The following is a 72,089-nucleotide window of genomic DNA, read 5'->3' on the forward strand; positions in this document are numbered from 1 at the left end:
TAGTAGGGGGGGAAGCAGAGGTGGGACATTGAGGCCTGGTGTTTGGCAACTGGTTGGGGGGAAGTGTTTGGAAGGTGTTGGTCTAGTGAGGTTTTGGTAAGCCCAGGTTGGAGACCTGGGCCAAGGCTGAATATGACTTTGTGTGTTTTGTACTTTTGTATATATTTGTGAATAGAATTTCCATGTAAACTTTCCAATGCCGTGGAGCACTTTTATTTTACTCCTTTGGGAAGGAGTAAAACAGCTCTCTGTCCGCTCAAACAAGACAAGTACGTTATAGGTCTTACTATGTAGGTCTTACAAAAGCTTGCAGATATATCACAGGATCACAGGGTGTTAGGGGTTGGAAGGGACCTCATCGAGTCCAACCCCCTGCCAGGGCAGGACCATAGAATCCATCACAGGTCACATAGGAACACATCCAGATGGGGCTTGAAAGTCTCCAGAGAAGGAAACTCCACCACCTCTCTGGGCAGCCAGTTCCAGTGCTCTGTGACACTCACAGTGAAGAAGTTCCTCCTCGTGTTGAGGTGGAACCTCCTGTGCTGTAGTTTATATCCATTACCCCACATCCTATCACAGGGTGCAAGGGAGACGACGTGTTTCCTTTCATTGGTACTATTTACAGATACTGTCTTCACAGTCATGAACGTGTAAAGATGATCCAGTGCTTGCTCTTTTTAAGAGCTCTGCTGAAGAAGTGCATTTAAGATCTGTCCTATTCCTCTATGTGAATGGCTTTTTAATGTATCACCAATGGTTTAAAATAAATACAGGGTGTGTTCTTCAAAGTTGCAGTATAAGGACTGATGAGCTTCCTCTTCTGATTTTGTGCCAGTCCTCTTGTCCTGAGCCAATTATGTTAAGGATGACACTGGAGTTGAAGCTAGAAGAATAATCCTGTCCATGCCTTCTCCTTCTCTCTACTGGGTTGGTGAGCACATATATAGAAACCCCAGACTGCAGTCCATAGCAGGCATGTGACACACCATAAGTAGGTAGAATATATTAACTGTGACTTTCTCGCATAGTCCTTATTAGGCTAATCAAGCAGATTTTACTCTCCTCCTTTCTCTGGGTTGCTGTGGGAGTGTAACTGATGTACCTCATTAGAGTTTGAGATTGTGTGAGTAATCCTATTGTTTCTGTCTTTCTGTGTAACGTGTGTATAATCACTCTGCTTCCTCATGATGGTATGAGTAACCTCATTTTATGACAGGCTTTTTCCATATTCCCTATGTTTTGTGCTTTAACTTGTGATTTTACTTCTGTAACTCTGGATTGATTCAGGTGAGGGAGGAGACTGGGAGGTGGGGAGGAGGGTTGCAAAGCACTTTTTGTTCCCTCACCTGTCACCCTTATGGTTCAGTTTGACTGTGGGCTAGAGATCAGATGATAAGATGGAGGAAATCACACAGACAAAATTCATGTAGCTCAGATCATGTTGCTGCAGAGAGTGATGCCTCACTGCTGCTACAACAGCAGCAGTTGGGTTTGTCTTCCGCTGGGCACTTGGGCTGCACATGGCCCGGAGGAGTCCAGACAACAGTTTGCACAACTTTTCATGGGCAAGTCTGGCATGGGTCTGCTTTGGAGACTAAGAGGGTGCATGGAGCTTGTTCATGGACTTTGCAGATCATCGCCTTTGGCAGGGTGCCAGTGGGAGTGCGAGGGGAGGGAAAGGGAAGACCCACACCTGGCAGCCACTCCTCCCACAGGAAAGTGAGAAAATGCCCTCTGGCTGTGCTTCCCTGGGCTGCGGGTGGCATGGGAGGTGACCTGAACTACCATTATGCAGCTCACTCTTCCTTTTCATGCTTCATGTTAAAGCCAAGGAGTAGGCAGGGTGGCAGGGATGATTCTGAGAGCTCCTTCTGAGTGTGCCTGCCATGCCCTGTGCAGCACCATTGACTGCTGAGAGGGGTCTGTGGGGCCATGGCAATGGAGGTGCCTGCTGGGGTCTGTGTGGCTGCTGCAATGGAGATGCCTTGTCCTGTTCCCAGCAGGTGGAAGCAGTACCTTAGTGAAGGTGTCACCATCCTAGGGGCCTTATCTGTGTTTGCTCTGCTAGGGCTGCTCCCACTGGAGGAGTCAAACCATTAGGATGGGAAATCTGAGGCCAAGAAATTAATCATAGCATAGTAAATTGCCTTATTAAAAAGGTATACAAACCCAGCCACCATCTGAACATTAGTGCTGTGTCCTGGATAATTCCAATTAGCAGAGCTGCTTTGTTTGGTCCAGCATTCTCTCTCATTCACTTTCCAGCTGTTGCTTTTTCTTTGTGAAGTTCTTTTGTGAACTCCATGAGGAAGGATCTGAAACCCCAAAATTTGAATTGGTTTTGGGCCCAAGCATGAATAATGTTGCTCTTTGCTCATGTCTAGCAGTTACCCCAAAGCACTGAACATCTAACGTAGCTTCATTATTTCAGAGGATGTACTCAGGTAGGGGGTGGTCTCTTCTCCCAGGCAACCAGTGACAGAACAAGAGGACACAATCTCAAGCTGCACCAGGTTTAGGCTGGATGTTAGGAAGAAACGCTTCACACAAAGAGTAATCAGCCATTGGAATGGGCTGCCAAGGGAGGTGGTGGAGTCATTGTCCCTGGAAGTGTTTAAAATAAGACTGGATGAGGCACATAGTGCCATGGTTTAGTTGATTAGATGGTGTTGGGTGATAGGGTGGACTTGATGATCTCAAAGATATTTTCTAATCTGGTTAATTCTGTGATTCTGTGATGATATATTTGTTTTCCTCTTGCTGCATATGTCTTATTCTTACTGCTGCTCTGTATTCAGCAATGGTGGCAAATTCAGCACATAGTTCTGCTTTTCCCAGTGTGTTCATGTGTTCAGCAACCCCAGTATGAGACATAGTTATATGGGGTTCTACAGTTGCACATACTTTGCAATATCCCTCTGCCAGTCATTTCAATCACTACTCTGTCTGTCTCTGCTGCAACATTTTGCCACAGGAGATGGCCAGCACTGTTCAGAACATTTCCCAAATGCTCCATAAGACTTTTTGTTTCTGCAGTTTAAGGTTTGTTGTATTTCCTGGGGATAAGACAGTTGATGGTTTCTTGGAAGTACAGGAGAAGCAGACATACACAAGTCTAAGGGAGAAAGGAGGTTAAGTATGAGCCACTGGATTGATGGATTGCTTTCCTTTACTTCCTTCATAACATATAGATATAAAACAAATTTTGTATCTCACACTTGGACATTTTTGGCATACATAAAATATAGACCAATAGAAAAACAATGGGAGCACATACCAGAAGTCAGTCCCAGAAAATCAACCTTCTTTGACATTGCTGCCACAAAATCCTAATCCCTATATTGTTGAAATATTTGCCTCTCTTCTTTCCTCCATATAAGCCCAGCCCAATTGATAGATAGTCCATTTCTTTTTAGTGCCTACTGTCTTTGTGGCAATGTTTTTATTTGCAGGATGAGAGGGGAGGAAGTCCACTGGTGCCTCATCTGCTGCTACTCATCACTTATGGTGATGGATATCTGGGCATCTATTCTTCTGTGGTATTCAGCATGGAAGGGTCTTGACCCTTTTACCCATGCAGTGGATCCTCATCACTAGCAACATATCAGTGTTTAGTTGATCTTAAATAATTCTTGTTGCCACTAGCTGGATAACAGAATAAATATCAGGGAAAGTGTCCCATGGGCAAGTATTGATTGTTGTTTCATGATATTGACAGAAATGAGATCCACAGTAGTCACACTAAAACAGTACAGTACAAGTCGGTGAGACATCATGTTCTGAACTCTGTTCAATTTTGGTGGGAACATTATTGATCATCTGTAGCCAAGGGGACTTGGTTTCTTAAGTGTTCTCCTAACAGCTCCTGGCTCACCTGTAGGGAAACTAAGTGGTCTCTGATGTGTCTTGCTCTTGAATTGAATCCACCTTTTAAGAGACTTCTTCAGCCCCGACATCATCAGCAAAGAGCAGAGCTGTGTTGGAACATGAATGGAATATTAGATCATGGAAATTAACAAAGTGGAAGAACTTAATCTAATTACTTCATTCCTAGGTTGTGGAGGTTTAGTTTTGGTGGGGTTTTTTTGTGTTGTTTTGTTTTGTTTTGTTTTTTAAAGTCAAAACAAATTAGGAGGACTATCTAATGCAAAAAGGTAAAAACCTTACCCAAACCAAAACCCTAGGAAAAACATAAGAGTTGCAGGCTCATGATGTCTTTGTCTTGTGTTCTGATGTGTCCCTACTGATGTGATTTTAATAGACATCATGTATTTTTCAGAAAAAACTCTTTGCTGCCTTGCACGGAGCTGTGGGTTAGTGATACTACTGCAATGTTGCAGGCAATAGTTTTCAAATCCCTGGTAAAAAGGATTGATGACGTTAGATATGGTCATAAGCAGATGAGATGGTCCAGGAGTGGTCCCGATGATCCGTGATTTCACTGTTTTGGGAACACAGGTCCTAGAAGCAGGGCTGAATGCAACAAAACTGAAACCCAAACAAACAAAAAAAAATAGACTATTGTTTTTTAGGGTTTTGTTTGTTTGTTACTGTTAATGAGAGATGATATAAGGTATTCCTTGCAAGCTGGCTTCTGAACGTGTTGATCATGTAACTCTTCTCATACACTGGCACTGGCTGCAACATTAGAGCATCCCTGGGCCTGCATAGTGACTGGGGCAGGTTCCCAGCTGCCCTCAGACAGATGGAAGAATGGATGGATGCCAGATTTCTTCTGTGTTTTCTTTACAGATTTTATGTGACCCAGCAGAGCATTACTGAACTAGCAGGTCCTGTACCACTCATGTAGTAAAAGCTAATGGGTTTGTTGCTTGAATTTTTAGGTTTTCTGTGTGCAGTTGTAAGCATCCCATTTATCTAACAGCTGTGCTATTGTTCTTTATGACCACTGACTTGAATGAGTTACCAGGAGCTGTTTGCAGAAGGGGCTTTTTGCTGCCCGTGGCTGTTTTTATCTATGCTCTTGAGTCCCTCAAAAAGATCTGGGCTTTTAAAAGGTGTGACTCAGCACAGTTGTGTCATGTCATTTATTATTACTTCTTGCTGAGAGCCTTGGGCATTACCTCAACACAATTATGAAACAAGGCCCTATTGTGACTAGCCCTGTACACGAATAAGCTGAAGGGTAGTCCTGTTACAAATTGAACAGTACAATGAGAAACAGCAGCTAGAGACAATGAAATGAGTGCAGAAAAACAAGATAATATTGTAGCCATCAGTGGCTGTGTTACTCTACAATTGCCACAGCTGAAAACACAGCATTTCTCATTTGCTAAAAGCTCCTTCAAATACCAAAAAATGACCTTTACAACATATTTATGAGTCAAACAGAAATAAAAGTTTTCAATTTCTGAAGCACTTGAAAAACTGCTTGCAGAATCATTGAAATAGGGTGCTAAAAACATGGACTTGTATCTCACGATCCCTGCTGCTGACAGTCAGGTCTGTTTCTGTGGCTGGTGGTTGTGCTCCCGCTCCCAGTCCTGTCTTTCCTTGACAGCACATTTCTGCAGAGCGCTTCATGATGGGACTGAGGGTGTGCTAAACCTCAGACCAAGTGGTTCAGCCAACATGTCCATTGTTTGGAGAGGACTCCCAGAATACAGCTCTGCTCCCATGAGAAAACATATGACCACCCAAAGGGATCCCATTGAAACATAGGTTTCAGAAATTTCCAAACTGTCTGCTGCAGAACTTGAGCTCAGTTAGATCAAGAACTGCAGGACCCTCGGTTTAGCTTCTTGGATGACTGTGTCCAAGCAGCACATGTTGAAAGCACTAGGAACATTCCTGTGAGCACAAGAGTCTCTGCTGATGTGCCAGGGCTCCAGGCAGAGTCAACATGAACTGTGTCTTCTGTCTCCCAGTGTTTATTGAGAATACACTGTCTGGGATTTCGGTTCATCTCTCACTATTGATGATGTTTTCCTCTAGGGAAACTGATGATCTGTGGTGGATTGCCCCTGGTTGAGTGCCAGGTGCCCACCAAAGCTGCTCTATCACTTTCCTTCCTCAGCTGGACAGAGTAGAGAAAATATTATGGAAGGTTCATGGGTCAAGATAAGGACAGGGAAAAGATTCATTGATTATGGGCAAAACAGACTCAACCTGGGGGAAATTAGTTTAATTTTTTACCAATCAAAATCAGAATAGAATAATGAGAAGATAAAAAATAAATCCTAAAACTTCTCCCCTCCACTCCTCTCTTCTGACTGGGCTCAACTTCACTCACAATTTTTCCTACCTTTTTGCCCCAGAAGCGCAGGAAGATGAGAAATGGGGGTGTACCACACATTGCGTTTGCAGCTCCTTCCTTCTCAGGGGGAAGACTCCTCACATTCTCCTTCTGTTCTAGAAATAGGGTCTCTCCCTTGAAAGACAATCCTCCATGAACTTCTCCACATGGGTCCTTCCCACAGGCTGTAGTTCTTCAGGAGCAGTTTCAGAGTGGGTTCCCCGTGGAACCACGAGTCCTTCCAGCAAACTTTCTCCATCATGGGCTCCTCTCTCTCCAAGGGGCTGTAAGTCCTGTCAGGAGCCTGCTCTAGTGTGGGCTTCTGCGGTTTTCCCACTGCTATATAAAACACCATATAAAATGCCAAACCTATTTTTTGCTCCTCTGATGTTGGCATCTGCACAGCCTGGAAGCAAGGCTAGATGCAGATGGGGAAGATTTGTTGCCACATGCCTGCAGCCCTACAACTCTGTCAGGGGCGCATACAGCTGCTTGGGGACATGCGTCCAATGGTTCTTTTGTCCTCTTCCCCACATCCAGCTCCCCTCCCCCCCATTGCTTTGTGCCATTTTCATTACTCTTCTTTTGCTTGCTGTTTATGGCACAACCTAATGAATGAGATTTGATTAGGCAAAGCATCACATTTACACCAGTCTTGGCTGTATGCTTTAGAAGACTGAGCTCAGCCTGGTGCTTACAAGCACACAAGTTGTCCCTTTACTTACCAGACCTGTATTTTGGGTTGTTTCCTCTGTGTTTCAGCTGCAAAAGCTGTAGAAACAGAATATTCTTCTTCATCGAGATGAGTTCACACGTTTGTTCAAGAATTGATTCAATGGCATGCAGGATTTCACTCCCTAAAGACCCATATACACCAGCACACTGGCTCCTCATTGACAATTTGAGGTAACAGAGTTGCTCTATGGTACACTCAGCTGAGGATGTTGTAAATTGAAGATGCAATTTAGCAGGTCTTCCTGAAGTGTCACAGTTCTTTTTTGAAAATGGGAATAAACCTTTTACTATCACTCCGCAAACTATGAGCTGGTGCCTCTCCTGCTGAGGAAATCTTCTGAGCCACAGCAGGTCAGTGCTTTCCATGCTAAATGAAAGTTGCAGCAGAGACACAGTTCCCACTGGTCTATGTAGGATCTCCAATCAGAGAATTACTGCTTATTTTCCCAGTAGTGAGCTGAACCAAACATGCAACAAACTTTGTATGATCAGCTGTGAAGCTTCAGAATGAGTATTTCACCTGGGGGGTAGGGGTGGTGTGAGGTGGAGAAGGATGTAAGAGGATAATGTGTGTGTGTGTGTTGGGAGGGGAGGTAACTATTGTCATGCCAACAAATAGAGTATTTGGAAATAACTGATTCACATGGTCCTCTAGAGCTAGAGGAAGAATGTTGATTGTTTGGGTCAAGGAAAGCCTGCAGTTTTGGGGTGACATTCTGAAAATATTTTAAAAAGCATGATTAGTATAGGGATTCTCTAACTACCTTATCAGGAGATTTAAGCATTTTTTTTCTGCTTAGCCATGCACAGGTTTTTCATGCTGAATGGCTGCTTTTGGGAACCTGCTGATAGGCCAGCTATCCTTTCCCCTCAAGTTCTTGCATCTGGAGCAGTCCAGTCAAGGAGTATGCTGTGAAAAAAATAACATTTTAAAATTAGGCTCATCACTAAGAGCTTACAATTCACATTATGATAAAAGGTGGTTTTAGATAATTTAACAAGTGGCATCTGTGTCATCACCTTCTCTAACTGGATCTTGTTCGTCTCCCAGTTGGGGACTTTCCTTTCAATTGATAACGTCATTGCAATAGCTGAGACTCAGCTCCAGGTATCCTAAGTTTCTGTTTTCCACTTATTTTAATATTAGCTGATTCTCCTGGATTCCCTGCTCTCCTCATTAATTATACATTGGAAAGATAACAAAATATTATGAAGCGCTGCCATGTCTGTGGAATCCAGCATATTGGATTTTTTTGTCTGGAATGTCAAGCAAGATTAATTATTCTGATAATAGCAGGATTAATCCATTCATCACATACAGTAAAAAGACACTGTTAACATTCAGACCAAGTTATTCTTGGGCTTGAGAGTTACAAATGGCAAAACCAGCATTTAAAGGGCATTTCTGCCTTTAAGAAGGCTGATTCGCCTTTTACCTTCTCCTGTCCCTTGGGCCAAGTTCTTGCTGCAGGGCTGGTTGTTACTGTGGGGGCAGGAAGCAGCCCTGCAGAGGGTTGTGTAGGTATGAACATTTGGCAGAGTCCTTGAATCTTAGTTAGACAGTATAATTAGTCTGTCATTCAACACAAAAAAAAAACCAAAAAAGGGAAGTGATTTTGTTTTTCTCCAGTTGCCTTAGCTTCTGCTTTCCTACAGTGAGGTTGTCAAGAACTCTTGCATGGCTTTTGAAAGCTAATTTGAGGTCAGACAGTGAGTCAAAATTGATTCTTGATTTTTGTCACCTGTGAGCTACAGCTGATGGGCCTGATTTGGGAAGAGAGCGAGCGGCCATGCTGGCATGTTGCCCTCAATGGCAGTTCTAGCTGTCAGCATCTTCTGGACCAGCCTCAAAGTTTCTGCATCTCTAAAACTTTAGTGCAGTATCCGCTCAGATTACTTCAAGTTAAATGCCTTGTATTCCAAAATTTCTTCTATTTTGGTATTGAGAAAGGAAAAGAAAGTTATATCTCTAGAATGTGCCTTCATTAAAAGAAGGCTGGTACCCAGCTGACTGTGTGGCTGGAGCCTGTCTCTGCTCATGCATTTGTAGCCAAAGCACCTCAACTTTCCAGAAGTCTCTAAATGGATTGCTTTCAGTTGGAGTAGTACATAGACATTATAAACCCTGCAATTACTTTTACTGTAGGGCCATAAAATATAGATCCGTTAAAGTCTCGGTGCAAAACACATCGGAAACCTACAGTTCCGACCAGCACAGATGACAGTCTATTATGGATGATGAAAACAAGGTACTAGAAAATCCATTAGAGATATTTGTTCCCACTTGTAATGATAGTCCCTTTAACCACATTAAATCAAAGCATCTCTGGGACTTCATTACAAATTTCTTATATCAATACCATATGCTGATATAAATAATAGCAGTCAGGGAGAAGACATTACATTGCATTGTATGATTTGGGTATTTGTGATCAATTATTTAGCATTTATATGGGAGAAGCACTTAATGTTTTCCATTGGGGTGGGACCCTGGAGTGCTAGGGACTGTGTGTGCATACTGCACAAACTCAAACTTCTGGCCCAGAGGGTTTTGACCACCTAAACTGGGTTAAGGACATGTAAGTGTAAAATGAAAGAGTGAAAAATATTAACTCCTCTCTAGATATCACAGCTTTGGGATTGAAACTGTCCTCTTATTCTGTAAAAGAATGGGGAAAAAATGTTTGCTTTTGAACTCTAGGAAACAGAAAAACAAAAATCTGCTGTCACTGTGCAGCACAGCTCTTTCCCTGTGCTCTTCAAAGCCCACTCCTTTCCTCATGCTGTCTGCAGCCTGAAACAAGACTGACTGGTGTCTCTTCTGGAAATTACAAGGCTGGCCAAGACTGGTTTGCAAAGGGATGCACCAACAGCATTTTTTCATGGTAATTAAAGGAATAAGATTATCATCATGCTTTAGACAAAAGTCTGGAGGGAAAACTACCCTTGCTCTTCCTGATCCGTAGGGAGGTTTGTATTTGAGTTTGCAGGCTTTATGAGCTCGAAACATTCCAAGCAGATATGTATCAATCATACAAGTAAAGTTCAGCAAAAGTAATACGAACCCCAAACAATCATTTTGTTTTAATTACCTTTTTTTCCCCTCCCACAGCTCTGTTTGCAGTATGTAATTATCATGAGCTGGTTGGCAGTCCTGTGAGAGCTAGGCACAACAGCATGAGTTAGGAACATATCATCAATCTTAGTTTACAACGTCTGCTTTTGTTGGTTTATGCTAACCTCATCCTACTCAAATAGTGGTATGTATCTTTGTGGAAAAAGTTCAAAATGAAAAAGCCCACCTTGAAATCAGCTATAGTGGATCTCTCCATTTCTAGTTTGAAAATGTAATTTTCATTTTAGAAATCCAGGAATCATACAACCCCAGAGTATAAAAGCTGCTACTTGTTAACATAGACAAGCAGATATATCTGCATTAGTCATTGATTTCAAAATGATTCTAAACGATAAAGCTGAACCCCAAACTTGTAAAATGCTACCTTTGCAGAGACTACTTGTCTGGATGGTTTTCAAATAATGAGGGCAGAGACTTTACCTAAAGGATGTGAAAATCTAGTTTTGACTCAAGACAGCTTTGCAAATCTCAGCCTGTTTCTTCAGCGTATTCATCTCAGTACATTTGTCCCTGTGAAACAGATGTGTTGGGAAAACTTGTTGGTGTGAAGGATGATACCACTGCAGAGCAGACAGATTTTCAGTTTTCTTTCAGGATGCATGTGAGGGAGAATGTAGTGATGCTCTGGTCTTCTGTGGACCTTGAATGGCAGAGCACACTTTGTCTCTGACTCCCCTCAGGTGAAAGCCCTGGAGCCCTGCCCTGCACTCTGGACAGCTGGAGCTGATGCCATGCCAGCAGTCTGCCTGGGCAGGAGCAAATTCTTGGTACAAGCAGTAATGCTTGTTCCTGACCCAGGTCCACAGTCTTCCTATTGGACATATGGGCTGCTTGGCCCCAAGGTGACCTGCAGCAGCTGGTCCTCTACCTTTCTCTGGGGCTGAAAGTCTGGATTTGTTGTATCATCTTTGGCATACAAATGGAAAGTGGGTGAACCTACAAGTGGGTGCTACAGCATTATGTGAGTGCTGTCCTTTTTCCTCTTCCCCTTCACCGTGGATTGCTACCAGAAAGGTGTGTTTTATCAATTGTTTACCAAAAGGCTACAATTTAAATGAATGCAAAGCCTGCTTGCTCCCACCAGCTTTGGACTAAGGACTCTCTGAACTGCTTGTCTGAATGCCGTATGGCAAAGCCAAAGGGCAAGAAAGCTTCCTGTTTTCACACTTGGTATGGTACAATGTCCATGTCTCCACAGTTCCTGAGAAAAAACACTGAATTTTAACTAAAACTCCTGAGAACATCCTTGAATGTCTTCTGAACAAATCAAAGTTGCAGCTTTTATGTGTATACATGGATCTGTGTGCATATGCATTTATACGTATACAGTTTTCTTAAGTTAAAGATTCAACTCAACTTCTATTCCTGGCAAGTGAAGTATTTCCATGGGGCTTAAAAGGAGAGTAGAATCAAGCCCCAGCTCAGGAAAGTGCTTCAGTCTAGTTCTGAGGAGGTGACTTGTCCCAGAGACTTCAATTAGGTATGTCAGCAAAAGCTTTGCTGACTAAGGACTTCCATAGTTCAGCTGGTGTGGAGGGCAACCTCCAAGCTGGATGCTATAGGACGTTGACCTCTCTTGAGAACCCCATGCAGTGGCCAACCATCTGCAAAACATGCAGAGTAATCATAATAATTCCCTTGGCAACTTCTTTCAGAGAGGAAAGGGGGAAAAAAAAGGAGTAGAAAAAGAGAAGAGAATTCATTTTAGTTAGCATTGAAATACTCCTGTGATTATTGACTTCACATTTTTTAGTTTGGAGCTATTTATTAGAACATTTCTCCTCTCAACACCAAATGTTTTAACAAGGTCCTCGGGGCTTAAGAGTGGTAAGAGGGGAAAAAGAAAACTTGTTATACTAGTTTTGTATTCTCCCCCATCAGCAAGGTAAATCTTGATCCTGAAGAGGAAGCATGTTTTAGGGGTAGTTAGCGTTATTCACTAAACGCCAAAAAGAGCTTTCATATCTTATTGTAGGGATGGCCAACCTCTCTGACCCCACCAGCAATATACCAAAATCTTCATATGCCTTTTATCCCAGTATTTATATGAATCCCCTAACTGCAGAAGTTACAAATACTAAAGCCATGTGCGTCTTCTTTCCAATTACCTTTACCAAAGTTTTTGGGTTTGTTTTTTTTTTTGTTGTTGTTGTTGTTGTTATTGTTTGTTTTTTTTTTTTTTTGTTTCTATGGGAAAAGAGGAAGTAGAAAAGGGTTGAGGTGTTTGGTTTTTTCCCTTTCTGAAATACTGATATATTGAGGTTCTGGAGCTTGTCCAGAGAAGGGCAACAAGGCTGGTGAAGGGCCTGGAGCACATGGCTGTAATGGTTTAAAACTGTCTTTTTAATTTTTCTTTACAAAGTTCAAGCAGAGAAAGTGAAAGAATGTACATAAATCACTATTGGGTGTAAGAAAGCAAAATAATGATTGTTCTAAATGCTTCCATTGGATAGATAGAAATATTAAAGAACCACTACTCAAAACAAGGTTGGGGAGTTGGGCAGTTCGCAGCTTGCTGGGCTTCTGTCTGGTGGCTTCTTCTTCTTTTCTGGCTGAAGATAGCACACTGACCTTGGCAAGCTAAGTCTAACAGCCTCTCTGCTCCTTAACTCTCTGCCTTCTGCCAGGGGGGTCTGGTGAGGAGGCCCCTTGGGAGGTCCCCTCTTTGGGGGAAGCAAAGGGAGCTTGGTTGTGCTTTTCTGTTGATTGTATATATTTGTAAATGTTGTGAATTGTGTCTATTTGTACATATTCATTGCATTTCATCACAGATTGTAGATTTGCTTGTAAATACAGCTTTCATTTGCTTCCAGACTGACCTAGCCTGGTTATTGTCAGGGGGAGGGGGGATTTCAGCTCTCACACTGTAACAATACAAGGAGCTTCTGAGGGAGCTGGGGTTGTTCAGTCTGAAGAAGAGGAAGCTGAGGGGAGACCTCATCACTCTTTACCTGAAGGGACATTGGAGCAAGAAAGGGGCCAGCCTCTTCTCCTTTGTGTCAAGTGACGGGACTGGAGGAAATGGTTTCAGGCTGCACCAGAAGTTCAGGATGGGTGCTAGGAAATATTTCTTCACAGGGAGGGTTATCAAACATTGGAATGGTCTGCCCAGGGTAGTGGTGGAGTCACCATCCCCAAAGGTGTTTAAGCAGCATGTGGACCTGGCACTCAGGGACATGTTTTAGGATTGTCCCTAAATTGGGTTGAGGGTTGGACTGGATGATCTTTGAGGTCTCTTCCAACCAATGTTTTCTGTGATTCTTGATACGCAGTATGACTGTGCCTGATGCATTGGACTTGTTCACTCCTCTGCAAGCTCAGGTAATGGCAGTCACTTTTTTGCTAAATGGTCCTCTGGTTAGTGACTACTCTGTAAGGAGCAGCATGATCGGGCCAAAATTGTTTTACAATCATTTTACAAGGCCTGTTTACACAGGTCAGAGGGTTGTGGTGTCCTTGTATGGAGATGAAGCTGCGAGAGTCTGTGAAGCTGACTTTACAGTAAAGGCATGCTTTAGCAGGTTCAGGTCTGAAATATGTTGCATGTACAAATGGAGCAACTGAAAGCAAAATGAGATTATTTTTCACATACCAGATGTAATAACCCTTTAAATACTTTGTGAGCCCTCTAGTGGTGTTCTCCATGTCCTGGAAACCTCCAGGAGCCAGCTGGAGCCAGGTAGCCTTTTTGCCCATACTTTTAGTGCCAACACTGCTCTTCAGGATTTAGCATGAGCATCTCCTTGTTTCAGATTACTGTTAAAAACACAGAGATGAGAGCTGTATTTCTTCCCCAGCCATGATAAAACATTATTCAAAACCTGAGGGGGAACTCTCTGAAACCTGCTTTCCTCTTTAGTCCTGCCTGCACTTTAGTACATCTCCAGGAGAAACTTGCTCCTTGGTGAATGTCCTGGAGGTCCCTGGGTCCCGCTTCACAGCTACCACCACAGTTCTATGGCACTGCAGATGCACATGCTATACTTATGCAACAACAACATCATAATGATCCTCTGGGCTGCTGTCTCTGTAGGGTGGAAACCCTGCCTGCCTTGTCTGTGGTGGTGCTGCTGCTGGCCAGCTCATAAGCCAGGGTCTCATAAGCAAGGTCTCTGATCTCATGTGGCTCCTGCATCTCAGGCAGCCACAGTGGACAATTAAGGCAACATCATGACTACCACAGCAGCTGCAGGTCTCGTTGTCAGCATGCCATGCTATCTGAGGTTTGCTGAAGCAGCACGGTAAGGATACAGCACTGCAGGCACAAATTCACTGGACAGGAATAATTTGGCTGGAAAATCCCAAACTCATTTCTAAAAGAGCTCAGCTATGGGATTTCTGTGCAGTGAAAATCCTTCGCTCTGCTTTTATTCTAAACACAGTTCAGAGTGCTCCTTTATTTTTTAGAATTGACTCATAAAGACTACAGGAGGGCACCAATTAGTGAAGTAAACCTCTAATCCTCAGTGCAGTGCCTGCTATAGGACTGCTGTTTTAACTGCCTTCTTGCTAATCAATTTTCTTCAGTCGGCTAAATGCCATAGATGCTATGTAAATAAATGTAAGTTTAAGTGTTCTTCGGTGAGCGGTTAAAGCTATGTTCCTTCTACTCCACCATAAAATCAGCATGCATGTTAGCAAATACCTACTCCACCTTGTACAAATGACTTTTCTTGTTCATTTGATTGCTGCAGCTTTGGCAAAACAGAAGCAGGGAATTGCAATAAACTGCTTGTTCCTCTTGAGCAACATTTTAAATATCTGATACCTCAGTGGCAACCAAGGCATAGAGCAAAGATGCCTGTTTTACGGTCAAAAGAATCACCACACTTTAGGTTGTTATCTTCTCTCATTTATTATTCAGCAGTCCTGAAATCTTCAGTTTAATAAGCAGTTAAATGATTTCAGAATATGTCTATAGTAGGCAAGATTGCTTTTAAAGAGGAATTCAGTAACAGAAAGAGATGGTAGCTGACCCTGCAGATTCAGCCCTGTTCAGACTAGAAGACACCAGACTGGTTACATGAAAAATCAGAGCTAAAGAGAACCCAGTGAGTGCTAGTGGAATTACATGATAGCAAAATGTAACCATTTCTTTGGAGAATATTTGAGAGTTTTTAAAGTTTATTTCAATTTTATTCTTAGTATGAGAGCCTCAGAAATTTGATCTTTGGTGTTCTTAACTTATTGTGATCCTGTCCATTTAGAAAAACATTGGGAGCTTTTGCTCTACCTTACATTGGACTGCAAATACACATTTAGTATGAACCAGCTTCAAAATATGTAGTGTATTTTCCTGACAAAGATCTACATCTGCTGTTACTAGAGCTGGGATTTTGTCACAACAAACAGCATACAACCATTATTGATTCCTCTTTGTGTCTGCTGCCCTGCCCGTGCAGAGGAGAGGGAATTGTGTGTAATTTTGTGGGGTTTGAGGGTTTCTGTCTATGATCCACAGACTTCTGAGCTCATGGATGACTTCTGAGGGTGCTACTAGGAGGCGAGCCAACCAGGCAAGCCCCTTGTCAGTGGGATAAAGCACAGCCTACTGGTCTTCAACTCTCCATCAGAAAACTGTAAGAATCTGTGATGACACAAGCTGAAAATCATTGCTGTTAACGGATTTTCACAAAGACTGCCTTGTCCCTAGAAGAAGTAATGTCTCTGTGCTCCCTCTGTGATCACAGCTGGGTTATGGACATTCTTAGTCACTTGCCCAGAGAAGTCTATGTCCTTCCACTGATTAGAGGATCAACTTTGGTGGATCAAACTCCAGGAGCTAAAATTTACCTCTATTAATTTTGCCCTCTGTTAAGCCCCCCTCTATCCATACCACAGGTGTCACAGAAGGGGTGCCTGCACATTAAAAGCAGCTCTGTCAAGCCAGCTCCCACCTTCCAGTAAAAGGGAAGATCCTGCTTCCTCTGCCCTGTTCCCTTTTCCCAGCTGCAGGCATCCTCCCTTCTCATACTGGCTTTGGCAATTGTGTAGCCTTAGGGCGAGTCAGCTCAGTTGACAGGTTGACATTTCTGGCACCTAACTGTACTTTTATTTGCATATTTACTTCTATGCAGTGTTAGATTTCCACTGGGTCAATTCTCTGAATTGATTTGCCCCAGAGCTATCTGATTGTTAGAGCCATCCCAAGGAGAACGGAGCAGAAATATGTGGCTGAGGATGGGGAGAGGGTGAGGAGCAGGACCTCATTCCTCTTCTTTGACAGCACTCAGCAAGACGTGAAATCATAACCAGAAGATGAAGCTAAATGGCAGCTTGATGTCCTGCCTGCACCCATCATGCACTCCTCTCCTGTCCTTGCACCAGCTCTGGGTGCTGCAGGAGCTGACTTTGCACAAAGCTCAAAGCTTCCTTGCAGTCATTGATTTCAGCTGCCTTAGCAGAAATGTATTTCCCTACTTGCTACACAGGTAGGCAAGCGCTTGCCCATCCTCCTGGAAGGGAGCAGGCAGAACAGGAGTGTAGGAACACAGCAGATAGGTAGGATGCAAATGGGCTTGAGCTACGTTGGAAATGCCTCTGAAATATTCAGAGGAAATCATGAGCTCTATCTGTGAGATTGCATCCTTGAGAGCCCCCCTGGAATGGTCCAAAGTGTCTCTCTTCCCAGAGAATTCTCCTCTTATGAAACAAATGTCTCCTTATGCCAATAGATGTGAACTGATTTTAAAACACATGAAGCCAGCTGAAAACATAATGTGTGTGACAGCTATCATAAAACTGCAGCTTTAACAGTGATGGCAGCCTGGATGTCGAAATAGAGCTGAAAAAGTCAGACTACTGCAGTGGCAGTCATCAAACCCTGACATGATGGGAAAGTATCCTTTCTGTACCTACACACAGGCATCCCAGAAGCCAGAACTGTCTCCCTGCATCTGGCTTGTAAAAACTTACTTCTTATGCTACACATCAATTCAGTTCTCTTTTCTTCTGTATGAGGAACAAATGTGGGCATTTGGGTTTAGTAAGCCATAGCTTTGAGACACCTCTGCAGGGAATCTGCAAAACTAACTCCCCCAGTCTGATGAATATTCTCAAAACTAAGCAAATTCAGGTTCTGTATGCTGGGTATCACACAGGCTTTCACAAAGGGTAAGGGATGGACACAACAAAACAGTAAGCTTAATTAAGAAAAAGAAAGCAGCTAGGACAGCAACTATGGCAGTAACTAAGGGTACTTAAAAAGCAGAGGGTAACTGTGCCTTCTTGAGATACAAAGAATTAGCTATTACAGGACTGATTTATCACTGTATTATACCAGTTTTATATTAGTGTAAAAAGAGGATGGTAGAGCTGTGCTGAATATCACTGCATCCCTTCAGTCCTGTCATACACTCTCACAGGCATAAAATCAGCTACTAATTGAGTGAACTGAGGAAAAATCTACTAAAAAGGAACTGGTAGAAATGCCAGGTGCAGGGAAAGACAATTATACTCCTTGATCAATGCAGTTTTACTGCAACGATCCAGCCTGAGAGGCAATAGAAAAGCTCATTTTCATTAAGATAAATACCTCATGCAAAGCAGCATTAAAATGTCTTTGATAAGTAATAAAACCAGGCTGAACATTTCTTAATTACTCTAGAATTAAACACACACCTTACATATTTGACCATCTCCATCTTGCCACATTACTTAGTGGTTGCAGCTCTTCAGACTCTGCTCTGTTATTACGGAGCTTGCTGTATGTTCAACAGAAACAAGCGTGTGCCTCCCTCTGTATCAACAGCACATTCCAAATGTTTATTATGCCACACATTGCAGAATCTATATTCTTCACAAGGCATATGTTTCACGTCATGAGAATTCATATTTCTTCGTTAAAATTACACACAAGTCTTCCTCAAGTGCAAAAAAGGCATTAGGAAGTGCACTTGAAAACACTCTGAAGTTCTGGAAATGCCAAGGAGCCTCATTTCTAAGCGAGATTATTTGAACAGAAATATCAATATGCAGAGTGGTTACTCAGCTAGAACAATGCAGGAAAAGAACTTGCAAAAAGGAGGCCATGTGGCTGGGATTAGCCTATGGTGAGAAAAGCACACCTTGCATGGCAGCAGGGCATTTGAATAATACAGTAACAAATGGCTTAGTTTAATTACATCTAGAACTGGTTCGTTTTAGCTATGTAAAAGATTGCAAATGTATTCCTTCTGTGATTGTTTCAAAGAAATATCTGGCTTGCATTCAGTCAGTAATAATTAGTGGCAATCTTACAGTAAATGTACATGATGATTGTGAGTGACTGCACAGTGGGACAGAGAGATATCTACTTGGCATTTCCAAGTTTTGTGAGTTTTCTCCAGAATAAACTTCTAAGAAGCCTACTTAGCCATGTAGACATCTATACACACTAGTTAACTCAATGTAAAAGAAGATTTGTGTCATCTGTTACATTTATCTGGATTGATTATGGATCATTTGTCCTTTCATTGCTAATAATGCTCTGTGGAACCATTTGGTTTTCTGCAGTTATTACTATTAAAGGGAAAAGTGTTGCCTTCTTTTTAGGATTAATTGATTTCTAAAATGTTTCTGTTTAAAAGGGGGGAAAGCCCCAAACAAACAGATTGCTTATTCTCTCACCTGTCCACTTTATGAACATGCACAAACACAGACATCTGGGACATGGAATTTATTACGAATTAAGGGAGAATATTTTTGTGAGGAGCCCTCTGTTAAATTATTGGCAACAAATCACTTATCCCTCAGGACACACAGCCACTTGCGTTTCTACTGGCAAAAACTGGAGGGAACCTGGTCTAAATTTATCTACTATTTACCCTGAAAAGTTTTAATAAAGGCTTAATTGTAAAAGGTTTTCCAAGTAATGACATGTAGCTGGTGAGCATATCCCAGTCCAGGGAAAATAACTGTTCTACTGCTTGTTTCAGAATATTGGAGATTAAGAACATGGTTGGTGGGATTTATTGAAAGAAGTGTAAATAAATATATCAAGATGTAATCAACTGGAGATTGGTTCTCAGATCTGCTCTTTCCCCTCCTTTTGCCTCTCTGTCCCCTGAACATCCTTCTTTTTGTGAAAGAGGGGTGGGCTGGGAGCCAGTGAAGAGTCGTGGGACTGGCTCGTCTCACCCATAACTGGGATGGGCTGGTCCAACCTCAAAAGGGCTCCAGCCTTCCTGGAAAACCTTCCAAGCCTTCTCAGAAGATAACAAAAGCAACAGAGGCTCAGGCTTTTCTTGTCACTGTTAAGCAAAGAGAGATGGAGCACCTGCTGCAGGCAAGTGCTTCGTCACACTGCAGCTCTACCCTGACAATCTTCCTTCCTTTGTTTCCTGTGGAGGACTTCGTTGTCAATAGACTTTTCTCCACCTGAAAAATGGAAGTGGCTTGGCTATTCTTTTTTTCCCACCAGCGTCTTTCGATAGCAGGTGTGCTGCAGCAGCACAGGAGACCTTGGAGAGTCCACTGCTCTCACACCACAGAGACAGACACGTGAGCTTGAAGAGCCTTTCAAGAGACTCTTGAACTGTAACATGGTTGCCTCTGTGCCTGTTTTGAATGAAAGCAAAGAGCCGATCGGTCCTGACAAAACTGGTACTGCTGCAAGGGGAATTTAAATCCTAAGCATGTTTTCTTCAAGACTATGCAGACTTTCCATTTGGTCACTGGTCTGTTTTTTTATTCCAGAGCTATTGTAGGAATGTAAATTAGGCCTAACAAGGAACAAAATGGCATCTGTTCCCAAGTAGATGCTTAAGTTATGGCCGTCAGATGTAAGTTTTAATTATCATTGAGGGAACTGAGGACTAACATTTTTTTTCTTTTGTTTCAGACTGTAATTATCTCATTTTACACCTTTATGGTCATTGCTCGTTTTCATGGGCAGATTTTGTGCAGTCCCTCTTAGAATCTGAAATTACTAGCATCATGGTGTGGAGTGAAGCAAAAAACATCTCTCCTAGAAATTGCAGACATGATGAGCAATTGTAATTTATTGTTGGCTTTTTATGTTGACATGAGTTTTGCAAAAAGTAAACAAACAAAAATAGGTCAACAACCCTGGCCTTCCTTGTTGCCAAGCCTGTCCCCTCCCTTCCTGGTTTCTGTGATCTGTGGCCACGTTATGGGAAAGCTGTGGGCTGAGCATATCTGTCTATGAGGTGTTGTTGCATCTCTCCAGACTGTAACCTGATCATGAACTTCCCTGAGGCTCATTCACCTTACCCCCTCATCCCTCTGGGCTACATCGTCAAGCAGCATCTTGGCACAAGAAAACTGCAGGTATATAGAAATGAAGTGATACCACTTTCAGGTGGGCCTGTGTGATTTGCTTTTATTCCTCATTGCATCACAGAAGGCAAGAAGGTTGCAAAGCAAATGAATGCAGATGTTAAAATAACTGTTTTAAAGCAAGGCTGAGAAGTGGAAACAAGCTGAGTTGACTTCCACAGAAGGGAAAGGGTTGCTTAAGTTCTGGCTGCTTTCTCCTCCTGCCTCCCTCTGTCCTGCAAAACTGGCACTACCTATTTCTGCCTCCCACCAGACACTGCCAGCCTCTCAAGGGGGAGAAGAGCCCTGTGTTCCTTCCTGCTCAGCAGCTTGCAAAGCTGTAACAACTGAGCTGGCAATGTCACAGGATCCAGTAGATGGGAACTCACAACACAAATTGTATTAGAGAGCTTCAAGAGGCCGCAGAGATGTTTGACTTCAGATCCTCCTCCCAAGCATGACTGCTAGGCAAGGGTCGATTGCAACCCACATATATCGTTCATATCATTTCAAGATACTGCAAAAGTACTTTAAGCAATCTTTAAAATATTACTTCTTTTTTTTTTTTTTTTTAATAAATGCTTGTATTTGAGGGAGTTGCAAGCCTGCTTTTTTAGAGGTAATTGTATAAAATCCTAGATGTTTCATGATTCAATTACTTATCGTGTACCTTGAGATCTGATGCTGCACTCAGAAAGATCTTCAGGCTTACAGGCTTGGGACCATCTGGTAGACCTTTTATATATTGACACTGTGTCCCTCCAGTGACAACTCAGACATAAAAACAAAATCTCACTTTAATGATTTGTCTTTTAATCTGTTTTACACTGACATACAAATAAAACCCCTGAAAGTTATTAGATATGTGAGCATATCATTACTATTGGTGTTCAATGACTAAGATAAACGTGCTTTTCCTCCTCCCCCTCATCTCCATGGAGTAAGAAACTGATGACATGCCTGAAAATCCTCTTTTAAAATGTTGCTTCACAATCACTGACCATAAAGATCAAATAGAAAAATTGCACTACATACCAGCTGAGATATGTGAGCCTTTCAACCACTAAATTTGATTACTTTTTTGGTTTTGGTAATTTTTAATATTTGCTGGCAAAGGAACACAATCAAGATATCTCTACATATTTTAGTATGCATGTGTTTGTGTTTCTATATGTACCCATATATATATATATGTGTATATATATATACATATAGTAAGTGTAAAGATTTTGGTTGTGTCAGATGCAACTGAAAAGTGAACTTACTTCAGAAAATTACGCAGTAATGAAATGTTGTCATTTTTCTTTAAAAGACAAGAAAACCAAAAATTCATCTGGAAAAACAGGACACTACAGAAAGCATTAACTATTGTTCTTGTTCACAGCATGGTAGGACAGTCACTTACAGCAATGTGGTGGGAATCCTTCAACATTCTGCATAAGAAGGACATGGAGTTGTTAGAGAGACTCCAGAGGAGGCCTGTGAAGGTGATCAGAGGGATGGAGCATCTCTCCTGTGAAGACAGACTGGGAGAGTTGGGGGTGTTCATTCTGGAGCAGAGGCTGCTCTCAGAAGACCTTATAGTGGCATTCCAGTACCTAAAGGGAGTCTACAATTTCCCTGGGGAGTACTTTTTACAAAGGAGTGTAGTAATAGGACAATGGATAATGGCTTTAAACTGAAAGAGGGTAGATTTAAATTCGATGCAAGGAATAAATTCTTCACTGTGAGGGTTGTGAGACACTGGAACAGGTTGCTGCAAGATGTTGTGGGTGCCCCATCCCTGGAAGTGTTCTAGGCCTGACTGAATAGGGCTTTGAGCAACCTGGTCTAGTGGAAGTTGTCCCTGCCCATGGCAGGGGTGTTGGAGCTGGATGATCTTTAAAGTCCCTTCCAGTGCAAACCATTCTATGATTCTGTGCACACCAACAGCTCTGTAGTTTTTTTCACAATTGTTAAATGAATCATAGAATTATACAGTTATAAAATTGTTTTGGTTGGAAAAAACCTCTAAGATCATGGAGACCAACTATCAACCTAAGACCACCAAGGCCATTAAACATTGTCCTGAACTGCTGCGTCCACATATTTCTTGAACACCTCCACAGACAGTGACTCCACCACCTCCCTGGGCAACCTATTACAGTGCCTGAACACTGAAAATTATTTACTCTCAGTAAATAATTTTTTCTGGATATCCAATCTAAACCTTCTCTTGGGCAACTTGAGCCCATTTCCTCTGTTCCTATCACCTGATACTAAAGAGAAGAGACCAACACTCACCTCATTACAACCTCCTTTCAGGTAATTGTAGGGAGAAATGAGGTCTCCCCATAGCCTCCACTTCTCCAGACTAAGCAATTCCACTTCCCTCAGGTGCTCCTCATAAGACTTGTTCTCTAGACCAGCTTTGTTGCCATTCTCTGGGCATGCATCAGAAGTCAGTGTCCCTCCTCTAGTGAGGGGCCCAAAATTGAACACAGTATTAGAGATGCAGCCTCACCAGTGCAGGACCCAGCATTTGATCTTGTTAAACCTCATGCAATTGACTTTGGCTCATTGATTCAGACTGATGAGATCCCTCTGTGCAGAGCCTTACAACCTTCAAGCAGATCAACACTCCCACCCAATTTAGTATCATCTGCTGAAACATACAGGAACATCAATTAAATAAAGGGAATACTGGGGTACCAGTCCTGATAGTGTGTTGGAAGCCACAGATCTACAGTGTGTTGTCTGGCTTGTAGTGTACCTGAAGTTCATCTGAAAGTTGGAAGGGGCTGTGGGAAGCTCTAAGAGATAAACAATGTAAATCAGTTTTTGTGGCAGTTAAGGTATGTGTGGTGAAAACAGAGGCAGATACAAGTTTAGATTAGTGAGTGCTGCTAGGTGTGACAGGTGCTGAAACTTCAAGAATTGATTGCCAAATTTGTTATCCACAAATATAGGGGCAAACATTTGGGAATATGCAAAGAGTCATTAACATCATTTCTTTCAACAGGTACCAGTGTACTGATTAGCAAAACATCTGAAAACATGCTCTGCAGCTCTTTGTAGAACTGGCTGGTGATGTGACACAATAATTTTCTTTTATATTTTGTCATGTTTTGTCTTTTGCCTCCTGGTCTCCCGGGATGACATTTTCCCCACCTTTTTTGTCCTAACCCTTGATGTTGGAAGCTGAAAGGAAACGTAAGACAGGGCTGACATATTTTTTGTTTTGGACAGGAGCAATATTCACTTGCTGAGAATTAATCACACATCAAAGAGGCAATTTGAGTGGTCTTTTTAACCCCACAACACTCTAGCATGCACCGAAGAAAACTGTGTTGGTGAGGATCAACGTTATTCACAATGTTATCATTCCCATTTTGTTTACGGCAAGAATCTATGCTTATAATTTATCACAGTTCACTTCTGAAGTCTGGTGTTGTCATGTAAAGCCAAAAAGAGCAGATGTTGTGGTGATGATGATTATTAGCATTATAATTGATATTGTTTATAAAGTAAAACCTGTTTAGGAGAGCACTTACATGCTCTAGTCCCATGGAAGTGGAAGGACTGCTGAGCTCGTTTAAATGCTATTCTAAATAGGGATGAACCCAACCATACTTTTAAGGGCTTCACTGAACATAGGTATGGAAAGTCTCATTTTCTTCACAGGATGAACCCTTGTTCGTTCCAGCTAGACCACGCAGGCATAAATCATCCTGAACATTCAAACATGTATCTCCTTGCATAAATTCCTGGATTGCTTAAACTTAACAGCTAATTACAGAGCTGGTGAACATAGATACACTGAAGGCGGTTTGAAAGGCTGCCTGAAACATCATGGGTTGAGATGCCTTTGTCGGGAGCATTGTGCTGTGATGTGTAACGTGGGTAGATTCCTGTGGGATGTTGACAGTTGGTGGGAAATGCATGTAGGAGGAAGTGGGTTACGAAGACCAGGGGTTTAATTTTTATTTTATTTTTTTTCTCTCTCTCTCATTGAACTGTTTGTGGACTTGGGGGTTTTGGGGGGATTTGTTTTGTTTTGTTCTCTTTTTCAGGTAGGGGGAAGGAAGAGTTTCTGGCCAATATTTGCAGTATGTCGTGAGTCATTTGTTCTTGTAGATTCAATACTATGCTCATGCAGCCCTCCCAAAAGGATGATGATCAATGCTCCTAAAAGCTCTAATGTTCCTTTTTGCTTGTGGCATTTATATGGAGTGATAATCATTTGATAAGCCATGGATTTATGTAATAAATTAATTAGCTCTGCAGTGTTTCCTCCACTCTCTGCCTGCCAGTCTGTCTCTACTGGGACTTGTTCATTTCTTTTTTCCCAAACAGTTAAAAATAGCTCTTAGTATTATTATTTTCTTTTATATCAATTGTCAGGAAAATGTCCTCTTCTCTCTATACCAGAAGCAGATTTTCTCCTCACTGTTGTTCTGGCCTGAGGCACTGGGCCAGCATGATCTGGGTCTGCATCAGCAGTGCGTTCTCTGTATGCAAACATGCAGAGCTTAAAGTTTACTGGCTTACAGTAACACAAGAATAGGGCCAGAAGTTTTGCCCCTGGAAAAAGGGTGAATCTTACCCTCATGAACAACTTGTGATGCTGATCTAATATCAATAGGGCATTGGATAACATATCTGAAGTGGTAATGCCATTAGTTATAGAAAAACTCTTTTCATAGCACTCTCCCTCCCGTACTTCCCTTTCTCCTCTTCTGAATGTATGCTGGAATTGGCATATGGTATCAGACCAGCATCTGTTTAATCTAAACATGGTGTATATTACTTCTTGAACAACGTTTCTTGAACTTAATTAATTTGCATATTCAAATTTTCTTTATAAGTGTTCAGACAATTTTAATCCTGCTAGAACAAAGAGTTCCAGACAATAATTTTGTATTCGTGTTGTGTGAAAAAAATGCAGTCTTTTATCACTCCTTATGGATTTTATCATGTAATATTTCCACTTTTTGAATGAGAGAAATGTTGAATAGTAGCACAGGATATTTCGTTTCTATTAGAGTCATCGTATTGCAACCTCTAATACATTTCTGCTTTAAATTAAAAGGGCCTAATGTTTTTTATCTTTTCATATAGAAAATTCTTCATTCCTCTGCTTATTGTAATTATTTTTTATCTGAATCCCCTCTGTTACTGTATTATCTCCTGTAAAAGCACTGATGAAAACCAAATGCAGCATCCAAGCTGGCAGTATATTATTTATTTAGCCATCACGTTATGCTGTTTATAATGTATTTTCCACCTAGTTTCTTATGCCTCATAACATATCATTTATTGTTGGTTTGGGTTTGGGGTGTTTTTGCATAGATGGAATATCCTACAGAGGCTTTCCTGCTAAACTGTCATTAGGAGTGATCCAGCCCTTTTCCAGAGGGTTATGGTTTGTAAACCAATGAGTGTCCGTACTTTTTGAATCAGTTCTACCTGTGATCACTGCTTTCTTATTCATCATGCATTGGATTGCCATTCACCTGGCCTTGTTAGGGTGGTCACAATGTTTTTTCCTCATTTTTGGCCCATATTTTATATTGTGTGTGTGTGAGTTCTGCAGATGCTTCCACATAAGCACATAACCCTTTCTTGGGTTCATTGCCAGCAACAGTACTGCTAGAAGACATGAGACACTACCTCAGTTTCTGCCAGGCCATCATTTCACACTTCTATGCTGTGCTCCAGTTGTGAGGGCAGAGCTGTTACTGAAGCTCATGCAGGCACATCAGAGCTGCCTTTGAACTTGTTAGCTCAGGTAAAGCTGGCAGCTGTAGGCAGTGTGGGAGGCTGCAAGCACTCCCACTTTGCACAGACTCCGTTAGGTAGCTGTGATGATCTCTGTGCTGATGCACCCACCCTCCTGTAGTACAGGAACCATGGCAGCAAAAATTGGTTTAAGTAAAGCTCCTCAACCTTCAGCTGCACCTCTGAGTGCAACTTGTTCATGGCCTTCGTATCTCACTCATGAGGAAGGTTTCACTGGCATTCTGATCTGCCTTTCCAGAAAAAAAAAAAAAAAACAACACTTTACCAAAGGCTTTTGGATAGTTCCAGTGCTTTATATCCACTGAGGGAATTCCACTGATTCCAGCTTTTTATAGGCTTCCCTATAAGAAAATTCAGAACCAGTTGCTTAATATTAAGACACTACCAGTGGGATTCTTCCTGCTCAAAAGCAAATTCATGCTCTTATTCTGCACTCAGCAATTATTCTTTAAGTACTTAGCTAAAGAAATAGACTATTTTATGGGATGTAAGTCTTTGCATTTCAATTTCTAAAAGGCTCCTTCCTGTAGCTTGCAGAGCAGGTACAAGTTCTGTAGTCCTGTGCTACTAAGCCTACTTACTGATAGCTGTAAACGCTGCACTGTCTTTATAAACTCAGGCCAAAAGAGTATTCAGATTAAGCAATAATCTGAACAGGATTAAGAGGAAGGGAGAGAACACATGGCCAGTTATCCCTAGAGGTACACATATATGCATATAGTAAATCCCCAACCTGTTATAGTAATGCATTTAGTTACTGGAAATGCCTACTTTCATGAGCATGGATGAGAGAACTTGTTTAACCTTTGTACAGCATTCTCCACCCACACAGAAAAGCGACATCAGGTTAAAAAAAAAAAAGTCAGCATTTGGGAGGCTCTTCCTCACTAAGTTTGTTCAGTTAACTTGAGTGGATCACTTTAAACTTTTAGTTACTTATTTCTGGATCGTACTGACTTGGATGCAGAAGGAGAACCCTTCAGCCCTGTGTGTGAATCCCTGGACACAAAGCACTTGCTAGAAGGTATTTTTCCTGTTTATGTATACAGTATAAAGTAAGGCTTTTGCATTTAAATTGGGGAATATTTTGCTTTCCAATATGCTGCCAACTGAATCATTGGCACTGAAAAGGGATTTTCAGAAGATTAGCTGGCCTTTAAGTAAGAGCATACAGCTTTGGAGTAGGAACTTAAATGTGCATCACTGAGGCAGCCAAGTAAGGCTCACATGGAAGTGCCTACCTCTGTGCAACACCTGGGTGGATTTCAGTGCACTTCAGTGTCACCTAAATAGCACAGCAGGGGTTCTGAAATCCAAGGTTTCTAATCTTTGCAGAGCATCTCCATGCTAATATTTTGTGTTACTTACAAAACAGGTTGAGACTTAGTTCCTGCATGTCCCAGCATACAAGAAAAAAGGATTTTGTTTTAAGTGACACTTTTGACCTCTGTGAGCACACTTATTTCTCTTTCTTCTCTCCTGCCCTCCCAAAAGTGTTTGAGAAATAAACTTCGAAGTCTTGAGAGAAGCGGTGTGTGTTTGTGAAAGGAGAATGTGGGGGTGGCAGAGGTGGTGGAAGTTGTTCAGTTTGTCAACACAGCAGCCAGGAAGCAAGTTACTTGTGATGCACGTGGTGGAGAGGGGGCAAGCCTATGTGGTTTTTAAAAACGTTTATTGCACAGTACAGCTAATTCTGTTCTTTGTAAATGTATTTGTAAGTTCCTCTGTGAACAGAGAAAGAATGAAAAGCTGATCATGGAACAGGGTATGGCTGGTGTGGCTCAGTACACTGTGGGGGCAGTGACACCCCCATGCCACTGCCCAACTCTCTCTAGATTTCAGTGATGGTCCTGAAGAACACTTTGCTGTCATGCAGGTACTGACACTTTCTCAAAATTAAAAACTTATGTTTTTTTTTTTTTAAAACATGTCTCTGACAATGCACAGCCTAAATTGTGAATAAGTTCTGAAACCACAAAAATACCTCATTTTCATCTTGGTTTCATGAGTCTATGAAAGAGGAAATTAACTGTGAGAGGCATATGACCATGAGACTATACTTGGCTAGACTACATCAAAAGAAGTCAATTTTGGGGACACAAAGATTTTTAAAATCACTGCTTCATGACACTTATGTTTAGACATTTTTGTTTCCCATTGCAGCTATTCTTGTGGGCTGAATGACACTCTAAGTCCTGTGATGTATGCATGACAGGGACTCGACACTGCTGCTTACATTCCTTCAGTTTAACAGCCATGTGAAGGCTGTATCATCCTGATCTTAAAAAGGTCCAAAAAATAGCTTTATCTCAGGAGAGAAAGCCTGCTATTTGATGCTAGGCCATGCAAACTCAATCACATATGTGGGCATTTATATGTGCGTGTGTATATATTCATATATACACACATATGTATATATATATGCATGTATACTCACAAACAAATATATATATATATAGAGAGAGAGAGAAACAGAGAGATTAGAGATACAGATTAGAGAAAGGAGAGTGTGAGAGAGAGATTAGATATATAGATTAGAGAGAGAGAGAAATAGACATGGTGATAGAGACGTAGTGATAGAGACGCAGAGATAGAGATTGGGACAGAGAAATATAGAGATAGATACAGAGATAGATATAGAGATACACAACAGTCTTTTATTATTTTATACAAATACATTTTAATTTAATGTTCTTGTAGTAAAAATAATAATGAATATATAGCACAAGCAAATCCATCTTTTTTCTTTTTTTTTTTTTTTTGGGGGGGGGGTCCTTAAAAAGCAGTAAAAGTCCTAAGTTTATGACACAGCAGATTAAATTCTGGGGAATATGCAAGTATTTGCACCTTATTTTTACACTTGGAAAAGTAGACAGAAGATACATTTATAATAAAAAATAAAATAGAATGTCATGGGTTGAGTTGGATCCACTGATGATATTCAATACCGTGATGCCATTGTGCCAGCTTCAAAATGAATGTGCTGGCTGATCTTTTCCACTGGGTGAGCTGCAGGTCAGGGGATGGGGGAGGTCTCTGGCTTCTGCTGCTGCTTTTGCATTTTGCTGTGCTTTTTCTGCAAACAGGCTAAGGTAATGGTGAATCCAGTGGTATTATTGAGAGACACCTGTATTGCTCTGGACAAAACTTGTCCCACCAGTAACCATCTCAGCAACAACACAGCTCTAAGCCATTCCCTTAAGGTGACAGCATCACTGTGAACACATACAAGATCCTAGCCCATTTGCCCCAGCTGTCCTTGGAAGCAAATGCATCAGCATAGCTAATGCACCAAGGGGAAAAAAGGGGATACAAACTCTCCTAACAAACCTGAAGCATTAATTGAATCCTCTTGCTTCGTGTTATCTCAACCCTTTCATCTCCTGACAAAACAGCCTGTCTTGGTTGACAACCCGCTTTTCAAACCCCTTGTAGGGCACCAAATATGGACTGTCCTGAATCAACACAGCCTGCACAAAGACTCCAGATTGAGATAGAGTTTAATGAGATGGTAAGATGCACCATTACCTTAGCCTATTTGCAGAAAAAGTGCAGCAAAATGCAGAAGCAACAGCAGAAGCCGGAGAACTCCCCCAGCCCCCGAACCACAGCCAGCCCAGTGGAAAAGACCAATACCCTAAAAAATGGGAACCAGAAACAGCACCTGGAACAGGAAGCCTCTCATGTTACCACCTGAACTGCAAAGCCCATGGTACTGGGGTACTGGGGTAGAGAGGAGTGAGGTCTCCCCTCAGCCTCCTCTGCACTGCACAGCCTCAGCTCCCTCAGATGCTCCTTCTAGGCCATGTGTTCCAGACCCTTCACCAGCCTCCTTGTCCTTCTCTGGACACACTCCAGCACCTCAATTTCCTTCCTATAGTGAGGGGCCCAGAACTGAACACAGCACTCAAGGTGTGGCCTCACCAGTGCTGAGTACAGAGGGATGATCCCGGTTCCTGGTCCCTCATCCTAAACATAAAGACTGGCCCTAGTCTGAACCCATCATTCCTCACCAAACTCTTTGTTCAGTGTAGCATAGTGTAGCTCTTCCCAGTGGTTCTTAAGTAATATTTTCTCTGGTAATTACAGGAAGCTTCTTCCTCCTGCTCTGATCCTGCTGTGGCAGGAGGGTTAGACTAGATGATCTTTCGAGGTCCCTTCCTACCCCTGACATTCTGTGATTCTTGACCTTGATAATCTTCCACATTTGTATCAGGGTAATCTTTATGCTATGTCCTTGTGTTCCCTAAAATAAGTGACAGCAAACGACATCTTCTGGGTCTCCCAGCTGTGATTTCTGGTGGATATGTTTCCTGGGAATAATCAAATCCCAGCACTCCCTTCCAGTTCAGTTGTACTAATACAGTTTTATGCTCTCAGTATTGGATTGTAATTCCTTGAGATTTTAACTATGTTTTGAACCATGATTAACAAATGATAAATTGATATAATCTGCAGATACTATCAGTCTAATATGTTCTAATAGCTGCAGCTAATTATTTAAATTGATTGCAAACATTTTTATAGGACATTTTTTCCTGTAAATTTATTTCTAAGTGATACATAATTATCTTAAACTGGCAAAACTCTTTAATCTGACAAGCAAACTAATTGAGACAAGTATCTCAAAGCCATGATCTCTTTGTTAGGAGAGGAAATGCTGTTGTAAAACTGGCAGTGGATAAATTCTTACAAGATTTGTAGAATTTTGTTTTTACATCAAAAGCCCATAGTATCTTTAACAGCATTAGTCAGTCCATTTCACAATGGTATGTCCTTTCTACATTGAGTATGGATCCAAACCAGAAATCTGTGTTTTCTGAGTTTCAAACATGCTTGCTTTCAAAATTCTAGTTTTCTGTTCATTTTATGGACTTTGAGTAGAACTGGATCAAAAAAACTCAGCGAGAGCAATTTCAGCCCCACTGATCCATACATGAAGCAGCATGCTAGCATTGATCAAGCTGTGTTGCAAGTATTGTGAAACTGGAATATTTGTTTTGAAAAGGCATGGATCCTGAAGCTGCAAAGTCACAGTCCCCCTTTTGTGGTTAACAAATTATCTGTAGCACTAAAACACAAAACTACTTTTTTTCCCCCTTCTTCCATAAAACATGTGGGCTTGGCTTATTAATGGAAAATCATGATTAGCTTCAAATCCATATTTTCTCATATATATATATATATATATATATATATATATAGGTAGGGTAGAGGTGGCATTTAATCATGCAACCATTTAATGGTAGCAAAGTGGCAAGGTGGCCATGAATGCCAAGGTAGCATTTAAGGGAAGCAAACAGAGTTTTTCACTCTCAGCCTAAAATTCCACGGTGCTGCCTGGCTGTCCTGCAGAAATCTTTCGTCTCCCATGCACCAGGCAGCAGCAAATGAGCCCATTAAGTAGTTCTTCCTGTTCTGATGACCAGCTGGGTGAGAGTTAATCCTGACATTTTAAACAGAACTGACAATTCAGCAATGATTTTTACAGCTGTGAGAGAGTTTATTATGTCAAGGGACTGCACCTACAATGCACAATGGAAGTGAATCTGGAGAGGATTTGAATAAAAAGAAGCTAAACCGTGTGGAGGGACAATATGAAAGTTCAAATGGAGCTGAAAACATGAAGGCTGCCTCTGTGTAAAAATGAACATATGAAAAGAGATCACTTCACCAGGGAAGTGGACTCCCCATGTGCAGGCACTGTGGGCTAAGCTTCCCTGCCAGACTTGGATTTTGCCAAAGTGCAGCACAGGGTGAGGAAGTTTCAGGCAGAGTTGTGGTACACAGGAGCATCTGAGTATTTGACACCTAGGAAGAGCATGTTACACCTTTTTTTTTTTTTTTTTTCATTGAATGGATCCTGGAAAACAAACTCTTTGTTCAAGATAACCTGTCAAAGCGGATTTCAACCATTCTGTGCTACCATCTAGAGAAAGTCCTTGCCTAGGTGTTGGTTGATTGTTAAAATTAGAAAAGGTATGCACCTGCTAATGGACTGGAGGACACTGGCTAAAGACCATAATTCAAAACTATGTAACAGATTATATTTAGGTTATTGGGTGAGATGTACAGCACCCTGGTGTTGCATGACCTAGCCTAATGAGAGATGCATGCAAACAAAATTTGCAGGTAGAGTTCTTAGAAGGCAAAGAGCACATTAAACCACATCAAGGCCTATGTGAGCTACTTCTAAAATGTTAACAAGCAGCTTGCTTGAGAGCAGTGCCAATGATAAGAGATACAGAGAGCCACTTAGTTTTGGGTTTTTTTTTCTGGCTAAAAGTAATTTTACTACCAGGATGCTCTTTTGAACTGCTTACTATAGCTTTGCAGAAAGTTATTTGCAATTTCAGGCTGCAGTTAGCAAGGTTTCATTTCATATGAAAAAAGAGGAGCATATCCAATCCTGTATGTCTTCTAAGTAGATAGTACTAGTTGACAAAAGGAAAACATCAAGACACCTTTTAGCAGCTTTTGATCTTTTGGAAAAACTTAGAATGGATGACATAAGAGGAAGGGAGCAAAAGGTGCCTGATGGTGTGTTACTGAATGAAGGGGTGAGTGGTTTGTGGTAGTTGTTTTAAAATCGTGGTGATAGAATGGTTGCAAGCATGACTCACATGGCAGCAATCTCCTCTAGAGCTCAAAAGAAGGAAAACCAAATGCACCTGCATCCCACTAGCAAAAATGATGGCTGTTGAGGTTGGTGGAATGCAGGGCTGTAGTTCCAGGGAGATGCTGAAGATGAGACTCTTGAGGGCATTCACAGCAGGATAGCTTCAAAACAGATGGTAAGGTACATCATCTCACTGTGCCAAAGCTATGCTTGCAACAGGGACCTCCTAAAACACATGGACTTCCTTGAGCTGATACAGCCCCCCAGGTGATGGCAGGGATGTGCTGCTGGTGCATGGCTCTTCAGTGTACTGCTAGCCCTGCCATCGTTTCACCCCCTCTGGCCCACAATTTGCTCGCCAAAAGTGGAAAGATCAGATGGGCACGGTGCCCTGTGGCTCCTGAGAAATAATCTCATCATTTTAGATCAGCCAGGACTATACTTCAACCAGACAAGGTAGCATTGTTTGAAAAACCCTGCAACACGTTGGCCATGGCTGTTGTTAAGAGAACCAGAGAATTACGAGACAAGCGTTCGCGTGTGGCTTGTTTTCATTGCTCCCTATGCACCCCAGCACCTTCAGAGAGTAGCTGTGAGGTTTGTTTATTATTGTTATTAACTTTTATTTGATTCAATGCAACCTACCTCAGAGTGCCCCCTGTTTTTCAGTTTCTGCTTTGACACCCTTATTTGTACTGAGGAAAAGTTCACTATGTTGTAGAAATTATTAGAAAGTAAATTATTGTGGTATAAATTATTTAAATTTCTTATGTAATACTTTAAGAAATAATAGCAAATTGTTGAAAAATATCAAATGTAAATCATCTTGCAGCTGTACAGGGGGATAGCAAGCAATTTCAGCAGTTATTAAATATTTACATTTTTTATATCTTTAGGAAAATTGAGGAATTTTTTTTTTTAATACAAACTAAGCAATGGCTTGGTCCAGACACAGTTTTGAGGTGAAGATCTGTAGTAGTTTTAGCAATTGGTTGACACTGCGTCTGGCTACCACAGTAAATGAAACACTTTCTTTTTATAAATGTAACAAGCTATAGAGATGAATGACATTTGTTTGTCGTGCAATTAAATAGCTAATGTCAACATTTTAATTATCATCATTGGCTTTCAGCCTGAACATCCTACTGAGACAAGTGAGATCAGCTTACAAGCATGCAGAGAGCCCTCGCTTCAGGCTCACTGAAGAGTTGGGCATAATTTCCTGTGCCAGCTTCCTGTTCAGCTAATGTCTGGAAGGTTGCTTCCATCACCACAGTCTGAAATAGGATGGAAATGATGGTTTAGTTCCCAGTACAGTCCTATTTTTCCCCCACTGTAAACCAATTCCAAAAATTTCAGGTGCTGACAGACGTGATGATTGGTTTTACTCACTGCATTTCTTCAGCTGCAAACCACATCCTCCAGTTTCTGTTGTCATCTTCTTCCCCACTTTCACTACAGACTTTCTCCTCTGTGCCTATCCTGTACCCTCTATTCCCAAACCTTCTTTACTTCCACATTCTGTTGCACATCTGCAACAGCAGGGCCTTGTCCTGCTTCTGAGTCCTGTGCAAGGGCCAGCTGGTCGCTCTGATATTGGACCGGATTCATCTGTCGAGCAGAGTGAGGCAGCCAAAAATGTATGTCTCCTACAGGATGCTTACCTGGGTCCTGCAGGACCTGTGGCTCACAATACAGCCCTAATCCACCACCTCTAATCCCCTGCTCCATGCCATGGTATGATGTATGTCTACAATCATGTCCCCTAGTGAAGCAAAGGCAGAGAATGGTAAAAATGGTACCGAAGGCAGGGACAGAACAGCCAACTGAGAAAGAGAAAGGTGGCACTTTGAAAGCAGAGTTCATTGCTTTGTACAGAGGCACAGCTGACATCAGTGATGTAAATGTTCAGATGGATCACCCAATACATCTCAAAGGTTTCATCAGGAAAAGGCAAGAAACACTGTTTCCAAGAACGCAGAATTTAGAGCAGTTTTCTCTTGTATGGTGACATTATACAGCCAGGAATGCAGATTTTCATAAGGTGCTTCACATTTACTCATCAGATCTGAAGTTACCACTTGATTCATAGGCAGTCCAAGTGCTTTTCCTAGCTATGAAGGTGCTGTTCATATGAAGGCCAATAGTGAATCAGGGTACTGAAATCTGCCCAAGCCTTCAGGCATACCTGTGTATGAGGGCTCAGTGTGGCTACAAAACATCTTCATCCAGGATGCCTGCCAGAAGATACCTGCCACTTTTTCTCCTTTCCTAGTGTTTTTTTTTTTCCCTAGTTCTCCTCCTGTGAGAGTGGGATGAGCACAGGCTGACTACATTTTGTGTATGTTTTAACAATGCAGAACTGGGCCACTGGGGAAATTTTACCATATTACAATTGCAGTCACCTGTCTCTTATGTGAGGTGAGTAACCCAGATTGTCTGTAGCTGGGTGAAGAGACAGTGACTCTCCATGAACCACTTGGGTTATTGCCATGCTCCTTGGCTCCAGTTAGGGTTTAGCTATCCTCCTTGGCTCCACCTCAAAGCCAACAGTATGGAGGTCTCTGCACTGTGCTTTCAATACCTGCATGACCTCTGTGTGCAACTTGCCTCAGCCCCTGATGCTAGAGAATTGGGAATCGATTGTAGTGCAGAGTTACACAATAAGCATTGCTTTGGCAGGACTGCCAATATCAAGTATCACATTCAAAGTGACAATAACCTTTCTCTCTCTCTCCTTCTTTACCTTATAAGCTTTTTTCTCATTTTACAGTCTGGCAAATCTGATGCAAAGATAGTTCAGGTGACTTATACAAAGTCACTCATCAGGACAGTATCTGTCAAAATTTAGTCTTAGTTGACCAAATCCCTTTATAAACAGCTTCTGTCTCATATTGTGGCCTGACTTAGCATCATCTCAGATCCCAGGAACTTTTGAGTGTATACTGCCTTGAGAAATGCATGCCAGTTGGCTGTGCAACATTTGCCAGCCCCCTTAAAACTTCATGCAGAAATCTAGTAGTGATTCTGATGTGCTTTTATGTACACAGTCAACTCAAGCCACCCTTTAGGAGACAACTGCATGACACTGAGTCAGATTTATCCCCATTGTAACTGTGCTGACTTTCATGCAGCCGCACCAGAAACTAGCTTCATCTATGAAAAGTTAGAGTAAGTTTCACAAACATGTTTTTTTTTTTTCAGCCCATGTGCAACTATTTTCCATAGTGGAGAGAGGGTGAATTATTTGATCATTGAATGAAATAGAAACACCAAAAATATGAGTGCAATATTGAGGGAAATAAGGTTTTTCTTAATCTGTTCTCTTCATGTGTTGAAGGAAAGTGAAACAGCTGTATTTGAAAATTTGGCCAAGTATACCTGAAGAATAATTAAGTAACATATAAAATGTCTAAAGAATAAATAACATTTTTAGCATTGCTGGAAACCATTCTTTTAGACCAGATTTCACTCTAAATTCAGGTGGGTTTTGTTTGTTTGTTTGGTCTGCCTTTTTTTTTTTTTTTTTTTAATCCATTGCAGGTTTATCACAATGTGGCAGGAAAAAAAATCCTGCCCACAGCATTTTTCTCTGTGAGGGAGGTCACAATGGCAGAAATTTCACAAGAACAACTGGCATCATCAGATTTCCACTTTTCAGTTGGTTTGGGGCCAAAACAGTCATTGATTTTCTTTCTGCTGGAGCTTTTAAATAATCATAGTGTCTGTTTTCTGCAATAATCAAACTAGTATAACATTAATTAGATAGAACAAAACTATATCTGAATATTTTTTAATTTCTTTATCTTATCGTTAAATATTCATGCCTATATTTTGCACATTCAGTCATGTTTAAACTCAGATAAGATATATTTAGTGAAATTTTAAACAAATGATAAAGATGTACGGAGTATGTTTTGCATATTATGAAGAATGATAAAAACAAAGCAAACTGGTAAATGAGTATTCAGTTCCTCTATTTAAATACTTGTAGAACATGAGGTAAACAAAAATATACTTGACAATGAATATATCCAGTGGGAACACTTCCTTGTATTTTACTTTCTAGTGGCTAAACATTAAGTCAAGCCTTTAACTCGAATTTAATGTATTAAAGCAATAACAATCAAGGCACAAGGCATTTCCTGGGAATGAATGAATGACTGACTGGGAGAGTTGATGGGCCAGTGTGAAGCTGAGGGCCATTAACCTCAGCTAGCCATTAATTTCCCTGAAAATTCTCAGTGTTGAAGTTGGGAGTGCTTTTTATAATCTTCTTCTATATTGATCATTTGTATAAACCTTGTCCCTCCTGTCTAAGCAGTCTTTTAAAAGATATCATAGAAAGGAGATATATAGACAGCAATATTGTTATCTCTTGGCTTTCCTGGGAAATTAAAAAAAAAAAAAGGCAAAATTGAAAAAGAAACAAACCCAAACCATTTTGGAAGCAAAGTATGGATTCCCTCAATGAACACTGTAAGGATTGTTTGAGAATTCTAGTACAGCCATAGAACAGCATCATAGAATGGCTTAGGTTGGAAGGGACCTCAGAGGTCGTCTATTCCAATCCCCCTGCCATGGGCAGGGACGCTTCTCAACAAGACTTGGGTTGCCCAAGACCTCATCCAATCTGGCCTATAACATCTCTGGGGAGGTGGCATCCACAACCACTCTGAGAACAGGAGTGAGGCAGGACATCAGCTTCTGCAGTCAGTGGCCCCTGGGTGGCTGTGATAGATCTACTGTCAGCAATGTGCCTTCTCATTTCGTCCAGTGGTTCCACAAAAGCAGATCTCTCTTGGCCTCTGTCCTAACACTGCTTACCCCTGTTCATTGCTGATACCTCCCTTTTGCATTTTCCTCAGAAGCAGAAGATACCAAGACCACTTCAAATTGATTTTAACACTTGGAACAGAAAATGTTGATGCAAAATAATTCTCTAATAGCCATCAAATGGATGGTGATGATCCTTCCCTTCTAAAAACTGATGAGGCCACATCAGGAGTGCTGGGTCCAGTTCTGTGAGAGAAATGGACCTGCTGGAGAGAGACCATCAAAGGGCCTCTAAGATGGTGAAGACACTGGAACATCTCTTTTGTGAGTACAGACTGAGGAAGCTAGGACTGCAATGTGGATATGAGAAGGCTCAGGGGGAATCTCATCAATGTTTATAAATAGTTGAAGGGAAGAGGACAGAACCCAGAGGGTAGAGCAGAAGCAGTTACAAGTGACAGGACCAGAGACAATGAGCACAAATTGAAACACAGGAGGCTCCACCTGAACCTTGGGAATCACTATTTTAGTGTGAGTGTCACTGAGCAGAGGGCTGGCCAGAGCCTTTAAACAGTTTCCATCCTTGGAGACACTCAAAAGCTGCGTGGAGACGGTCCTGTGTACCATGCACTAGGTGGCCCTGCCTAAGCAAGGAGGTTGGGCCAGATGATCTCTAAAGATCCCTTCCAACCTCAACCATTCTATGACTCTGGGAAAACAGAACTTTAGGCACATAAAATCTTATTTGTCTAGGCTCCCCAAGTTTATTTCTCTGGGCTCCTCAGAAAATCCTTACGAGTAAATGCCCAGTTTCCAATATATTCTTGTCAGACAAAGGATCATCATGGTGACAAACTGATGGAATTAGATCCTAAGCTATGACATTTTGTTTAAAAACAAAACAGAACAATTGTGATCTTCTATTCTGACATATAATCTTATGTTCCAATATCTATTGCTTGACAGGTCGTCTTAGTGCATTATTAGTTGCTATTAATAAAGTTCATAGCAGGAATACCTCAGGGCCACTGGGGATAGCATCCTATTGTGTCAAGGGAACAGAACAGGCTGCTAGACTTTCCTATGGCATTCACAGTCTTACTTTTCCTACACTGGTTGAATGATCCATAACAACTCTAAGGAACAGAAATGGTGATGGCATTCTTTGTCCAGCTCTTTGCCCTTGATGGTATTGATTTAACTTTTATGAAAATTAATCTCAGGAGTGGAACGGAGTCTGCAGATTTTATGTTTAAGGCTTGAAATTTCCAAGAGCAATTGCAAGTTGTTGCTCTTTCTGGTTTTGTGGTTTGGAGGATTTTTTTTGTGTGGATTGATTTTCTTATTTGATAAACTGGCTACCAGCTAGTGCATTGTAACTTGGCCAACCTGTTTTCAGGAGACATTCATTCATCTCAAACTGGCGATAAAAAATTCCATCTCCTACTACAGCTTGTTTAACAATCAGTCTTTGGTAACAACAAATGAAAACTCAGTGTGTGGAAGTCTTGGATGTTGAACCATGTGTAGGGAATTTTATTCATGTTGATATTTTTGTGCATCTGTGAAGTAACTGGGGCATATGAGTCCATAATTAAACATAGGTGGTAAAATAATTTCAACCTTGTATTAGACCTAGTGATGAAACTATGCACTTCAGGTGAGGAATACCCTCCGTATTAACTTCATAAGATACAAACCTTCAGCATGGAGAAACAAAACAAAAGAAAAGCAATCCTTGATTAGGAAAGGGCCACTCTTAAAGGGCCTCTCTTAAATCTGGAGCCCAGGTTCTGTTTAGGTAGCATTAGTAGATGTTTTTCCATAGCTTTTCTGATTTTCATCTGTATACAGCTCTCACAAGCAAGGAATAAAATGGAACGCAACCTCGGCTCAACCTGATCAGAAGCTAAAGAGGAGATACCACCTCTCTCTCTCTGCTCCATTCTGACTGCAACTAGGAAAGAGGAAGTCTAAAGAGGGTCCTAAACCTGAGACACTGATACAGACACTTAGCATACTCTGGGGAAGTTGTGACCCAAGTTATAGTATAGAATTTGTGGCTGATGCTACCCTCCTGAATAGGCTTAATTAAAATCTAAAACCCAGTAAATGAAGCTAATTTGATAAAGAGGAAAAGACAATTCAGATATACACTGTGTTGTCACAAACAGTGGCAAATTATACAGTATGAGAATATGAAAAGCTGTATCAGTGCCTTGCCCTTTTGGCAGAACTCCATATATTTGGCAAATATATTTGGCAAAAGTGTTTCCACTAACCAAAATAGCTGCCATCAAGGAGGCTGTATTTTATCATTTGACACGCACTCCAGCTGTAAGAGTTCTATTAGTCCACCTTGGCTTCATGTTTGATATTTATTCTTATCATTTAGGAACACCTGATACTCATATCTTGAAAGATGTCTATTGAATGATGATAAGTGTTCGGTACTCAGACAACATGTGATATCACTGCACTGGAGTTAGCTCAGTTTCATGACCTGTGAGTTCAGAACATTATTCATAGATTCATAGAATGGTTTGGGTTGGAAGGGACCTTGAAGGTCGTCTATTTCCAACTGCGTTGCCATGGGCATGTGCACCTTCCACTAGACCAGGTTGCTTAAGGCGTCATCCAGCTTGGCCTTGAACACCTTCAGGAAGGGAGCATCCACAACCTCCCTGGGCAACCTATTTTAGTGTCTTACCATCCTTGCTGTAAAAAATTTCTTTCAACATCCAATCTAAAACTACTCTCTTCCAGCTTAAATCCATTCCCTCTCCTTCTGTCATAACAAGCCCTTGTGAAAAGTCCCTTCCTGACTTTCCCACATGCTCCCTTCTGGTACTGGAAAGCAACTACAAGGTCTCCTCAGACCCTTCTTTTCTCCAGGCTGAACAGCCATATAATTCTTATATCCTGTCCCCATAGAAGAGGTGCTCCAGCCCTCTGGTCATCTTCATGGCCCTCCTCTGGACCCACTCCAGCACTTCAATGTCCTTTTTATGCTGGGGGTACCAGAACAGGAAGCAGAACTCTAGATGGGGGTCTCATGAGAGCAGAGGAAGAGAATCACCTCCCTCTTCCACCTGGCCACACTTCTTTTAATGCAGCCCATGACACAGCTGTCCTTCTGGGCTGCAAACACACATTGCCAGCTCATGTTGAGTTTTTCATCAACTGGCACTGTCAAGTCCTTCTCCTCAAGATTGCTCTCAATCTTGCTCACTCCTGCCCAACCTATATTTGTGATGACTTATCACAGAAAGAGTTGAGAGTTTATTTACATGACACTGATCCATAATTAAGTTTGGCACCTGCTGATGTAGAAAATGAGATTTCTCTCATGCTTTCCCTCCAAGATGTTCTACAGCTCTTCCTTACACAGTTAGTCATGTGATTATCCTATTTATTACTATTATAAAGTACTAATTTTAGAAATGTTTTTATTACATGGAGAGTTAGAGGCAGAATTATTAGAAATAATTTTAAAATACAGATTCTAAAGACCTGTAAAAGAAATCCAAACCACTGGAAGACAGGCAGTTCATGAATTGCAGTGTTAGGAGCTGCAAAGACTAGAAGGAGCAGAAAGAGAAGCCCTTTAACTTCCATCTGGCTATGAAGTTGCTACAAAAGTGTAATCAGGCAGAAAGTGATATTTGCAGAGAATTGCAGTGACTCACTAGCGTGGCAGTCCTTTGGTTAACCAATTAAGAAATTATATTGATTTGCACAGCAGTTTTTAGAAATACTTGTCAGTTTTATTGCCACTGCTTTTAATAAGCTATGGTATCTGACCAGGTCTGGTCCAGGGAAGTGCTTGCATCAGAAAACAGATTAATAAATGCAGAAATAAATATTACTTTGGCTGTTAAGGTGGACAAAACTAGATATATTTCCAAGGGAGTTATGTGGTCATGGTCATCTAATTTGGAAATCCATAGTTAGCTATGATCAGTTCCAAAGTAGATTAAAAAAATGTAATGAATTCCCAGTTTACCACAATTGAGAATTTCTATTTTAGATGGAAAATACCTTAAAAAAACCCAAACAAAACAAACAAACAAAACAATCTTGGAATCTACACGTAAAATGTATTGCTTTTTTGTTGTCATTTTAGACATGGTTCCAGCAAAACCTGTGTATTTTTCTGTGAAAAAATGTGACTTGATATCTACTGAAATTCTCTGGGAGAAGAGTATAGTAAGGGCTTGAGCAGACCCACAGTGAAGACCATTCTAAGAAATAATATTGATTCTACATTTGTTTACTTTAAAAACTCCACTGATCATGAACCTGTTATACAGACTGCAGAGTAAACATTTTTAAGGACAGTAGGTGAAATAGAAGAGTTTTACAAAATTATTGTGTTTCCATGGAATCGACACTTTTGCCTTACTTTGAGACTGGTGGTTGCTAGCATGATCATACTCGTTGTGAAGAGACCAGAAGTAGTCAGTAATGAAGAAACTGATGTGAAGGAAAATATCTCTGTTTCTTGAACAGATATTTGGAGAGTTTTTATCTCTGAAACAATGAGTTTGAAAAGATTTTAAACAACATCAGATTCGTAGAATCACAGAATGGTTTGGGTTGGAAAGAACCTCAAAGATCATCTATTTCCAACTGCCACAGGCAGAGACACCATCCACTAGATCAGATTGCTCAAGGCCTCATCCAACAGGGAGAGGGCATCCACAACCTCCCTGGGCAACCTGTTCCTGTGTCTTACCATCCTTACTGTAAAAATTTTTTTTAAAATATTCAGTCTAAAACTACTCTTTTCCAGCTTCAATCCATTCCCTCTCATTCTGTCACTACAAGCCCTTGTAAAAAGTCCCCTCCTGGATTTCTTATAGGCTCCCTTCAGGTACTGAAAAGCCACTGTAAGGTCTCTCTGGAGCTGTCTTTTCTGCAGGCTGAACAGTCCCAGCTGTCATAGCCTGTCCCTCTAGAGGAGGTGCCCCTCTGATCATCTTCATGGCCCTCCTTTGGACGCACTCCAGCAGTCTGACAGCCTTCTTATGCTGGGGACACCAGAATTGGATGCACTGCTCCAGGTGGGGTCTCATGAGAGTAGAGACTCCCATCCTGCTGGTCACATTTCTTTTGATGAAGCCCAGGAGATGGTTGGCTGCCTGGGCTGCAAGCACACATTACCAGCTCCTGTTGAGTTTTTTGTCAGTTGACACCCCCAAGTCCTTCTCCTTGAGACTGCTCTTGGGCCACACGTGATTGAAACAGCCAGCGTCACTAGAGCCTGGTTTCTTCAAATGTTGTCCAGGTTTTTTTAACATTTTATGACTGAACATAGCTCTCAGTTATTGTTTCCCAAAGAAGGATAAAAAGGCTTTTGAGAGTCCTATTAATAGAAGGATGACAATTTAACCTAGGGAAAAAGATGTAAAGTGAGGATATTGGTTGTTGTTATAGGCAACTGTTACTCATTCCCAGTAATTTCAGATTCTTCAAGGGAGAACTTGTTCTAGGGGAGCTAATCAGCTGCTGCCTTTTAGGTTTTCAGCCCTGGCTGGAGACATGGCCTTTGAGGTGTCATTTGCTTAGAACTAGTAAGCAGGATTATGACATCTTACTTTGTAGGGATGTGGCCACACTTCACCTTCTGCCACCATGAACTGTTCCTTCTCACTGCTAGCTCATTGCCTTTGCTCTTTTGAATCCGCTGCCAGGGAACTGTCTTCTGCAGTTCTCTGGGGTGATTTTCAGCACTTAGTGACGAATATATCTAAGCAGATGTTAGTACTAAATTAATAGTTTTAACTAGAACAGCATTTTTTACTCACTGTCATGGCTCTGCCCATCTTCCTTTTGTCTCAAATGTCCATTTGGGAATGCTGCAGAGCTTTCTCAGAGGTTCAAGCTATTAAAGGACCCTCATTGCACTGTACTGATTTTCACTGTGCCTAGCAAATTGAAGTGAAAGGAGTTCCTGAAATTAGGATATCTTTCCAGCTGCTTGTGGGAAACTTTGCAACGCATAGTTCATAAGGGCTGTTCAACACAGATTTCTCATTAGCATAATATTCTTGCACTTTAAATGTGACATTTTCTGTAGCTACTACGGGCAATAAATAAAATAGCTTTCCTGTAAGAAAACATTTCCTTGGTAAATGTACTTACAAAAGTGCTTTAACCTCTTATTGCTACTCAGAACCATCTTAACTTTAGGTTTGATTGTGTGTATTCATCTGCAAACATCAAAGTGCACAGTGTGGGCACTGCTGTTCTTTCTCAACCAGCTGTTGGCTTTATTATGCCAAATTCTGGCTTCCATTTCATTAGACTGAAGTCACTCTTTCAACTATAAATGGATCAAAATTTGCTTTGGCACCTCATTGACTCTTCAAGGGGATTTGGGGTGTAGAGGAACACCCATACTTTCCCCAGAAGTAGTTTCTAGCAACTACCTTGACAGGTAGTCCTTGAAGGAGTTCTGTGCCAACTGTTCAGACTTGTTTAAGCAACAAAGAGAAGCACAGTTGAAGCTGGACAGTGGAGAAAACAGCATTTAAAGTGTTGACCTGCACAGCTCATGTTCTCAGAGGCATAAGCACACTTGGGTAGCAACTGAAATAAACAGCTGCTCTAGAAAAATGCTGGAGTAGAAAACCTTTTTCTCAGATGCATGAGGTAGAACATGGCGTGGTAGGTTAGACCAGAAGAGACAAGATGGTGTTTAGTGAGTTCTGGTGGAAGGAAAGTGAGAGATGTTTTACCACTACATAAAGTAAATGGATGGTGCATGGAGGTATATCAGTAGGAGTACTGAGTCACAGCACATCATCTGGAAAACTGGAAGCTTCAGTACTACAGCAACCTAGCAGTTGCTGTCTGTATTTTGAGAGTAAGGGGAAAGTGACAAGTAATGCTTTTTGGAGCATATTGTAAAAGAAGTGGGTTTTATTTTCTGGGTGTTTCCATCCTATAAGTTTTCCTGTCAGATTTGGGAGAACATAATTTCACTTGGCTTTCAGTTTGCCTCTGAATCACTGTAACAATGGAATTTATTCTTCCAAACCTGAATTACTGAAGAAAAAAAGACAGAATTGTTTGGGAGGTGGGTGAGAAAGAGAAGGAGGGTGGGGGAGAGAAATAGAGTCTCTGCATGACTGGTCTAATTTTCTGCATTTCACAAACTCAAGTCAGATATGATAACATTTAATTAATATTAATTGTGAAGTGACCAAATGTTTGTTTTCTGGGTGTGAAAATCAGAATAAAGAGATAATTTCTCCTGTGGTGGTCAGCTTTGTGTAAGACCTGAGTGATGACTCTGTAAAGAGAACAGCCTATAGCACTGGACATGCTTCAGTGAAAAAGACCAGAACTTTCTGCTAGAATTTAACACATTTGTAACAGTTATAGGAAAGACACCTGCAGACAAAACAATATGTTTATGGAGATTTGAATGGAAAGTGACTGAATTCTTATAGACTGAAGGCATACCAATGTGGCCTCTGTTGCCAGTGTACTGTTTGAAGAGACAGTCAAAAAAGCCAGCCCTTGAAGTCATTGCGTAGGTAACTATGTACCCTTAATGTAGGTAACTATGGTATTTTAGCATCATATTTACTGGTCAGTAACTCTTTATATTTGTTGCTTACATTTAATTAAATGTAGTTGAGGAAGCAAAACTGGAAAACCTATAATTTTTTAAAAAATATGTATCATGTATTACAAGCTCAAAGAGCAAGAGGATAAAACATTCAATCTAGAAATAAAACATTCAACCCAGAGAGAAAATATTATTTATTCCTTACTAGACGTAAAAGCTTCTGCTGTATGTTTCACAGTTGCCTTTGTAAGTAGAGTTATGACACCCAAATCTTCAATTGTCTCCTGAATTATTGCAGCACTGTGACACTAGATTGTTTGGTTTTGGAGTGAAAGATCAGAATCATTGTCATGGTTGAAGTAGAATCAAAATGCTTTTTCTAAATGCCTCTATCATTTTTTATCCTCATCTCTGCAGGTTTATTTAAACTTCTTTTTGGTGTGAAAGCTTTGTTTGATTTTCATCTTTTCATATTATGAATGGCTTGCTGATGTGCTCATATATAATGAATGTTTATTAATTTTGTGGAATTAATTTGTTTATACTTCTCTCAGATAAGTACCTGTCTTTGTAGCTATTAAAAAATGTGTGCTATGCTTGCTACTTTTAATACATACAGACTGCTGGTTTACTACTCATTAAATATTCAGATAGTCTGGTGTCTCACTTATGAGACATTAGAAAAGGAACTGAAAATAGGCTCGATTCAGCAGAAGACTAGACAAAGGCAAGTGGTTTTATTTTTGTAGCTTACTCCTTAATATCAGTGGAGTATGGCATGATACCAGAGTTTGCAACATAAGTGCTTGGATATGGATTTCTTGCTTACCTTGAAAAAGTTTGGTTCCCAAAATATAGAATTAGAATAAAATGTCTTGGAAAGGCAAAGATTGTCTATCCAAAGAGGAATCTATTGCTGAGAAAAGAATGAATGTAACAGATTTTTATCATACAGATTTGAAAACAGTGTCAGTTGGTGTGACACTGTATCAATAGACTCGACTCCTCCCAACTGTCTTTTAACTTGGACTGCTGGATTGTGCTGAGGTACTCTTTAAATGTCAGTATCACGGTGAAACCCATTTGAACAACAACAAAAACAAAAGATGCAAACTGAATAACTGAAATACATCTCTTGTTTCTGAACTGCGAATATAGCAGGTAAAAGCCAAAGAATGAGAGAACTATGAGTAAAGGTTGGGCTGTTCTTCCGTTAGCACGGGAGGCAGGACAACGTGTGCAACCTCAAGTTTCGCTGCGTTTCTAGCGCAGTACGGACATTTTCCTGACGCTTACTTGATTGCATTAACCTGCTGGTTTTGCAAAATTTGTAAGCGTTGCAGAACAATTTTTTAAGAGCCGACTACTTTCAGCCAGGTCATCTCTCACCATCAGCTGTCAGAAAGCCATCACGAACTGGGCTTCCAGCATGTTCCCGAACATGTAAATTATTAGTAACGGGCCAGGACTATGCGTTTATTTCGGTGTCAGAGCAAGGAGGCATCCGGAACTCCTGAAACATCTTACAGACACTTCCCTGCCTAGGGGGAGGCTGACATCTCCGGCACTCGGGGGCTAGAAGCACGGGTGGGGGCAGCCGCGGTCCCTCCTCGCAGCCCACGCCGGCCACCGCGGGGGCGCCGCCGCACTTGCCCCGCGGAAAGGCGGGCGCTCGCCGCCTCCTTTCCCCAACGATTCAGCGCAGTACCCGGGCTTGCCCAGCCCGCGGCCCTTTCGGTGGTAGCCGCAGAGCCCGCGCCCGGGGCCGCCGCGGTGAGGGGGCCGGGGATGAGGATGGGGATGGCTGTGGCGCTGGCGGCGGGAGCGTGGGCGGTGCGTGGGCGGGTGGCTGCGTGGGCCGCGGCGGCGGGGCGCGGACAGGTGGGTTGGCGAGGGGCGGGCAGGCGGTACGAGCGAGCGTGTGCGAGCGCGGCGGCGGTGGGGGCGGACCGGCCGTGGGTAGGCAGCGGCGCGGATGCCGAGCGGCGGCGGGAGCGGCGGCAGCAGCCCCGGCCCCGCGATAAAAAGGCAAGGGGCCGCCGGGAGGCTCGGTGCGGCTTCGCCGGAGCGCCCTGCGGCAGCACCGGCTGAAACGTGCCTGGGAGGGAGGGAGCCGAAGTGGGCGCGGGAGGCTGTGCCGGGCGACAAGCCGCCTCCCGTCCGCCCGCCCGCAGGAATCCCGGTCGGCCGGCGCGGCAGCACTCGGGACGCGCGGCTCCCCCTGGCTGCACGGCGACGGGAGGGAGGGAGCCAGCCGCGCCGGCGAGGAGGAGCTGCTGCCGCCTCATCCTGCGGCACTGGCCGGCGACGTGAGGAGCCCTGCGAGCGCAGGTGGGTGGGCAGGCAGCGTCCGCGGTGCCAGGCCCTCAGTTTTAGCGGTGACCTCCCCTGCCTCCGGCATCGTCCTGATGGGAAGAGCCTCGCCCGGCGTCTCCGTGTGCGTGATTGTGGTGGGGGGCTTTACGGGGCTGAGGGGATGGCTGGGGTGGGGGACTTCATGCGGCTGAGAGGATGGCTAGGTTGTGGGGCTGTGAGGGGCTTTATGGGACTGAGGGGATGGGTGGGGTATGGGACTGTGAGGGACTTCTTGGGGCGGTGGACGGTGGGGAGACGCAGCAGTGAGGTTGAGAGTACAGATGCCGGCGATCGCGGGGTGCAGCGGCGATTGCCCGCGGACGCCGGTAGCGGGGCGGCGCCGGGCGCGCACCTCAACGGCCTCAGCGGAACTGGGAAGGTAGTGGGGTCCCCGGAGAGTTCCTGCGGCCGGGGGTGGCCGGCGGTGGCAGGGTGAGTGGGTTACCTGGCCGTGTGCTTCGGGGCTTAGACTGCCCCACCGGAGCTTGGGATTTTGTTTATTTGTTTGTTTTTAAGAGCAACTTGTTCCTGGAAAATCGCGTTTAATTTCGGTTTCCATCCCAGTTTGAGATTTCTAGCGGAGGCTGCGGTCGTTGTTGGCGTAGGGGTAGTTCAGGGGTGCAAGTCCCAGGGCAACCATGGCCAGGCGTGCGCTGGCCGTGGCGTGCTGAAAGGAGAGTTTTTGTCCCTTGGTGACTCTAGAGCGTTTTTCCAGGTAGAGAAACAGTAGGAGCTTTCGGGCGGCTGCTTCCAGGGATGGTATAAGCAAATCTAAACTGGAATGAAGGGGAGTGCATGTGCACGCAAAAGCCACTTTTCCTTCAGAGCCTGCATTCTGAAACTTTGTGATTTGGTGAAGCCCCTGTTCTGAACACCACAAACGTTTGTTTTTTCTAGGAAGGCTTGAATTTTCTACTTTGTCATATTTTTTGGGGGAAAGGATTTATGTGAGGGCTCTGTGTACTGTGTTCAGGTCTTATTTAAATGTAAATGGTTAATTCAGCAGAATCTGTGGCATATTGCTCAAAGTGCAGCAAGCCTCGAATAAATTGTGTAGTCTTCATTGCACTAAAAAGTCCAAGATCACTTTTAGTTCTATGAGATTGTCTTCCAAATATTAGTTTGGGGTATTTTTTTTTTTTTTTCATTTTTTTCCCTGCTCTTTACAATATATGTAAGGTAACTAAGCCAAGCACAGAAATTGCCTCTCTGTAAAACTGTGTTCATTTTTCAGATGAAAGAAACAATCAACTTATTTTTTTGTGTTTACTAAGTAATCAAATGCAGATGTTTTTGCATCCCCCTTCTAAAAGTCACCTTCCTCTGTCAAGGTTATAATGTGTCCACTAAGCCGCATGGATAACAAAAATCTTTATCTATCTTCAAGAGTTCTAAATGGAAGAGAAATGACAAATAGCTCAGTTTAAGCGTCTTAAAACACCTTTTACAAAGGGAAATGCTTTAGGATGCTTGTTTAGAAAATCAAGTGAGCTGTAATATTGTGGCAATAGGATTTGCAGCATAAAATAAGGCTAATTTCTCTTGTATGACTACAGGTGGCAGTGTAGAAGCCAAGAACAAAAACTGGCAGAAATTATATTCTGTATGTGAGAAAATGAAGAGTGTACTCATGACTAAGCACAGGAACCTGGAAAACCACAGGTATGTGAAGTGATTCATACAACTGCCTATGGTGCTCCCAGTATTTGCTGTATTCCAGTGCTCCTGGCTCAATAGGTATTTTTGGACCAATTATTACTTGATGTGTTCACAGTAAGAGTCTAATCAAAATGTCATGGAAAAAAAATCTATATTTGATTACTAAAAAGAACAAAAATCCTCTGAAGGTAGTACAGAGGGAGAGGTGGGATTTTCCCAATTTTTTAATTTTAACTGTAAATAATTGGGGCATTAAATTGTGTGGAGATTTTAACGTTTGTTTGTTTGTTTCTTTGCTTTAAATAGATTTCATATTGGTCAACCTAGCAGCAGTTATAGACCTGAATATACTTGAAATGGATAAACTTTAGATACAACATTCCTGTTTTGGATGTCTTATCAGTACTATTTTTGAGCACTGAAGAACTGAAAGCATGAGGAGAATTACAGAGATGTAATGAAGAAAATGACATTTCAAATACCTCTCCAGCAATAATGCATATGTGTTGGAAAGGGTTAAATCTTGTAAGATTAAAAAAAAAAATCAAACATTTATAACACTGTTTTCTATTACAAGAAAAGTAAAAATAAGCAGATAATAATAATAATATGAGCTCTCATATTTCAAAGCAAAGGGAAATACTAGATTAATGAGAAAACATTAGAGTGAGGCAAAGCTTTTCTTCTATGTTTATACCAGTATGCGCAGCCTGTAGAAATTAGTCCGTGGGTCTGCATTTCAGGATTCCTGGGAAGTCATGGAGGATGGGACAAACTCCAAGCTGGAGCTTGAGGATTTTTTAGAACTGTTGAGTGGGAAGTTACGCTGGTAAGAAGTGTCAAAATGGAATTATCACTGTGTTTATGAATATATTTATACTTCACATTTGGCTGTTCTGATTCTAGTCTAAGATGGCACTTTGTCCAAACATTTAAATTGTCTCTGAGAGAACACGCTTATACCACAACTAACCAAGTCACCTTCTGTTGGCTACCCTGTGGCAACTGGCCTTGAGCACAGTTTTAGTTATTGCCAGCTGCAAAATAAGTTGCAGACAGAATGGTTTCTTTCACTGTTAGAATGGGCTAAGGATGTACATCCAATTAGGTAAAAACAACCAGCTGTCACCAATAAGCTGTTGAATTATAGGAGCTTGGCATTTGGAAATAGTGGAATCCCAATCAAAATTTTTTAAAAATTTCTTTTCTTTTCCTTCCCCCCCCCCACTGTTTAAAATGAATAAAAATAAAAATCCAGGAAACTGTACTTCAGGTATAACCTTGTGGGGACCTAAGCCCTGAAGCTGTAAGTTCTCTGTAGACAAGCTGGTGAATAGTGATTTGAGTGGGGTTTGCGGATGTGGTAATAATGCTTTCAGAATACAGTGTGCCTTGGATAGTGTACCCTGAAGAGCTATCGCAGTTCTTAACTTCAATTTGTTTAGTTTGGTTTATTTGGGTTTGGTTTTGATGGTTCTGTTTGTTTGGGTTTGGGGTTTTTTGTTGTTGTTGTTTTGTTTTTTAAGTGAATAAATCTGTTCTGCAGGGTAGAGCTCTTGTAACCATCCTTGCCTGGCCATCCTTTTATTCCTTGTCACCTGTTACTTCTGACTGTAGCTGAATGTACACCTCTGTTACACTGAGGTGTAGCTGGGGTGACAAAAAACATCAGCTCTAATTTCTATGCAGCCCTGTAGGGTTGTTTTTAAAAAAATATTGTCTCCTACTGAGCAAAAAAGAGTTAAGTATACTTTTAAAACTTACAATAATAGTTCTGATAAAGTCAGTTGAACTGTATGTAGTAAAAGTCAGCATATGCTTGTGGTTTTGTTGAACACTGAGTTCATTTGCTTCTGCTAACACATTTAAAACAGAAAATGAAAATGCCATTTGTCATTGGTATAAAATTTTAATGGAGTCTTCCATTACATCAAGTGTTCAAAATATTAAATAAAAGAAAACTGGTATCTAAGCAGTATGATGCTCAAGAGTTCAATTTACAGACACTTCTTCGTGCTAATGATGAAGTATTGACATAAATGAATGAAAGTACTTGTTAAAGCGCCTTTTGCAGTGTATAGCAGTTATGTGCTCACAAGATGATTCATAACATTCAGCAATTTGTGATGATTTTCCCTGACATTACTGGAGATTACTAAGTATCTAATGTATTTGCACTACACTGGGTTACTTTAAATTAGATTTGATGGTGGAAAAGGAAGGAGAACCATTTTTTTAATCAACTGAAAAATCAGGCCTGTTAATGAATCAGTCAGTATTGAATTTCTCTTTACTGTACAGTACAACTTATGCTTTACAATAAAACACAAATGTTTAATCACCTTGCCTATAAATACAGCAGTGACACAGTGTGTGTGGGAAACACTCAAAACTTTGTGTGTGTTGGAAGTTTTGTATATTGTAACTAATAAAATATAGCAGACTTGCTGTAACTGAAAGTAGAATTCATAACAACAGATCTAAATTTGGAATCTAAACGTGTAAGGTGCCATTCTGAATCAGCAAATCTTGGTTATGTAGAAAGCTACCTGATTTGATGCAGAATGTATTTGTAAATACAGCTCTCAATAACAGTGCAACTGATGCTACACCTTAGGAAACTATCCTGCATTTCTACTTTGAGCTGATGGTTGCAACTGGTTACATGTTCTGCTGTCTTAAGAAAACTGTTTCAGGGCTTGCACAATCAGTCATTTCACACTATCATAAAGATGGCTGTAATCTCTTAGATTATAAAGTATGGTTGCCTAGGAGTTATCAAAATTATCTCTTAATGATAGCAAGGTTTTACACAAGAATAATTAAACTTTCTCACTCCTTAGTGCTTGTATAGGATTGTCTTGAAAATTATTTGTGAGAACCTGGAGAAATGTACTAATCTTATGGATTAAAGATTATTAAATGGGAGATAGAGAGATTATTTTTCAAACGTATTTTTATTTATTTATTTTGTTAAACCTTGAGCCACACCAGCAGCCCAGTATCAAAGGCAGTTTTTTAGAAAATCAATAGATCATCTGTCAGGAAGATGAAGATGGTCTGAATCAAAGTCTCTGGAGGGGGAGGCATAAAGTGAGAACACTGAAAATAAAGTCTCTTCTCATGTGCAACAAGCAACAGGACAAGAGGAAATGGCTTCAAGATGTGCCAGGAGAGGTTCAGGTTGGATATTAGGACCAATCTCTTTACAAGAAGGGTTATCAAGAATGGGGGCAGGCTGCCCGAGGAAGCAGTAGAGTCCCCATTCCTGAAGGTATTTAAAAGACGCATGGATGTGATGCTCAGGGTCTTGGTTTAGTGGAAATGGCTTTAGCAGTAGTGGTGTGATCGTGAGCTCTAGATGAGTAGTTGGACTTGATGATCTCAGAGGTCTCTTCCAGTCTCAACAGTCCTGTGATTCTATAAGCCTAAATCACACGCAAGATCTGAGGCCCTTTATCTTAGACACTTCTCAGGCTAGAGGTTGATACAAGATCTCCAGTTAGAAGAGAGTAGCATTTCCTTAATCTCAACAGTATTAATACAGCTGTTAGTCCAAATGGATAGTTACGACATTGTAAGATGCCTATTGTAGAGTCCTGTAACTGAATAGGACTCTTATGAAAGTCACAACATGCTAAGCACATGTGTAAGGAAAGTGCCCTTAATCAACAAGTGTGTAAAGTAAACCTCCAGGCAGGTTTGGCATCTTTAGGCATGCTGCCACAGGACATCTATGACAAGAATGCCTTAATGTAGGAAGAGATGGAACCTGTAAAGGAGGAGTGATCCTGAAATTGTATTACATACTGTAGATGAGACTGCTCTCAGATGATGACCAAGTATCCTTTTGCTCTAGGAATGCCATTGCATGGTGTTGATTCTAGATGATGGAGCAACATCTCCCTCTATCCACTTGACTAAGTGGAGTGTAACTAACTGGATTTATGATGCTGGAAGGGAGCATATAGTCCACTTACATTCCAAGGTGGCTTACAACAAGGGGATCTAGACTATCTTTTTAATGCTGGAGAAGCTAATGGAGAAGTACTGGTGACATAGAAAAGCTATCAAAATAGTGCTGGAATCAAGTCTGAGTTGCTACATAGAAAGTTAAGAATAAAGAACCCTGCAGCATCATTCTGCACTCTAACGCAAGTACCCTGCATGAGGACAAGCAAAAAGGACGCACAGGGCAGGATGGCTCAAGCTTTGGGATTGAAGTCTGTTATGCTGCCTTACATAGAGTAGAAGTTGATGAAAGTCAAGTAGAAAACAGTGAACAACTACCTGAACAAATTGCGTCCAATTTAGCCAGGAGCACAGAAGAATGGGCACTCAGACCAAAACAGAGTGTTTCTATGCAGAAGACCAGAAGGTAAGATGGAGGGGCTGAATGTCTAGTTCTAAAGTCATTGACAGTAGAGGTCTATCAGAGAGAAGGTAGTTAGCAGGATGCTCATTAGAGTTTCTTTGGAAAGCCTGGTAAGAGGAACAGTCAAACAGTAAAATGCCAATTTGCTGGTAAATATAGGAAGAAGAATCCTAATCGATTCATGGACAATTTTTATACACTAGGAAATTCAGAACACCCTGGTAAAGGTCTTTGAAGATACCATTGAGATTGTGAGTAAGCATGATCTGGCTGATGCAGTATGCTTGCGTTTTCAAAAGGCTTTTCAGAACTGCTCACCAAACTGCTGAGCAAAATGAAACTGCTCTGACATAAGAGGAAAGTTCCCTCCTAGACTGATAGCTGGTTAAAGGATGGGGTAGGAATAAATGACCTATTTTCACGGAGAGGACAGAGGTCACCGGTAGAGTTGTGCCTGAATCTGTGTTAGGCTCAACACTACTCAGCATATGCACTGGTGATCTCAAAAAGTGAGGGCAAAGTGATTCTAAGTTAATGAGGGCAGCAAAAATGAAAGCTAATTATGAAGAGCTAAAGAGGGATCTTGTGATGCTTGGTAACTGAGGATGAATCTTGCTGCTGCTATAATGAAGTAATGTGTGCAAGGGAGAACAATTCTGCTATTATTGAGACTGCAAACTATCAGCACCGAAAGAAGTGATGTTGAGAGCTTACCATGGTAAATCCAAGCATTGGCTAAGTATTTAGGACTGGTTAAAAATATATAGGGAAGAATGGCCAACAGAACAGAAGTATGTAACACCAGTCTGTAAACTGCCTTTGCTTTTGTCTTGACTTCTGGATGTAGATTTGATCCCTGTATTTAAAGGAATGGTGAGGAAAAGAGGAGAGATAATGGACCTAGAAATAAGTGACAGGGTTGCTAAAGAACAATTGAATAGATTAAGAATCTTCAGTCTGGCAAAGAAATAGCTAAAGATGAAAATTATAAAAAACTATATAGGAGTGCAATGGAAAAAATGAGCAGGGAATGCTCATTAAGTGTCTCTTGTAGTACAAGATCCAGAGGGGATCAAATGAAATTGTCAAGTGACAAATTCAGAACAAGTAAGAGGTTGTGGCTTTTTCATAGTGCATAGTATAACTGTGAGCCACTATGCATACTAAAAGTTTGAGTGTGGGCTTTCAGTGCAAAAGCACCACTGTTTGCTTAAAACACAAAGCTCAGCCCCTGAGGGCTGGGGAGGGATCCTGAGCTACATCCCTTGCAAGCTTTTCTTGTCCTAGTGCTCTTTCTCAGATCTTTACTCTCTGCCTTTGCTAAAGACACAATATGAGGATAGATATATCTCTGATCTGGCTGGATATGGCTGTGATGTAAAAAAGAAGACAAATTGCAGTCTTCTAAAGAAAATGCTGACCATATGCTACTCCAGCTGTATAACAGAATTTTTTGTGAAGAAAACATGTTGAGAAGGGCAATTTTTTTTTCTTGGGCCTAATAACTTCCTGGAGAAAACAAGGAAAAAAAATCAGTTTTCTTTGAACTCTGTATCAGTCCTTATTATATTATGTTGATACATGAAGTTTAATGCTTATACAAGGGAGCTGAGGTTCTTTATTCTGAGGTGTGAGTATTCAGCTTTAATTCTGTCCTTGCTCAAAGTAAGTAAAGCATTTGTTATTCCTTGCATTTTATCTTCAGTTGGACTGAATTAAAAATCTAAATGGAAAAATATACTGGAAAAGTTTGGGAGAGGCTTACCCATATAATGAAATGATGCAGTTTCTGAGTCACAAAGATGGAACATGAAATCTCTTTTCCTATAAATATGATGAGATTATGCCTAAGTTCTTTCCTTATGCAAACATACAAGGACTAAAGCTATATTAGACTTGGACTGAATAAGGACTTGGAGAAAATAGGTTATTAAGAATAAAGGATGACTTGACTGTTAGACATGAAAATGGCATTTAAATATTAAAAGGATGTAGAAGTTATGAAACAAGAATTATGTGGTTGTCCAACCCAATAACAAGTGAAATGAAATAAGAGTCTCAGTCATAAAGCTTATGGGCTTGTGTGAATATAACCAAACAGAATCACAGAATGGCTTGGGTGGGAAGGGACCTTAGGGATCATCTACTCCAGCCACTCTGGGCAGGGACACCTCTCAACTAGACTTGGTTGTTCAACACCTCATCCAGACATGAGTTACAGAATCAGCACAGGCACAGTGCTAGACCCTATGAGGAGTTACAGGGATGGATGTTGGGGTGTATACAAAGGCTAACTCTAACCTGGGAAAATTAGTCTTCTTGGGTTCCTGTGGATGATTACAATAAATCAGCTTCTCCAGAGTGTGATACAGGGCACACCAAGCCAGTTCTGCTCTGAATTACCCTCACGAAGAGGTTTTCTCTATCCCCACTGGCTACAGACTGACAATTGGCCTCCCTGTCAAAGCTGTCCTTTGGATATACCCATCTATGTTAGTGTTAGGCTTGATTTTTATTTTTTTTTTTAGAGGTTTTAGTAGGTCACTTTTTTCTTCCAGTGGTACTAAGATAAAAATACATAGCAAGACAATACTAGCTAACCCCATTCTTAAAGGCAGCAGGAAAAAGTGCCTATCTTATACTATTTTTTAAAGTCCAGTGTGTCCCACAATCTTTTCTATGCTTGCCTGACAAAGCTTAGGGCTGTATTAAAAATAAGACTAAAATACTTTTCTGATTCAGGAAAAAAATAAAAAAGTAAAATCAGAGGTTTTTCTGAAATAAAAAAGGCAAATCATACAACCAACAACAACAAAAAATCATGTGGAGTTTTTTTTAATAGAGAACTTAGACAATAGAACCTGTTTGAAAGAAGGGTTAATTATGTGCCCCAACAAACACCCCCAGCACACTCTTCTTTCTCCAAAATCAAAGAAAAATCAGTCCTTTCATTCACTCACTTATTTTGTTATTCTCTTTGAATGCTTTTTAGAGTCTTCTTATTTCTTCAACAACACTGAAGAATAATTCTAAGAGTAATTTTTTTACATTTTAATTTCCTATAATGGAATAAGATACCAGAGGGGGGAAAAAAGGTGTAAGAAAAGTATAATTTTCCTCCTTATTTGGTAATTAATTTGGTAATGAAAGCTGAACCATTAGCAGTCTAACATGAAAGGGGATTTTGGCCAGCACAGATGACAGTAAACTTTCCTTTTTTTTTTCTAAAAGTAATTTTGTCTAGACACCATGGAATGGAACTTAACTAGTAATATACACAGAGGGTTTGACTTTCCCGTCCATTTGAACCCATAATACATGGTCTTAGATAGATAAGAGAATGTACCAGCCATACTGCTTCTTCAAGCAGTATTTATTCCAGTGCCATCTCAGAAAGTCGACACTGCTGGATATTTTCTTTATTGAATGAAATCAGTTCTTTGGAAACTCTTTTCACTTACACTTTTCTAAAGCAAAATCCTCTGAGAAGGCAGTTTGTGTATTTCAGTATCATGAAACCTCTGCATATGTACTGTGTTTTCTTCATTTTTAATATCAGCTAGACACAGTGTTATTTCTCTCTGTTTAGAGCACTGTGGCTGGCTCTTTAGTTATTCTCTAATCCCTTACAAACAGTTGATTGTATTTGTTAGTTTTTATCTGCATGGTTCTTAGTGTTCCTGATAATTGAAGTGGCTGTGCACTCTATAACAAAAATAATAATAATTATGAAGTCAAAATGAAAGTCACATGCTGTCCTTGACTCAGATTTCAGTTATATGAAGTCTGTGTTGCTCACAAGTGAAATTATAAATTCTTATGAAACCTTCCATAAAAATGGAAGACAGAATATAAAAAAAAGAAAAAAAACAAACAACAAGAACAAATAAACTGCTTATCAGTTCTCTGCTGAACCTAGTGGCTAGGGACAGATGTTCTTCACCTCCTACAGCCTTGCATCCTGCTGGCTCCTGAGAATGCAGAGATATTGCAGGTCCTTTGATTTCAGATTCTTTTGCCAATTGCTTTTTCTCCTTTTAGATATGCCTTCTTTTCTGGTTTTGTTTCTCTGATTTTTTTCTGCTTCTCTGTGGTTTTACCTTTAGTCATCACACAATTATGCAAATGTTAAAGATTTTTCCCCCAAAATTTTTACCTATTTCTGTGTGTCCTGAAACTTGTCAACATTGTCTCCCTTGTTTCTTTACTTTGTGCATGAGTAATTTCTATATGGATTGAATATGTAAGAGTGTGTTAAATGTGTAGAAATGAGTGCTCTCTCCATTGACCCAGATCTGGAAATTTTATGAAGTTTCAAGAAGTTTTTACTTTGCTTGTTCAGTCAGAACAAGCTAGACTGCCCTACATGATAGTGTGCTTCCTTAGTTTTCTGACAGCAAGTGCCTTGTGAGTGTTAATTCAGTTTAACACATTTAACCTCACCAGACAAACATGTGTGATCAATTACAGAGACCAAGCCAGTACTGGCAACTTCTTAAATCATGTTATTTCAAGTACTTGTTGATGTGGGCACTTGTATGTTAAATTAAGAATCTGTAAGGGTGTAAACTTGTGTTGAGTATGGTGAACATGCTTTTGAACAGGGAGATTCTGTTGAATAGATTTAGAAGACTGTAGCATAACTAGCTCATAAAATCTCTGTCATATGCTCAGTTTAATGTAAAATGTTCCTGGGAACACAGTTGTTGGAAAAAGCCAAAGATCAAAGAACTCAAGAATCGATGTTGCTCCAGTCTTTAACTTACTGTCAGTCATGGTTCCACTCTCTCTCACTTCCTGTGGTCTGGTTCTTTGCTCTACAGTTTCTTCAGTGAGTGGAAGGTGAAGCTGCTCACCTCACAGACACGTAGCCTGAGGGTTAGGTTAGCATCTTTAGGGATGTGGGACTGGACTGGGAATGTGCAGTAGTCACAAGACTGCCCTGTCAGGGAAGTACCTGAGCTACTTGCTCCTATTTCCCTTCAGACCATTTGGAAAGAGTACTGCTCATCTGCTGAAAGAATGAGCGCAGAGACCTGACCTTGGGAGATGATTTCACGTTCTGGTGGAACGTGGAATGGCAGGTGGGAATAAGGTCCTAGCCTACAACACAACCTTTGGGTTAAGGTAGGGTTTAAGATCAGTGTCTACACTTGGTTAACCCTGGGCTGTTTGCAGCTTTGGCCGGACACTCTTGTGTGTCCTTCTGAAACCTAGCTCTTCCCACTGCCTAGACAAGGAGCCCAGCTATCTACTGCAGGGTTCTAGCTGTGCTTTGGGGACCAATCTGCTAGGAGTTGGGAGCAGTGGAGCATGGCTTGCATCAGAGCCTTTTACTTCATCAGTGTTGGCAAGATGGAATTTCAAGGAGCTGCAGCACCCAGAGACAGCAGCTCTTCTGGGGCAGTATGTTTCCTCATCTTTTTCATCAATCTTATGTTGCTTAACTTTTAGCTTCCAAAGAGTGCCAGTAATGCACATCTCTGTGGATAGCTGTGTCCAGCTAAAACTTGAGATTTGCTGAACACTGTCCAAATGATCTTGTGTAAATCCTTGTCTGTTTCTGCCTCCATTGCAGTAGCCTCTTTGTTTTACTACATCACTACAGATTGAGACTTGTAGATGGTGAATGAGAATGGAAAGGCTAAGAAAGAGAGCTGTAACCTCCCCTTGTACTCGAACCTGGTATACATGTGAATGTTACAAAAGGAAGAAAAAAATGGTTAAGTGTAATTATGTAAATCAAAAAAGAAAGAAAAAAAATAATTAAATATTGAGCAGTTGACAGGAGAGGATCTGGTACAATCAGAGATGTATTTCACAGCTCTGCCAAATGTCACTTTTTAACTATCCATTTAGACTCCAGCCTGCAGAGGCTGGCCCATTCCAGCACAGAGCCATTGAAGTGGGTCATAGTGATGAAGGTAGACAGAAATAAGTAAGTAAAAAGGCTCTTCAAGGTTTTAAATCTTGGAGATTTCCGTAGAGTTCTGTGATGTTTGCTCTGTGTATATTTTTTTTTTAATTTTGTTTTAATTCTCTTCTCCCTTCCCCCAATGTTCTTAAAATTGTTAAATCAGGACCAGTCTCTCTGGGATGAAATACACAGCTCTGCTATTCTATTTAAAACAGTAACTTTCATGTCTGTGCTCCAGTTTTGTGCTACAGAGCCAAAAAAACAATTGCAAGAATTTCTTGCAAAAAGATCTTGTGAATCTTTTCTTTCACAAAGTCTTTCAGTGAAAATAAAAACACTTAAATTAATATTTGAACTACCTTTGGTTTTATTATTTTTTTTTCCCTGTAGGCAGATCTGGAAACATTCAACCTAAAAAAGGTTGTTTTGCATTTGTGGGGCTGGGCTGTCAGGGAGAGTGGTAGAATAGTGCTCACAATGTGTTTGAAACCTTCAGAAGGTAGCAGACATTCCAAGAAGTCTGCTATAGGTCCTTTGATTCAGCAAAATTTAGAAAGCTCATAACAATTTGAAGCCAGGTGGACCACTTAACTCACTTAAATACTTTGCTGAGCTGTTCATAAGATAATTGGTTCAGTAATTACTTTGAGTTTGGTTTCATTTTAATGATCCAGAATAGAAGAAAGTTTTGCGCCACAGAAATTTCTTTTAGTTTTACATCTCATTAAGTGAGTAATGTCTTGGAACATAGTGAAGAGCTGATCAAACGTAGGGATGATACAAAGCTGGGAAGCTAGAAAATTATTAGGTAGTTTGGATTAAATCAAACTTAATTGTGAGGATTGTGGGGAGTGGTATGGTGTACCAAATGAAGTTTTAGAGAGGAAAACTGTTACCGGAAAGCCATAGAGGTTAAGTAACTTGGTGGTAAGAATTTTGAAGCTAGCAGTAGAGATTGAGTTGGGAAAGAGGAACCTATGCCAGATTTTAAGTCCTTGAGGTTCTTTTCAAGTCCATCAGGTTCTTTACATTTAATGCAGAGGTGTTGCCAAGATTTATCAAAATACACCAAACCAACCAACCAAACAAAAAAGTAGCCCAGACAAAACAAAACAGATGCTATTAAAAAAGTCCAATTAACAGTCATTTTGTCAAATGAGTTTTGTTACACATAACTCCTGGTTTTCACCTACATTTTGACTACTACCTGCTTGCTCAGGGTTCTTTTCCTGTTATTCTTCAGTGGTCAAGCTCTGTCAAAATACGTCCATTTAAACTGTCCACATTTGAAGTGAGGAATATTTTATTCAGAAAATGCTATGCGTCTTCAGCCTTCAAATTTGGTAGTTGATACAGAAATATATCACAACTGATAAAATGTTTTATCTCTTAGACCAAACATTTCTGAAACAGCATAAGACTTTCCCTGGGTGGCAGTCGTACATTTTCTCGGTTATATGACGAAAGAAACATTGCTGTCATGTAGTTAAAGTTCACAGATGTTTTCATTGCCTACTCTAGTTGGCTCAAATCTTCTTTTACCTTTTCTATCTCCAGCCTATATTACTATAACACCATTAGAAAAAAAGCTTGTCTCTTGTATTTTACAAACTGGTTACATGGTTATCATTTAGTCTCCTAGGTTTTCCACCAACACTATTGATAAAGACATGTGGCCTGCGTGGCATGTTTTTTTTCTCTTCCAAAACAGTCACTGTACTGTGATTTTTTTTTTTTTTTAATTTTGATTTTTATATATACTGAATGTTCATCTCTGTCAAGCTGGTTTTACTGAAAGGTTTGTTATTATCATTCTTTCCCTCCATCTCTTTTAAATCCATTGTATGCTCCTACTTTGTCAAGCTAGACTTTCCCTCCCTCTCTTTCAGGCTGCATTATTTTCTGTTAGAGGATTAGTTGAAGGGCATTAGCTTTGATGACTTTGGGGTATTCACAAAGGCTATCTTTAGTCTGGTGGGTATACTGACTGTGTTTCCTCCCTATCTAATGGAAAATGATTGGGGTTTCTAGGGCAATTCTGAGTATCCAAGTTGGATTTTTTTTTTCTTCTGAATTGCCCTTCAGAGAGAGCCATGGATTTTGCAGATGGTGCTAGGAGAAGTATCACTTCTGCTGTTTCTGCAGTCCTCTGAGGGAAGGGAGAAGTCCCTTTTATGACTCCTATAGCTGGAGCAGGGGCAGGATTTGATGGCTGCTGGTGAAGAGCTGAATCTTCCTGCCCATGGTAGTTGGACATATTGCAAGAGGAGAAATAGGTTGCAGGGCCTGGGTGTTTATATTGGTTTAGACTGTGTACACTTGACACAAAATACACCCAAGCATTTCAGTGCTTGAGTCATATTTCTGTTTTTAGTGACTGTTGGAAATCAGAGAATCCAAACAGTTTAGCTCTGAACATTTTAGCTGGGATTTTCTAAGGGTGCCTCTCATATAATTGGGCTGCAAATACTTGGTGGCTGGTGTCACTGGTTTCATTATATAGTCATTACTTTTCATCATAGTTCTAAAAAATATGCCCTGTTTTGCTATGTAGAAAACTTTATTTCTATCTTGCCTGAACTAAACAGATTTTTTGAAGCTGGTACATGACCAAAATATTATGTGATGCTGTTACAAACTTGTCACTAATTCATTAATTTTAGTCAAGAAATTCAGTTATTTTAGTACGTCCCTGTCTTTGTTCTTGTTCTGGGAGAACTTCTATGGACTTGCTACCTTTCTAAGTTCTATGGACAAAGCTGCCTCTCAGAACTCAGAGGCCTTACTTCTTATCCCTTTATATGTGGGTATATGAGGTCTGCTTCCAGGCTATTATTAAATCATTAATTATTGCTTTTAGTAAGTATATACATGGAATCATAGTATAAGAGAATGGAAGGGGTTGAAAGGGACCTCCAGAGATCATTGAGTCCAACCCCTCTGCTAAGACAGGATCACCTAGGGCAGGTCACACAGGAGCCCATCCAGATGGGTTTTGAAAGTCCCTAGACTATGCTTCACAATGCTTTAGAATGCATAGATTTTGGGACTTTTAGAAGAAAATGGTGTCTCTGCTCTAAAACAGGTTTTTGTAGAATACAAAAGATAGTAGATAACAGAGGAGGCCCTTGCTGTGTGTTCTTCTGCTCTCTCTCAATTAATTATTTTCTCTTAACTATCATAACAACTATTAGTCTGTCTAGAATCACAGAATCATTTTGGTTGGAAAAGACCTTCAAGATCATTGACTCCAACCATTATCTGTCATTTTCCAACCTGCAAGAATCACCTTCACTCTCAAGTATTTCCAGTGATCCTTTGGGATATTATCTGACAGGAAAAGGCTTATATTAAGTATATAAACAACTCTATTTGGGCTTTAATTAAGAAACAATTTCTTGCACCACTTCATGGTGTTTTTGAACAAAATAGAGGATTGAATGTTCATTCTCAGCTATAAAAGCTTCCACTGTTTATAGCAAGGAACAGGAAGATTTATTATAAAGGAATAAATATTTCCCTGCTGACTGCAGAAGGGGTTGGACTAGATGACCTTTGGAGGTCCCTTCCAGACCATTTTGTGAAAATCCTGTTCTCAAGAGATGTCAGAACCACCAATAAGGCAGGCAATGGTGCAGTGACCAAGGGGTAAAGATCCAGCTCTCCTCACACCATGATGGAACTGCCATCAAAATTTCATAAACCTGATTTTTTTACTTACTAATTTCATTCAGAAAGTTTACCTCAGATGTATATCTTTGTGTATTTTAAAGCTAAATTCCAAACTCACATTTGCAATATTTCTGTATTGGTATCTCATGTACTTCATGGAGAAAACCATTGTTAAAACTTGAATGATAGGCTGATTAACTTCATTTCTCAGGTTTTAATGTGAGCTTAATACTTGTACTTCCTGACCTTGCTTCTCTTTTACAGATTGTTCCCCCCTACACACATTTCTCTGTGCAATTTCATTTTCCTTTTTATATTTTCATTTTCTGTGTTAAGTTTTCTACACATACTGCAGGGGACTGAGGGTTGAGGAAGTAGGTGAAGATGTGCAGAGAACCTTGTGTGGCCTCGTGAGGCACAGAATCAATTTGTTTATTTGATGTTAATAATTTGCTTAAAATCTAAGTTTGGAAGAAGAACAAGGGGAATTTCTTTTAAAGGTGACACAAAAGTAGGAAAGAGTGTTAACAGATAGTGATTAAGTATTTTTATTGTAAAAGGGGAGCTTTTTGTGTCTCGGCTTGAAATGAGTTGCCATATGTTGAGAAGTTAGAGACCGGCAGAAGACTTTCCTGTCTTACTAAATTGTGAGATCAGGAAATAACTAAACTTACCACAGGGAGTTTACCTAACTAACCACAACCTTTTACTAATATGTTCACTTTGTCCTCACATACAAATTTTGAAATAAAAATGCCAGTACTCGTATGTCACTGATGGGAAGTAAAAGGCAGTATTTTGGTCATAGCTGGTAGGAGGCGAGACTGACATTCATACAAAGTTTCCCCAATTACAGAAGGAGCACAAAATATTTCGTAGAAATTGAATTGTTTCTTAAAATTTCTGTCATGCTAACCTGGCATTTGGAAATGCCTGTGCATTCCTACTCATAATGCTCGGTCTTTGAAAGTGGTGTTCTTTAAATAGCAGATATGTTACTGGTTTAAAATGTTAAATGTTGTCTTTAGAGTTCACTCTTCAGCTTTAGCACAGCTCTCAGGTGTTCTCAAGGCCAGAAAGATCCTCACAACATCTATTTAAAACCTTCTGCATGACAAAGGGCACAGCAATATGCTCCACAAACAACTCTGCTGTGCTCAATGTCTTGCAAAAACTTGAGGGGATGACAAATAATCTGTCACTTGGCCTGCTGCTTGGTTCAAACAAATTATCCTTGCTGATAATTAATACAGATTTAAATCCTTAAGTCTCACTTGAAGACACTTTGGTTTTATCCCTTAAAATTAATTGGGCCTTTTTCTATTTCTTCTCCACTTTTTTAAGCACCTTCTGCATACAGTTCCAATGTCTATGTAGTCTATTATTGATCTCAGCATACATAGAAAAAGGCAAGATTGGCAAACTTATTTCTGTTAGGCATAAAGGGATTGCCCTAATCCTTTTTTGCCATAACACAGCCTGTGAGGCACATATTGAGAGTATTGAGAGATTTTTTTTTTCCAATGATCTAACACCTCCATGAAAGCAGCTGCTGTCCAGGTTACAGTTTCAGGATTCAGACATGTACCAACTACCTGTGTTCTTAGAGGAGCATGACCCTGCATTTGCACTATGGTTTGCCTTCACTGTGTGTTATTTGTGTACGCAACTGGGCATTTGGGAAAATACCAGGCCTGATTGGAGATAAGTCTGCTAATATTAGGGTATCTTAGTCCTGTAGCACTCCTTTAGACCTGGTTCTCCTGTGTGAGCCTTAAGCTTAAAAAACAGTTCTAAACTGAGTGTTCTCTAATTTCTTTGCATTTTGTAATTATTTAAAAACAAGTTGTCTACGTTCGTGTTTACACTTAGCATGGCACTTTGCAACTGAAGTCAAATTGTACTTTCCTCTTATGTAGGGAAAAAAACTAGAAAAAAATTACTTCCCCCCCCCCACATTTTTTTTTCTTCAACAAATTCTAGGAGCTCTTGGGAACTCCCCTATTCCCAGCTTGCCCCTTTGCAATCTGTTTCCATCTTTGTTGAATTAGATGGTTATTTTGCCCCCTAAGTTAAAGGGCACTGGATACTGTTGCTTTCTTCTGTGATCTTAACCACTTGCAGTCACACATTGGGGTGCCTTGTTAGAGGGTACAGGTACTAGCCTGGCTGGTTGACTACAAAAGCAGGTTCATCTGGAGGCCATGAAGGGGTGAGAGCTGCAGTGCTTGGCATTCATGTCCTGATGGCTTGCAGTTGTCAGTCTCCTGACTGTGGGAAGGGAGAGAGTTCATGTTTGATATGTAAGCTATGTCTTGGGATCTGTCTTATGACGTAACTCTGTGGTGTCTGGCACTTTGTATTAAACTAAACTTATGATCTGTATTTATAGAACCACTTTCCAGAGCCTTTCAAAACCTGCTCAAACCTGCTTGCAAGTCAAATAGCTCTTTTCTAAAGTTCTGGATATTGAAATGACTTTGGAGCTGTAACAGCACCCTAAGTTAAAGCAGGCGTTCATCTCTTTTGTAGGTCCTTCACCTCCTAGTTGATCTTTCTGAAACCCATGTCAGGTTGTTTGTAACTAAACACAGGCAGATTAAACCAAGCTTTCCAAAGCTCCATCTCTCATATAAGTAGTCTGGCATATCCCCTTGACTCCATGTCATGGATGCTGGCAATGGTAGGTAAATAGGTAGTAGAGACTTTTAATTGTGCAATGTCCTAGAAGTCCTAGCAGAGTTGTCTGACAAATCTGGGAGGAGATGCAAGCAGCATTTCTTCCTTCATGATGTGAGATGAAAAGGCTTTTGCATAGATGAGGTTTGAGCTATCAATCTGTTTCGGACAACTTGACAAGTCAGGCCCATCACAGAGCTATTGCACTTCCCTCACACATGCACTTTCTGTCCACTTAAACCCCTTTATTTTTGTCCTCTTACATGTTACAATGATGATTGGTTTTGGCAACCACTAAGTGTTCCTTGTGTGTAGTGGTCCTCCATAACAAATTATGTTCCCAGTTAAAAGGACTGTAGAGCTTCAGCCTGAAGACATTTTTTCACATAAAGGTGTATTCAGTATTCCTATCCAACATAGGCTAGGGCAGCTCAACAGCTGAGGTCTGTATGTGGCTTGACAGGACTATAATCCTCTTTTCCAAAGGCTTCTTCAATGCAGACTGAATTTGGAGATAGCAGCCTGTTACTGCCACTCTTCTCCTTGCAGTCCCTCTGTTGTCACTCCACATAATGCTCCTCAGGAAACACTATGCCTGCATATGGGTTGTCACCACCAACATAATTCAGTTTATATGGGTCCTGTCCTTGTCTGTGAGTAGGTTGTTGCTGGGGATAACTGAGGCTGCTTATAAGTGGTGTGAATTATCTAAGCAGCAATTGTCCATTCCTGGCAGTTATCTTCTCATCCCAGAGGGTAGATGGGGATACAGAGTCTCTCGACTAGTGTATGTTCAGGAAGATTGATGCTTCAAGGGATCATCCAGGATTTGCACAGACTATTTTGTGCTCATGTGAATTTGTGCTGCTAAGACATGCAGAGCTGAGGACAAACGTGTGAATGAAGAGTGATGCTATTGGGGGTTTCACAAGATGCTCATGGGGCTGGGGCAGGAGGCATAACGTCATGGTGTTTGGTAGTGCTTTGCTGTCACATATCTTTGAGTGTGGAATGGAGTTTTGAGAGGCTGGTGGCATTTTCTGCATTCCTCTGCTAGTGCAGTTTGTTATAGGTGGTCATCAAACCAGTTCTTGAGGAAGCGTTGGAAACTGGAGAATAAGGTTATAGTGGAAATACTGGGATTCTCCTGTGTGTCCTCCTGGGATATTAAGTTACTTACCCTGCATTTGTGCTTTCATTTTGCCCTTTGGAGAAGAGGAGCAGAGTTGCAAAGCAATAATCTAATCTTGTAATTGGGAACTGGGAAGGGACCAATGCACAGCAGGGGTTTGTTGTGGAGGGCATGTGCAGGCATGGTGGTCCAGAGTGGCACTAGGCCAGGCCAAGGGTCTTACAATATGGTATGGCTTGGGACTGACACAGTGCAGTGTGATTCTGCCTCTTCTATTGTATGGTTTATGATGTGTATGCAGAATGCCAGGTCACTTACAGAGTAAAAGGAGCAGTTGCCTCTCTCAGCAACTGAAAGATGTGTAGATAGTCCAGCTACAGATAAACTCAGTTTCTAGAGGAGAGGGCAGTGGAACAGGATGATCACAACTAACAGTGTGAGCATACATGACCAGCTCCTGCAGTGCTAAATCAGCTTCAAAATAAATGATGCAGACTTTGAGTTATGGTTTTTGAGACTTAAGTGTGCAGTGTACTGGAACTCCAAACTAAAAATGGAGTGGGGGGTGTGAAAGCTCAGACATGGCTGTGACCGAGGTGAAGTCCATCTACAGACTACTGAGGCCTCTGAAAAACAGCTGTAGAGAGCTGAATGGGTTGCTTCAGATAAAATTCTGTAGAATGTATGTAAAAATAGTCAACATGTTGATATACTTCTGGAAAAATAAAGAGTTTGTTTCAGAGCCAAGTTTTTGAATTCATAGAAAGGGGGGGGATCACACTATTGTATGCATCATGAAAAATAGGGGAACAATATAGATCTGTGCTGCTATTCCCAATCGGTTTCTTCTTTTTTGTGTTCCCTAGAACATGCTAAAAATATTTTCAATATCTTAACATCTGCATTGTTATGAAAAATGGCATGTCTTTGTTTTGTTTTCAGCTGTGTCATTCTTCCATTACATTTTGTTCCATGTGCTCTCTTCAGTTGGGATGTGAAGTCATTTTCTTTTGTCAGTTGTAGGCCTAATTGCCCTGAGTCCAGAACTGCACTGTGCACCACTTGGAAGAAATTATGTCTTTTGTTTTGTTTCAAAAAAACCCAGTCTCTATGTTATGGAATATGGAGTTCTGTGGTTGTGGAAGTATCTTCTGATTAGCAGAGAGGGGCAAAAAATAAGGTAGAAATAAAAAGAGCTAAGCCTCTTTAAAGGCAGAAAATGTGAAGCTGAAGAAAGACTGGGTGTGCAAATGTATTTTGCACACTCCTGTGTATTAGTACATTTAGTCTTAAAAGCACCAATGTGTCCTATTGATTTTTGTTGGGGAATGGGATGCATGGATAAGGTAGATCCTCTTGTGCTTGTTCTGTGTTCCTAGTAGGCTTCTTAAGCACTGTGCAGCAGAGGAAGAAGGGTGAGTGAAGGATGGCTGCAAGTTCTGATTCATGCATCAAGAAGAAGAAGAATCAAAAGAGGCAAGGAACAGGGCCAGACTTGCTGTGAACACAAGAAAGGGAAACATTAAGACAGACTAGTAATGAGGTCAAGGTGACAGTAGGTGAGGGGCAGCTAACAGGAGGTCATTAAGTGTTTGCTGCTGATGATGCTGTTTTCCAGTACACTGCCTGGACCACAAGATTCCTGGGTTCTTCTTTCCTAACCTGAGGCACTGCAAAGGATGCTATCCACACACTGGTTTTGGTTTTTTGATTGACTAAAGCAACAGAGTGTTATTGCTCTTAGCCTGTCTCTCAGATGTGCAATTGTCAATAGGTTGCCACAAGGAATTTGTATGCCTGGTCCAACTACTGTTTTTTCCCTCTGAAGTTGAGGAAGCAATGTGCATGTGCACAATGCACTTTAAAGGACATGTTAAAAGCACAAAACCAGGGCACCAGAACCAGGAAAGCTGGAATTGGGGTTGCATGTGTTATTTTAATTCTGCATCCTTAATAAATGGTAAATATTATTTTGTTTTATTGGTTTTTTTGTTTTGTTGGGTTTTGTTGTTGTTGTTGTTGTTTTGCTGGGTGTTGTTGGGTGTTGTTTTGTTGGGTGTTGTTTTGTTGGGTGTTGTTTTGTTGGGTGTTGTTTTGTTGGGTGTTGTTTTGTTGGGTGTTGTTTTGTTGGGTTTTTCCTAGAAGAAACACACCTCTGATGAAATGATGGTATTTATGGGACAAATGAGGGGTATGTAGTAGATGAGATGATGACTGATATGGTTTGCTTGCACAAAGCTGTAGCAGACACTCAGCTGCCCTAGGCAACTTTTCCCAGGAGTACCTTCCAGCTGCCTCTATCTCCATCTCCCCTCCCCTGGGCCACAACCCTCATGGCAACAACAGCCTCTGGGGCTTAACATATGTTTAGAGCCCTCCCTTAGACAATCTCTAGAGGTAAGGGATTCCCTTTTATGTACCTTTGCAGTGAGCCAGCAGTGTGCTGTTGTTGCAGTGTGGCAGCAGTTCCTGGCTTAATGCAAGTTTGTCATGCACTTCAGAGGAGGTGCTGGGCTGCTCAGGCAGCCTTCCTTTATCAAAGTAGCCAGCATCCCACTAATGGTGTGTGTGCTGCACTTTGGGAACATCTCATCTCTACAGTTCTTCTTGTCGCAAGATGGGGAAAGTGTGAATGACATAAGGCATTGGACAGAGGAGGGTCTCACAGCTAAGACATCAGATGGTAGGAGAGAGAATTGAATTCTGGCACTGCTGCCACAGAATTTCTGCATGAAGCTGTCATTTTGTGACCAACTGGTCAAAAGCTGGTGCCTGACTTGGTTGTTAGATTTCCAAATCAACTCTGGGAGCAACACGGTCGTGAAAAGCCAGTTTAGATGATTTGCTATGAGGAACTCAATAGAAAGCACAGCTATGATTAAGGAGTAGTAGAGAGTGAGATTTAACTATTGAATAGATAGACTGGAAGGATCAGACAGCCTGAGTTCTGGAACAGTCTAGTGTTTAAATGTACTATTTCAAGTCAAACACAACACACTGGGGATTTCTGCCTCCCCCCTCCCCCCAGTTTTTGTATTCTTCAGAGAGAAATGCACTTAAATAGAAGTGATCGAAACAAAAAAGGTAATACATGTGTCAGTTAATCTATAGCTCTTTTCTATATTAAGTTAGTTTTAAATAGCATTAAAGGCTCAGTTTAGCAAAGCACTTAGTAAGGCATCTAACTGCATATTTGAATTGAAGCCAGGATTGATAAACTTGGATACTGTGTGATAATACATTCTAATAGGAACACTGCATCCACAATGGTTAATGTTTATGTCCCAAACAGGGATGTATCTCCCTTCTGCTGAGATTTGGACTTGCAAGTTTCAAAGCTGGTTTATTTGTACTTTTGGTGCATGTTTCCAGTAAGAATGGGATACAAGGGAACTTTTTTTTCTAAAATTACAGGATGTATAAGCAAAGAATATTCTTTGTTTTCCCCAAATGCCTGCTATCTGTCACAGACCTCACTCTCATTTTCATTCCTTTAGCACATCTCTATTTTTTTCTGGTGGTTAGTGGATCATTTGCTGTCCCTGTATGAGATCCAGTTACAGCAGATTTTCTGAGAAAGGGTTTTGAGACTTCAGAAAACAGGAAAGGAAAAAAGATCCCTTAAGTAGACTAGCACTAAACCAACACTCATTCTTAATTTATAGGCAAGTGTTTAAATTGTCTGAAAGGTCACTGTAATGAGGCCTTTACAATTAGACTCTATTTGCTAATTTTACAAAACAGAAAAAAGATTAGACTTTCACAGCTTCCAAAAGATAGACCTCTGGGCAATTATCCTTTTAAAAGAAGAGATAAATATTAAAAGCCTTTAAAACACTTCAATAAAGAACAAGAAATGGAAGCTTCGTGCAAGGATTAAACAGTGTAATTAAGGACCTATCTATAGAAGAGGTAGAAGATATATGTAAAATATTAACAGAGTATTTTGTCTTGCTAAACTCGTGTTAGCCTGAACTCTCATAAACAGAAATAAAACTAAAGGGTACATTGTTTTCAGATGACTTCCCAGTGGAAAAGTGCTTATTTCAATCTTATTTATTTATTTTAAATTCCTGCAAAAATTTTGAAAGTTATTTGTTGTGGCTAGGGGAAGAGCACTTCGGCCAAATGTTATTATCTAACGGTATTGTAAATTCTTCATAAGTGTGTACTTTAAAAGTGGATTTTCCTTAGCCTTGTGGATTGAGTTATATTTTCAGAATTTAAAATTAATCTCAGTGGATCCATTCCCTTTAAGTCTCTCTGTAATTCAAGTGAAGAATCAATAAAATGCCATACTTTCGAAATGAGGATGGCAGCTTCTAGAAAATAGTGTCTTTAGGGTTTGAGAAAGCTTAACCAAAATGTGCACATTCAAAAGAAAATAGCTTTTATAGCTAGGAAGAGTAAATTTGATTCTTTTTAGAATAGAATAATTGTTGTTAATGGACCAATGAAGTTGATACATTGAGAAAATCCTTGGTGGGAAAGAATGGCATTTCCCACTCCATCCTCATAAAACTAAACAAAGAAAGCAGAGTTTAGTTTTCATGATGCATTTGATCAACATGTTAAAAAAACACAACACAATCTGAATTAGATTTTAAGAAATCTGTTACCTTCTTCATTTATATGGGGAAAAAAAATGAAGTTGTTTCCTTTTTCGCTTATAATTTGTGATCCTGAGTTGAAGGATTCTGTCAAGAAATCCTTCCACAATTTCAGCATATCATCTGCTAGAATACAAAGCAGTATTTTCCTGTATTTTCTACTCTGCTAATTATAAGTCTTAATTTTGAGGCTCTCTGGGGACACACTCATAATTTCTTTTCCATGTTTCTGATAATCTTGTAGGAATCATTGCTAAATCATGGGTAACACTACATTAATTTCAAATTGTCACCTTTTTCTTTAAAATGAAAGCCTAGGTAAATTTTATGAAGATTACTCATATATCTATATCTCTAGATATATCTAGAGATATAGATATCTGCTAGGTGAAGTACCAAAATAACAAAGTATTACATCTTTTTATTTTTCTTTTAGTTGTTATCATAAAAGTAATTACATCACTTTATTTCCTTTACATTTCCAAATCTACTCTTTGTTTTATTGTCTATGTGCATAAAGACCTAACTCCTCCTTAAAAAAAAAA

This window comes from Indicator indicator, chromosome 1 (assembly GCF_027791375.1).
Source record: "Indicator indicator isolate 239-I01 chromosome 1, UM_Iind_1.1, whole genome shotgun sequence".
NCBI lineage: Eukaryota > Metazoa > Chordata > Aves > Piciformes > Indicatoridae > Indicator > Indicator indicator.